A 60,948-nucleotide genomic window follows, 5' to 3' on the forward strand; every position below is an offset into this window, starting at 1 on the left:
GATTTATCCCCGACCGAAAAGTCGAAGCTCCGGGTTCCCGGTCCGGGGGGGGGGGGGTTCGCGGGTCCACTCTAGAGGGGGAATCTACCCCGGGCCCAACACGTTCCCACGCAAGTTTTGAAAATGTCCCACGCGAGAGGTTTCCGGACGCTTTCGCGTCGCCGAGCGAAAGCCGACTTGGGGCCGCGCATTTGAAGGGAATTCCTTCGCGCTCCGCTCCACCGACTTTAAAGCAAACAAGAAAAGAGGCGAAAAACGGGGTAAAACGAGCGCGCCGCCGGAAATGAAAGCGCGGATGATCAAGACGTCCTTTCCGACATCACCGGAGATTATTTTTAGCGGCGCGGCTCATAAACGCTAATAAACACGGCGACGCTCTTCTTCCCGAGCCGAGACGAATGGTCGTTATTTTTTGTTTGGTTTTTATTTGTCTGTCGGATTTGAGCTGCGAAATCCCGTCAGGGTGACGTCTCCTGTCAGCGCGCTCTCCCAGCTGTCCCGGATGACGTCCCCGCGGCGCGCCGCTGACAAAACCACTTTGTCACGTCTGCCGCCTTGGCGCTCCTGCTAGGCTAACGCCGGCTTTTGTCGGGAGACGTCGCGCGTGAGTGACACCAAAGACCCAAACGCCAAAGCTAACGTTTGCGTATGCTCTTTGAGAATATTCCTGACTGCCGACCGTGTCGATTTACTCCTGAGAAATTTGATAATGATCGAGGTGGGAATTTTGCTCTTTTTTTTGCTTTTTTACGTGCGCTTATGTGTGTGTGTGTGTGTGTGTGTGTGTGTGTATATATATATATAATATATATATATATATATATATATTATATATATATATATATATATATATATATATATATATATATATATATATATATATATGTGTGTGTGTGTGTGTGTGTACACACGCACACACACATACATACACACACATATATATATATATATATATGTGTGTGTGTGTGTGTGTACACACGCACACACACATACATACACACACACATATATATATATATATATATATATATATATATATATATATGTATATGTATATATGTACACACACACACATATATATACATATATATATATATATATGTGTGTGTGTATGTGTACGCACGCGCACACACACACATACATACATACATATATACATATACATATATATATATATATATATATATATATATATGTGTGTGTAAAAAACCGTCAGATTGTGGCAATGTCAGGTTGTAGCGATAACAAGCGGGCGGAGTATGGCGTCCTCACTTTTGAGGCTTTGCTGCGAAAAAAGGAAGCGCTTTTTTTTTTGGATGTTCAGATCAATGCGGACTGGACGGCGTGTGATGAAGGACTTTGAGCGCCAGAAGAAAGCCGGCACAGATGAGGTTTTTTTTTTTTTTTTTCTCCCCCTTTTCCCCCAGTCATGCGAATATTCCGAGATCCGCGATCTCATTTCACATTTGAATATTCCCAGCGGGGGCACGAGAGCACCGGGCGCTTCTCGTTAGCGAAGGAGGCCGATAAGTAGCCGCAGGTTCCTCGCAGGAGTTCTAAGTGAGGAATGTGATTTAGTGGCGTTTAGGGGGCGGATCGAGAAGGTGGCCGAGGGGGGGGGGGGGGGCGTTCGGCTCGGCGGCGGCTTTATAGCGGCCGGCCAGTTTGCTAATGGCAAAGTAAATTAACGCTCCATCTGTCAGAAGAGTGAGCTCGGCGCTTTTAATCTCAGCAGGCGATTTGGAGCAGAGATTTGGACAAACTAAGTCCACGTCTCTTCGCTCTTCTCAAACGTCCGTATGCAAATACATCACCCATATAAGCGTTTGTATGCAAACTGAGCGCCGCTAAGTGTAAGGTCTAATGGCGGATTTAGGACAAAAGCGGGAAGTCATTTCCGGGGGGTGATACCAACACTAATATTTGAGGCTGAGCAGAGGGATGGGCCTCCCCGCCATCGAGGGGCGCCGGAGAGGAGGCTCCGTCAGGTGCTCGTCCCTCGGATTCAGGAGGAGCGGGGTGCTTTTCCCGGGAGGGCGGAGACGCGCGGGGGTTCCCCCGTCCGGCCCTGGTCTCTTTTGTGGACTCGGAGAAGGCGTTGGACCGCGTCCCTCGGGGAGTTCTCGGGGGGGCGCTTCGGGATTGACCCGTGTCAGAGTTTGGTCCGGCGGGAAGCGGCGTCGGTTTCCTGCGGGGGTCGGACTCGGCCGAGGCTGCTCTTTGTCACCGATTGTCTCCGTTAGCTTCACGGACGCGATCTCTAGGTCAAGCGTTGAGGGGGTCCGCTTTGAGAGTCTCAAAACTGCATCTCTGCTAACTGCAAAATTCAAACTCAAGAGAATTCTCAGATAAAAGTCCAAACCCTGCCGACGTTTGGTTTTCTTCTTCACTGACCCCACTCCTCTATATTTTAATCGTGCCCCTCCCCAATATCATCTCTATTATAGGACCTAAATGTCAAAGTATTCCGACCAAAATCCCACTTGATTTTCCCTGAAAAAAAAGAGGCGTTTTCCCCCAGCAAATTCTGACTCGATTGTTTTTGTCACTTCTTCCCCGCCGGGACGTCGGTCTTTTCGGCTCGCCGTTGAGCCGCATCCGGGCTTTTGTTGTCATGGCCCACTAAATGTTGTGTAGTGAAAACAAAGAGGGCGCGGCAGCCAAATCGGCGGCGGCGAGCATATGTTCACCCTTGGCTGCTTCGCACCTTGCCGGGCGTGTTTCAAGCTTGCCCCCGAGTCTTTCAGCAGCAACCACAAGGACAAAAAAAGTCGGGTGGAGAAATGCGGGTGGAGGTGGCGCGATGGGCAGATGGCGCGCACGCGCCGCTTACGCCTTCACGTCGTCCTCCGGGGAATTGGACGCGCTCTCAAACGTCGAGCGCCATCTCGAGCGACGGGCGCCGCCGTCCCGACTGACGTTTGTTTTATCCAAAGGAATGTCAACGATGAATGTACCGACGCACATCGTAATCCCGTTCCAAGCGTTCAGACGACGATAAGCAATCAAGCATTTGCGCCAAACTTCAATTTCACCAAATTTTCTAATCCTCGCTTTTTAAAATGCCAAATCAATCAAATTAATTCTGTTTGATGGAAAAAATGCTCTGGTAAACTATTCAGACAAAACTCATCAATTGAAACAAAAACCCATTAATATATCATTCCATTATTTCATATAAGAAATTAAAAATAAGAATAGTAAAAGTAAAAAGAATATTAAACTATTTTTATTATTGTATTTTAATTCATTTTTATTTTAAAATTGACATTTATTTTACGATTCTTAAACGTATTTTTATTCAATTAAATAGGTAATTATCATGCCATTATTGTTTTTATTTTGTTTCAAATATTGGAGTGAAAGAGTGTCTCGAAACGGTTTAAAAAATGTACCTGGGATCGACCGAGAAAGATTCTCGTAAAATACGTACAATGACGTCTCTGGTATTGAATGAGTGTCATACAAAGATTTTCCTAATCTCTCTGCAAAGGAAGCTAATGACCATGCATGGTCAGATCAGGTGGGTGGGGACTGTGTGTGTGTGTGTGTGTGTGTGTGTGTGGGGGGGGGGGGGGGGGGGGGTACATGCTGACCGAGTGATGCGGCGCGTTCCCCTAAGCATACATGACACGACTCTCTCTCATCTCGACCTCCAGGCCTCCTTGTCACTACGCGCTTGCTTCAACGCACGGAAGAAAGAAAGAAGCCCAACCTGCAAGCTGACCTACACACGCGCCGGCGTTTTCATCGTCATGCGTGCGGCGTGAGCGCCATGATGATGATGATGATGATGATGATGATGATGAAGTGGAGCCGGGTTATCATGCATTCCAAAGAGCGCCTTCCTTGCCTTCTCGCCGTTCCCCGTGGTATTCCTCGCCGCTCGAGTACGTGAAGGAACCTCGTGTCAGGGTCATGGATCCTACACGCGCACACACACACACACGCACACAACCCAACATGCGTTATATTAGCATCAGTGTGCTAGCATAAAAAAATGCTAATATAAAGCGCTTTCCTCATTTAATGAATCGAAGGGCTTTAATCCATTCCTAATTTTTTAAATTACTCTATAACATTGCTTTAAAAAAAATTCGAATTAAAGAAAAAATTAGAGTAGACTTTATGCCAATATGATCGGCTTGATGGTGATTTTTTTTCTTGCAAGTATTAAATGTTTTGTTGATATCCTATAACTATTGTACAAGTATACACAGTAATTAAACAATTTATTTAACTTATTCAATCACAAAGACATATGTTTACATTTTTTTGTAATAAATCCAGCTATTCATGATTAGGTACTTTATTCCTTTTTTCACTATTTTTTTTGGCTACATTAACTTTAAACCTATCAAAAGTAACTGTTTACTTAAGTTACTAAATTAATCAATTACTTTGGCTAAAAAATACAAAAAACGTCAATTGTTTTAGGTATCAAAGTATTAAACAAGTTTAATGAATGAAATCATTTCTTTAGTACCTCAGGACCTAAAGTAATTGATTACTTTAGGTATTAAGTATGAAAGTAGTTGATTACCTTAGACCACTTTATCGTAACTGCTTACTTTAGGTACTAAAGTAATCGATTACTTGAGGTAATGAGTGTGAAAGTAATCATTTGCATCGGGTACCATAGTAACTAAGTAATTGATTGCCTCAGGTACTACGGTAATCAATTACCATGGGTAATCAGTATGAAAGTCATTCAATACTTTAGTGACTAAAGTAGTAAACGATATTGTTTAATTAATTCCTTGAGTACTTCGGTCAAGGATCAATAAAAAGGATGAATTAATCACTTTAGTATCACGCTACCAGGGGTGCGCCTGCCACCCCTTGGAGGCCAAAATACAGCAAGAATGATGCGGAAGAAGGCATTTCACGTCCAAAGGAAAGGATTGAAAAACACTAGAGCTGAAATTTCACCAAGATGGTAATAATATGTAAAAGTTCTAAATGGCACGACCGCTTAGCTATCTCACTAGCGGGAGTGGGCCATTCCTTGGCTAAAATCCTACAAGACTGAGGTGGAAGAAAGCACTTTACATAAAAAAGGAAAGCATTGAAAGACACTCGGGAGCTGAAATTTCACCCAGATGGTGACAACCAGTTGTTTTTTTTAAAGGTATATATAAGTACCCGAAAACCCGATCACGTAAACCCGAATAATAAAAATAATTTTGCATATGTTTGAATGCTATACAGTATTCCATTTCATTGCGTTGCTCCTTCGACTTCCGGCGTGAGGTTTGACACATTTGTTTAGGCTCCAATCCGAGGCTGAGATGTAGATGAAACACTTAAGGCTAAATTAAGAAGCCTCCGCGTGTAGCTTTATTAGACGTTATTGTTTGTCAAGTGCTATTGTTTGTTGCCGTTGTGTGATGAGATGAAGAGTGGAGGAGGAGGAGGAGAAGGGGGAGGGAGGGAGGAAGGAGGAAGTTGAGGGGGGGGGGGGGGGGGTCTCCCATCCGTCCAATGTTGCCACAGTAACGGCGCCCGGATCCCCTTCCTCCTGTCGGCATTGGTACGCAGCTCTACGCAGCTCGCCCCTCACTCAAAACACTCTCGAATACACGTTCCAACACAGAAAAAAAATATATACCTGTTTCCTAAAACCGTCAGTTGTCCCGGTTCTACATCGCTGGACACAGCGCCGACAAATGCCGGAAATCAGCTGCTAGCTAGCGGCGACAAATTAGCCTGCTCCTGAGCTAACGATTTCTCCATCGCCAAGAAAGCGCTTCCCTATTGGTCCGCTTGTCGGCGCTGCGATTGACGCTCTTTTCCCATTGGCTGCTGGTCGACCGCTCCATCTTTGTCGAGGGCGTCGGGTTCAACGACTTAATTAGCAAGAGTGCTCTCCGCTTTAAAACGTTTGCCCTTTTTTATGTGAGGCAGAATTACAAAAGGGCGGCGAGCTTTCCCCCCTTTTAATGACACGACGCCATTTCGCCTTTCAATTTGGTGATTAGGGCACCGTTTTTTGGTGAGTTTTATGGAACTTGATTTACGCACATTGAGCCTGTGACAAGATGGCGAGGACGATCAAAATAACAGCCTGATGGCCTTTTTCAATTGACTGAAAAAGCTGACTAAGACTTTTTTTTTTTTTTTTTTTTAGCCAGCAAGGTGACCCAAATTAAAAAGCACACGGTGACTTCCTGGGAATTAATTGAGGCAGCCTAGTGATCGTTATGTTCCCTAGTGTGGAGTCCTTTGCCCACAAAACCACACGATTGGCAAGGTCCCTCGATAAGAAGTGCTCCCTCGTTTATCGCGGGGTACATTCCCCAAAATATCCATAATAACCGAAATCCGCAAAATAAGATTGAGCTTTTTGTTTTCTGTCTCTTCTTTTTTTGATTAGGAGCAAATATATTTAGAAAAAATAGCGCGCTAACACTGCAATTTATATGGTCGTGGATAAAAATGCATGTAGTAGATAAAAAAAGTAGTATTTTGTCAGCCATTTTCAGACCCTCATTTAGCCAAACATTACCTGTTATTGAGAGTCTGGACTTAAAAAAACTTTTAAAAATAAGCTTTTTTTTCTTTTTCTCTCCCCTACATTTATTGTTCCTTTTATTTAAAAAATAAGTACATAAAAATTATATTTTGGGGTGTTAAAAAAACCTGCATTTTACATGGTCACACATGTAAATTAGTGTATTAGATGTTAATTTTAAAAAATAGTTCACCGGCCAGTCATTTAGCCAAACACTTGAAAAAAAAATATTAGTACACGGTATCAAAAGTCGGGACTCCTCAAAAATAAATAAATAAATACAAACAAATCAACTTTAAAATACGTCTTTGGAATTGGATGAGTAAAAAACAAAAAAACTTCCCGCGCCCTTAGTTTTCAAAAATCAATGCTAACCCTCTGGTCTCTGACCTCTCAATGCGCTTCCCTTGCCTGGCAAGGAAAAAAACAAAAATCACACATTTCGAGAAAAAAAAGGCAGAGAGTCCATTTGGGGCCTTTCGACGCCTCCGGGTAACCCGCCCAGGCGGGTTGATGGCCAACGGTCCTCCCCAACGCCTCCGGGAGAGAAGCCTTTGTCAGATCTTGCCAAATTTTGACAAGCTCCAGCCTCACTTCGATTATCGGCAAAGGGCCCCTTCTTGGCGGGGGCGACGCGGCAGTGGAGCGGGCCAAATTCTCCGCGCCAGATTAAGGCGGCGCAAGCGACCGATCGCAGTCTTCTTTTGTTCAATCTCTACCTCGACGCAGAAATAATTAGCGCAATTATGAATGGATCCACATCAAACATTCACATCCACTCCACGATTTGACAAATGGGTCATCGGCTAATAAACGGGATTTTTCCCCTCTCCAGAACTAACAGGAAATCCTCCAGATGAGAGAAAAACCATCAAAGAAACAAGCGTTAGCTTTAACGTGATTATCGAAGCACATTAAGCCATTAACAAAGGATGCCGTTTAATCCTTTGAAGGAGAAGTTAGTAATACTTTAATTGGCTAAATAGTCACATTAGTGCGAATGTCACCAATGTTTGAATTTTCCCCCGACAGACGGCGAGCGGCCGGCCGTTCCGATGGAAACGGAAGGAGCTCAAAGCGCCTTCTCCACACGTGACGCCGTCGCGTCTTGCTGCGGGCGGAGAGAAAACCTGGCGCTAAATGCCCAGCCGGAAGGTAAGCTAACATTAGCAATAGCGTATCGTCGACATCGGCTGAAAGTCTTTCTCGTTGTACTCCGCTGTTGTATTTGCTCTTAATAATGGCCTCGGTGAATAAATCGCTCGGTTCAAAAATAGGGAAAAAATGTACGTGGAAATGGCCGATGTTTGACGATTTTTTTTTCACGTTTTACTGCTGCTGTTACAATAGTTTTCAACTAAATATTTTCTTTTTTTAATTATGATCCTTAAATACGGTTTTCCCGTAAAATACAAAATGACCTCATTTTTTTCTTCTAGTCTCATGTAATTTGATAATGGTGTTTTGCTCTGAGATGCTGCATGAATGACTATTAAGTCATTCAATCAATCAAAAATGAATTAAAAATCAAGTATGGCTGTGTCCTTTAAACAGTAACTGCAGCCAGTGCCCGTTGCAGCTAAAAGCAGTTTGTGTTAGTTTAGCTTGTTACGGCAATATTTTCAATAAAAGAAGCGAGCGGACTGAACCAACGTACGAGTCAAACCTCGTTGACGCGCAGGAATTTGACTCAAACCGAGAGGATCGCGTCCAAGTTATGATGTTTCCAGCTGATTCAATGAAGAGCAAACAAGCACAATCAGAATTGATGTATAAAATCTTTTGGGGGACATTTTAAATCAATTCTGAATTGTAGAGTACTAAATGAGAATCTCGATCCTTAGGGGAAACGATTCTTTTTTTTTGGACGTTTTGGACATAGTCGTGTGATTACGTAGGTTCAGCTACATTATTGCTCTCCCTTGCAAACAAACAAAATCAAAGTTAATCGATGCAATCTTCACGGGGACATTTTTTTCATCAATTCTGAATTGTACTAGGTCAAAATCTCGATTCTTAGGCGAACCTCTTCTTCTTTTTATTCGGCGCACCCATACTATTCGACTAGGTGAAGCACAAAGGTGATGGCGAGAACCCAAAACAACCCCCCCTCTCTCTTTTTATGCAAGCGCTGTTTATTTACATGACGCTAACAATGCGCCTTGTCTCAACGCTTTAAATCCGCCGGCACCCGCGCCCTTTGACACACATCGGCCCCTCTAAGCCAGGCCACATTCGGTACACATACACAACATTAAAAAAAAAAAAAAAAAGAGAGAGAGAGAGCGAGAGAGAAACAAACATCCCTGAGGACGACCAATGGCTGCAGAGATGCTGGGAGGGATGGAGGGGGGAGGGAGGGCTGCAAACGAGGAGGGAGGGGGGGACTTTTCTGGCGGGTGGGTGGGACGAAAAAGAGAGAGAGAGGGAGGTATAGAAAGGGGGGATGCTGCAGTCCCGTCCACTCACATCTCACTCCACCCGACGTCAGAAGAGCGAGCGAGCGTGCGAGCGAGCGAGGGAGGGAGGGTGACGCGCGCGCCCAGCAGTATGTGCGCGCCCACGGGAGGGGCCGACAGAAAATGGCGAGTCTGTGCAAGCGGCAGCAATGCACACTAGAGAGGCGCGGCTTTCGGCAGGAGCTTGACTCGTGGAGGCACAAACTCATTCACTGTGTAGGTAAGCTCGCTTGGAATTGTCCGTGCGCGTGCGCGTGCGCGCCCAAGCCACTCCGCGGAGCTGTCACGTTTCCCAGCGGACGCGCGCGCCGGAACTTTCGCTCGTGTTGTCGTCGATTGTTAAACCCCGTATTTTTGGAGTTTCTAAAATATATATATGATTCCGACGCGCTCGCTTCCCGAGCTGTTTATTTATCGCCAGCGTCACGTGCGCTCCCCGAGCCGCGCCTCGGCCAATCAGCGCGGACGTTGCGCCCCGCGTGCCCGCGCACCGGCCGGGCTTTTTTTTTTTGGTAATAGGGAGGAGGACGTGCGCGCTCCCGATTCCCAAACACGATCCCCTTCTTCATAATGGGCTTTTGGGAGCGCGCATTGCTGCATTGGGAATGTCAAGTGACATTATCACACCCTGTTTGAAGTGTTTCTTTTGTTGTTGTTGTCTCTGCGCGTGTGTGTTTCTCTTTGTAAATTATTTTATTTTGGGACACCCCCACCCCCCCTCCTGGTGCCCCACCCCCCCGCCCTCTGCCTCCATTTCTGGTCTATTTCATTAGCTGGCGTTTTAATCCGGTTACATGCAGCCGTCCCGATGTTATGTCAAGATTATCGTCCACTCCGCCGGTGATCCCGCGACCTCGCCGGCCTAATCCGCCTTTTACGGCGTCCCCGAGCGGGGAAGCGGGAGTGAAGCGCGGGAGGCATTGCTGGGGATGATTTCGAGTATTTTTTTTTTTTTTTTTTTGGTGGCCAGATGTTGCGCATTGAACCGTCACCTACTTAGGGACCACTCGGCCCCTTCTTGCCATCAGATTTTTAACCAGTAAAGCTCCTCGTGAGAGGATGATGACGACGAGGAAGGCGTGATCTCTATCAAGCGTCACTTTAATTCCTTATCAATGCGTGGTTAATTTCATCTTTTTTTCCGTGTAATGCACATGGTTGGGTACACACAGCGTTAACCGATCCGCGATTCATGAGATCATCTTGAGATGTGATTTATTACGTTTAGCTTTCATTTTGAATTTGTGTAATGTCTTATTCTCTCCTAAGTAGTGTTATGTGCTGTATTTGTTAGTTTTGGTTTCAGCTTTAGTGTGAGGCCTGCATTTTCTTCACAACGTTATTCAAAGTCATCTATGCTAAGATGCAATACTACAACTTTTTACTGTAATCCCCCAAATATAAGACACGCTTGTTTTTGGGACGCAGCCTTAATTTGGGGATCAAAGTCTGGCATTTTCTGTTACCATGTATAAGATGCGCCAACAGTTTGGCGAAAAAGTAGAAAGTATAGCAAAACAGAATCATCTCATCTTCCTAAACTCTTCGTATTTTCTTGTGCTCATACCCGTAAGTTATGCGTCAAGTGTGTTTGGGATTTCCCACATTGTGAGCGGTCAGCGAAAGCCCTGCCATTGTAACTTTGAACTTGTTTTTCCTTTTCCTCGCCACGCAGTTCCCAGTTCGTTTTAGATTGCGGAGAATTAGTGTCACATGTATAGCACGAAACCACAAAGTGAAATTCTTACTCTGTTACCATAAATACCCAAAGCTGCGCAACATTTCAAATTCACGACTGTGTGTATGTGTCTAAAGGCCGCAATTAATACAGAAGTTGAATGGATTACCTTTCAGTCGTCTCTAACCGGTGCACTCTTGATCGAATCAGATGGAGACATCGTAACTTTTACACTATCCTCCCGGTTTTAGTAATATTCCTGCGTGTGAAGAAGGACGGACTCGGACGTTGGTTCGATCCGCTCGCTTCTGTGTCTGCCCGAAAATTGCGGAACAGCCTACCTGTCCAAATTAGAGCTGCACAATCCGTTGATCATTTCAAATCCCTGCTTAAAATCTTTTTTCTCTGCCGTTCATTCCATGCTAGGCGGCTAATCTTGGCTCTGTCTGTTTTTACCTTATTTTATTCTAACTCTGTTTCTTAGATTGATTTTTACTGCTGTTTTTTATTGCTATATTTGCGCTTTACAAAATTTATTTTTCGTAAGCGTTTCGGTCAATCCTTTGAGGTTGTTTTTAAATGTAGGGTACCCGTGCTGCTATGTCAGAAAACGTACAGCGGTTGTGTATAGAGCTTAGTTAGCATAACAGCAAAGACAACTTAGTACTAAGAGGAATTACAGTATTTCTGTAGAGGAGTATATTTATTGATTTGTGGCTTCAGGACAAATAGGTTTTTTTTTTGTTTGTTTGTTTTTAAGTCTTTTGTACTTTTTTTTTTTTTTTTTGGCCAGCATCCACGTGAAATTGGTCTGAAATTGTATTTACCGTAATTCCCCAAATATAACATGCTCTTTTTTCCGCATAAATTAGGGCCAAAAGTATAGGTACGTCCTATAAACGGTAACTTATTTATTTATTTATTTTTAATTCGACACCATTCGGGGAAGATCAAACAGTCTGCCACACAAGTCGAGTTTCGGCACACAGATGCACATTTTTATATCGGCTGTATTCTTATTTACAATAATTACCGTAACGGATGGCTGTTAGTAGCCATAGCCTATTGCAGCTATGCAGCTAATAGCAGCTCGTGTTATGGCATTATTTTTAATACGAGAAGAAGACTGAAACAACATCAGAGTCCATCCATGTTCACGCACAGGAATATTACTAAAACCGAGAGGATCATGTCAAAGTTATGATGTCTGATTCAATTAAACCTTTCACCACCGATTCTTTTTTTTTTTTTTTTTTTAATCGGAACCCCCCTGAAAACATATTACTTTCTTTATAAGTCGAGGGTACTAGGAAAATTAGTTTTAAAATTCCCACTTCCATAGATTAGGTTACAAGCCCTGGGATTTTTTTGTCCCGTTGGTATTTTATGACAATAACAATAACAATAATACTTCTACTACTATTACTGCTACTAATAATAATATAAACGTGCCGGAGAAGTGAAAATGATAACCAAACACCTACAATACATAGTAATCAATTTTGTTGTCACAATCTTACTATACTACTCGTGCCTTTTTTTTTCATGACATTTCTCCAATTTAACAGGCAACAAATCGTATTGTATGCATTCTGCACAAAGGTTTATTGAAGGATGCTCGATAGCTAGCGGATAGCTACACCACGTTCTTTCGAAAGAAGTAGGAGTCCATGTAACTAACAAGTGACCCACTTTCTGTTTTGTGTCCCATTTTGGGATGTGTGTCACCAGAAGTAGAAGAGCTTTCTTTTGGGATTCCCAGCTCATATCTAACCGTAATTCCTTACTTCCTTTTCTCAATCCTTCCTTCTTTTTTTTTTGCATTTCTTTCTTTTCTCCAGTCTCTGCGGCGGTGGCGGCTTTTAAGGCTTTTAAGCCAGCGAGATTGGGGGCTGACATGTTTGTGGGTTTGAGGGCTAATTAGCGGCTAGTGGCAGCCTCACGTGTACTTAAGTGATGAGCGCTACGCGTTAGCGTGTTAGCTCGGGTCGGACAGTTCATCAAATGGGCGTGAGCTTCTTCCCGGGCTGCAGGAAGTGTCTCGACCGATGGTCTGACGTCTCGTAAATGAGCAAGAAGGCGTTTTGACATTGTTCCTCAAATACTCATGTTTTTATCGTTACAGTCAAGATGGCTAAAAGCGTTTTTCGGTAGTCGTTAAAAATGAAGCCATGCCATACTAAGGTTAAATATATACATTTTTTTATTTATAGTAATAATATAATGAATATTGTTTTCACCACTTACGTTTGCCACATCCCAGACTGCTAAAAACATTGCCGTTTTAGCTAGTTGTCGTCGGAAAAAGCTGACTGAATAAAAATCAAGTTTTTTTGTTTTGTTTTGTTTGGCAAACGGCATCACTCGTTTACATGTTAAGCTATCAGTTGCGGGGACATGACTTACATCAGGGCTGTCAAACTCGTTTGAGCTTGCGGGCCGCATGGAGGAAAATCCATTCCCAAGTGGGCCGGACCAATAAAAATCATGCTGTACATTTATTCAACTTTAGATTTATTATTCTTTTTTAATACTGTCCAAAATTCCATAAGCCGCAACGTCACTATTAATCATAAAACGTTAACAAAAGTATTAATCATAAAACATTTCAAGTTTTTCATTTATTGCAAAAAATCAGCTCATTTTTATACCTCACATACAAAATCATCTCGCGGGCCGAATCAAACCCATTTGCGGACCAGAACCGGCCCGCGGGCCATATGTTTGACACCTCTGATTTACATAAACAGACATCAATGTCTATTATCTTAGTCTCCAGGCTGACCGCCTGAAAATGCTAACATTTTCAAAATCAATCAATCAATCAAATTTTATTTATATAGCCCTAAATCACCGAAGTCTCAAAGGGCTTCACAGAATGAAAAGAGGTCATACAGAGACATCTTTTCAATGTAAGGTACACAACAGCATCCCCTGTCAAAGCTCCCAGAAGGGGAAGGAAAAACTCAAAAACCCCAATTTGGGGAAAATCAGAAACCTCCAGAAGGGACCACAGGTGGGAGGAGCCCCCTTCCAGGCCCACAGGTTGAAGTGGATGCTGCATGTACCGAACACAGAAACAATATAAATTACAGAAAACATATTGTGCTATATAGTGCAGTGATGTCTTGACAGCAGGCAAAGCCATTGGGCAGGAACCATCCCGCATTCCAGCCAGGTGGACCGCAGACGGCTAGACTCCTAACCCGTGATGGTCGACCAGCGCAGGACCCAAAAAAGTAGCTGTTTCAAAATGTCACATTTTTATTGTTTACGTGTGCATTTGAAAAAACTTGTTTTGATCCTTAATGGGGAACCAAAACATATTTTGAATTGCATAAAGTTGATTATGATTCTAATTAATTTTAATGAATGTGATAAACCCAATACCCGTTTATTAAAGGTTTTGCTAAGGCAATTATAAAATATCCCGATTCTTAGCTTGTGCATAACTTGCCTCTATTAAGTAGTCAAAATATATTAGGAACACATCTTGTAAATCTCCCATTCAGATTTCAGCCAATCGCTTGAAAATAATGAATGAATCAAATTATGTTGATTTCTTTCTCAGTTCTAAACCTAAGATTCCAAAATATCTTTATCTGCTGCTGTCTACTTCAAACTCTTCCTTCAAAAAGTACATTTTCTATCTTTTACATCACTCAGATCATGTTAAAATCCAATACAAGTTTGTTGATAAAGACAATTTCAGTGTGTCCCTTCTTCCGAGCGTCTTTAGACTGACAAATACTTTAAAACCTTTCACTGTGTAGTAACAAAGGTGTGCTGGGATTTTGTTAGCATGGATGCAAAGCAGCGACCTACGTGTGTGTATTTGTGTGTGATTGTCAGCTTGTGAATTTCAATTGTTTTTTGTTTTTAGATTTTTAACACCTTCTCATCTCCTCACGCTGAATTAAGCACACAGCCGTTTCACGCCTTGTGTGTATGTGTGCGTGAACTGTGCACACACTTAGCGTAACGTGTTAGCAGATAAGACGGCAGCTAAATGTCATTCAAAACACACTACGTTAATCATTAAGCCAAGTGGCAAGAAGAGGCAAATTCTACTGTGTTACTTGGGACCCGCGTGGCTTAATTTGTGTGTTTTATGAGCTAAGCGGCTCCGAAGAGTGGCGCTGGCTCAGGTTCCATCCGTGAGTTGGCTGGAGGCCCTACGCTGCAAACGCCACTTTTAAGCTAGCGCGTTCGATATTATGAAGGCCCGACGTGCTTATTTTACAGGACATGAATGAACCTATCGGTTGATTGTATTTTTGTGATATATTATCGGATTTTGGGTTGCACCAGCTAACCTTCGATCTTGAGGTTTTTAAAGCTAACACGGTACATAGCATGCTAGCTTGGCTTTGAGCAGCCATCTTCATGAACAGTATAGAATTGAAGCTTGAAGTTGTTGTGCTCTTGTGGTTTTGTTCCTGTGCATGTGTTCACCGATGAGCTAGTCTTGAGTTCTTTCAAGTTAAGATGCGAGACAGGATGCTAAATCGTTGATTAAATTATTGAAAGTAATTATTGATTTCTTTGATAAGCCGCCTACCGCATCATAAGGCGCGCCTTCAATGAATGGACGATTTTGAAACCGTTTTCATACAGAGGGCGGACCGCTTTTTTTAAGGTGCATAGAATAGAAGCTACAATCGTTGCCTTATGCATCAACTCGATGGAGCTGCGCCAAAGCGAATGCCAACAAGTCAGTCAAACTTTATTAATAGACAATCAGAAATTGAGAATAAGGATGATTTCTGGACAGTACTATGTGAAGAATAGGAAAAGTTACCGTACCTCTATTACATTAAAAGACTATTTAGAAATTAGATCAATGCCCAGACGAAGCAAGAGTTTAAAAAAATATAATTATGATTCAATTAAATATGAATCTTATAGTTGTTTAAACCTTCAAATATGTTTGTTAATTTGAGTTTTGTAAGCTAACATGCTAGCTTGCAGGCTAACATCACTTGATGAGTCATCTGTGATTGGATTTCTTTTTTCAATATGAGGATTATTTATTTTACATATATATATATATATATATATATATATATATATATATATATATATATATATATATATATATATATATATATATATATATATATGTATATGTATGTATGTATGTATAATTTTTTTTCTCTGCTATTCTGGTTTTGTTCTTATGTATTTCACCTGTTTTTATTTTTGTGTATTCCACCAGATAATATTTTGAGGTTTTTTTTTTTTAAGATAATATACTAAGTATGCTAAGCTGGACGTTGATGAGAGAATTTCCGTCATCCCAAAAGGAACAAATGCCAGATTTGTTTGCATATCACATTGGTGTGCCCCCCCCCATGTCGTTAACGGGATAACATTTCGCCAGCCCCCAAGTCCCGCCCCACACGCTTTCCATCGAAATGCACAGATGGAGCTCCCCCCCACCCCCCACACCTCCAGATCGACCACCACCCTCTCATCTGCTTCCTTCTTTGAAAAAACAAAACAAAACAAAAACGTCCATGGTGAATGCATTAGAGTGGGAGGTTTGTACGCTGTAAATCTTTGCGCCGCTCATTACGTATGCACACGCACACGCTCGTACGCAGACTGGCATCTGTGTACGCGTCTGAGGAAGTGCCAACCGACTGCCATGTGTTAACAAGCAGCTACATGCTAACAGAAAGTTACATACCATCGAAAAATTACAGTGGACACTATAACTGCCACATGCTTACTGCTATATGGACAAACATTAACACGCTAGCTGCCACTCAGTATTAAGGAGCTATACGCTAATGAAAAGCCACATGCTATCGAGAAGCTACAGGCTAAACGTTAACTACCGGATTTTCTCGAAGGGGCACCTAAAAGCCTTCAATTTTCTCAAAAGCTGACAACGCGCCTTCAAATTCAGTGCACTTTACACGGCGCATAACATATAACAAAATGGAGCTGTAGCTTCTCCATCGCAAGTTGCTTTTCATTAGCATAGCGCCTGGCAGCTAGCGTGCTGATGTTTGTTCGCGTGTGGGTGACAGTAAGCAGGTAGTGGCTAGTGTCTATCCTGTAGATCCTCAATAATAAGTAGCAACATCTTGTTAGCATGTAGCTGCAGGTTTTTGGATAAACTAGAGCTAGCACGTGGATGCGTAACCCAATGTAAATGACCGTAAGGCCTTAGCCTACACCCAAAAACGTTTTATAACCAACCCTGTAGCTCATGCTATGGAGCTGTAGCTTCTCCATAGCATGTAGCTTTTTATTAGCATAGCGCCTGGCAGCTAGCGTGCTGATGTTTGTTCGCGTGTCTGTGACAGTAAGCAGGTAATGGCTAGTGTCTATCCTGTAGCTCCTCAGTAATAAGTAGCAACATCTTGTTGGACATCTTGCTAGACGTTAATTGCTACATGTTTATAGTCATTCACAAACGGACATGCAAAACGATAACAAAAAGCAACAGGGTCAGCAATTAAGTAGCTACTAGTTACACGCTAAGGCCTTATAGTCATTTACATTGAGTCAAGAATCCACATGCTAGCTCTAGTTTACAAAATAACCTGCGGCTACATGCTAACAAGATGCCACACACTATTGCAAAGTCACAGGCTACACGCTCGCTGCTGCCTGCTCGGGATTGTTTACATGAATACTCCATTCACAAGCTACATACTGCATGCTAACAATAATCTTCACGCTAACTAATGGGTTCATGCTAAAGAGAAGTTCCAGACTACAAGCTAGTTTGTGGCTTTCTTAAAATTTGTACATAATGTGCCTGTGTACGCTTCTGGTCCAAATGTATATAAGCCTTCCATTGTGTGCCTGTGTGTGTGTGTGCGTGCGTGCGCGCGCATGTGTGTTTATCCACGCTTCTTTTGTTTAGCGAGTTATGTGAACCCTGCCTGGGTTTGGTTGGCTTCTTCTTTGGACATCGACACCATGTGAGCTCATGCGAGCTTGGGAGTATTTTGACTAAACACACACATACACATGCAGGCTCACAAAATGTTGACTTGGGCCCGCCTACCTTTTTGTCAATTCCTTTTTTCAATAAAGGACTCCTTTGTTTAGGTCATATTTGAGCTGTTTTTTTTTTTTTTCCCTCACAGCTTTTGATCATTGTCATGAAATATGTATGTGTGTTCTGTGCGTGTGTGTGCAAAAACCAGTTTGGGATGTAGCGTCTGATAGAAAGTGTGTGTGCCTGTGTATTTTGCTTCTTGGAGGCTGAAGGTCAGCGGTTGGTGAATTGTGTTACCATCGGGAAGGATTTGGTCAAGAATGTGCGCTATGTGGATGTTCTTGTTTGAATGCACACAAAAAAGGCGGAAATTTCTGATCTTTATTTCTGATGGCAAGGCAGATTGTCAGAAAAAAACTACATGGCAACAATAAGGTTGACCCCCGCTATTCACGGAACGATAGTGAACAAGCCACAAACAGCAGCAAACTGCATTATATTGTTCCCTTTTGAAAGTGATTTAGAGAATATAAAAAAAAATTACAAATTCCTCCAAATGTTCAAAAAACTCATATAAACATTCAGTATACGTTTTACATGAAAGACTAGGTTTAAAAAAAACAAACAGGGGGGAAAATCCCCATAAAAACCCAAACCCGCTCCAAATAAACTTTATAAAAATATAAATAATTGCAAAAAAATCCCACAGGTCAAAATAAGAGTCATGTAAATCCCTAAAATTTGCACATTTCTTTCGAATAATTACATGTATCCCTGCAAATTGTGAAATGAAATTACCACGATTCACCGAATATTTGTGCAACATCAAAACCTATTGATAAATTCCAATAAAAAAAACAATATTATTGTTATTATATGTTATTATTGTTATGTTATTATTACTTGTACTGTAAACTCTCTCAAAATTCCACAGATGAAAGTAATAGTAACGTAAATCCCTGAAAATTTGTGAATTTCATTGGAATACATATATTCTTAGATTACATATATCTCGGAAAATTGGAAAATGGAATGATCATAATTCACCTAACACTCATGCACCATCAAAACCTATTGACGAGTTCCAAACAAAATAAGAAAACAATTGTTAAGGTTAATTGTACTGTAAACTCCCTCAAACCTTCGCAGGTTAAAATAATACTACAAAAAAATCCTCGCACTATTGCACTACATTATCATTAATCCCACAGGAAATGATTCGATCGCAATAAAAAAGAAATAGTCACGCATGTAAAACTACCATAAATTCCGCACAAAGATCATACATGAAGATCAGATTGCCGTAAATGTTGGCAAATTTTGCTTGTTAGTATCAAACTCCATCCTCAATTGTGTAATCATCTGAAGGAGCAACTACCTTAACTCCTGTAAAGTTGTGCACATACAAATAAGATGACCGTCAAGCCAGAAAAATTGTGCAAGTTAAAAGGTGATTACCGTAAGTTTCAGTGGCTCCCGCTCCTGTTTCCCGGTTGGCCTTATCGTCCTTCCCTTGTCATCCCGCATCCTATTTCCTTGCGCTTTTGCATCCTCGTCCTCCCCGTCCTCCTCGTTCATGGCCGAGCGCAGCGAAAATTGACCGTTAATGAAATTACAGGCGGCGTCACCCGGACGTCCGTGAACAATTAATGAATATTAAGAGGCAGTGCGTTCTGCGCTAACGAGACAATCATGACAATAATGGAGCTGAGCGGGCCGCCGAGTCGCCAGCGGATAAAGGGACGGGCTTCAAATCTGGCTTTGTTTACTTTTAGAAATTATCAAAAAAAACAACAAAAAAAACCCATATGAAATGTTGATGTGTTTGCACGGATAAAGAAACAAATACGTTGAATCCAGATCAGAGCCACGTTGTGTATTTGAATGCAATGTAAACGCTTGTTTAGACAAACGAAGATAATCAGATTGGTCACATTTGAGTTTAATCCGGATCAAACAGTGATCAGTAGTTACAAACCCCATAAAAAAAAGATTTAAAAAAATGCTGGCAACGATTGAATAAACATTTTGCCCAAAGAATTGAGTTGAAAATACATTGAAAAATTGAAATATGCAAATCGGTGACAAACTGCAAAATCCGCGCTGTAAATATGCAGGAGTCATCTGTAGTTTGTTGTTTGTAATAACACTAATCACCAGTAGACAGCAAACATTTTTTGACAAGCCTCAACTGAGGTTTTGTTTATTCTTAGAAAAAAAAGAAAAAATATATATATATTCTGGATGTACTGTAATTGCTGTAAATGCTTGTTTCAGCAAATATGATCAGATTTGCTAACAAATGATGTCACTCTTCTTATCTATTGTTTCTTACAGTTAATTATGACACAAGAAAGATTAAAGAAAACAAAAAAACTAATTGTGGTTAAAAGTATCCCTTTTGTTATTATTTTTTTTCAGGTTGTTTGTGCATCGCCACAAAACAATCAGATTAAAAGGATACGGCTGCACTGCTAGCAAAAAAAGCATCAGTGTTATATTCAGGTCAGAGTCCAATTTGTTAGCAAAGTGCCCCCCCCCCCGCCGAAAAAAAAATGCTGCTAAAAACGCTTTTAGTAGCACCCTGCCTCCCCCAGCATTGTTCCCATCCGCAGCTAATTAAACACCGCGGTAACCACACACGACACCAAAGCAAGGTGCTAATGGAAATGTATGGAGGCTGTCAATCAAACAATCGGGCGGGCATTTGCCTTATGGTGTTAAAGCTTCTTTTTCAAATTAGATTTCAGAACTCAAGATGTCAGTCTTGGTTTTGTGCTTGAATAAGAACCATAGAAATGGGTGCAAAAGTTGAGCATGAACCCCCCCACTGAGAGCTGAAAATCAATTAGTGAGCATTTTTAGGGTGTCAAACCTACGGACCGCGGGCCGGTCTTGGCCGGCAAATGAGTGAAATCCGGCCTGCGAAATGATGTTGTAAAGTATAAAATGAGCTGATTTTTTTTTTTAAAGGGTTTTATGATTAATAGTAATGATACTGTCTTAAGGTTCATAGTGATGGGAATATATTTTTGTCTATGCGGCCCGCAAGCTAAAACCAGTTTGTCACCCCTGATTTAGGACAACCCTAACCCTGATCCAGATTGTATATTTGACGACAATGTAAATGTAACTTTGTCAAATGTCAAAGGAATTGTTGTTGTGTTGAATCCAAGTCAGATCCAGTTTGCATATTCGGGAGCATTGTAAACATAAGATTGTCAAAGCCTAACGGAATTATTGTTCTATTGAATCCAGACCTGATCCAGATTCCCTATTTGGAGGCAATGCAAATATAACATTGTTGAATGGTTTTTGTATTGAATCCAGACTTGATCCAGTTTGCATATTTGACACAATGTAAACATAAGATTGTTACTTCTCAACAAAATTGGCATTGTACTGAATCCAGACCTGATCCAGATCACATATTTTACGGCAATGTAAACATAGCATTGTGAAACCTCAACGGAATTGTCGGTGTGTTGAATCCAGATCTGATCTAGATCACATATTTCATGGCAATTCAAACATAGCATGGTCAAATGTCAACTAAATTATTGTTGTATTGAATCCGGACCTCATTCAGATTGCATATGAGGCAGCAATATAAACATAACATTATCAAACGTAAACATAATTGTTTTTCCGCCGGAACCAGATCTGATTCAGATTGTCCATTCAGATCCAGTAAGAGATGTTTGCGGATAGGTCAATTTGGTTATATTTGGTTTAACCCCATTTGTTTTTTTTTTGTCCAATCTTGTGAGCTTTACATGAGGCGCATTTTACACCAAAGCATTGAAAGAAGAAGGCTGGGAGCTGAAATTTCACCCAGATGGTGACACATGATCATACTAGCAGGAATGTGCCACCCCTTGGCTAAAATTCTGCCAGAAGAAAGTAGAGAAATTTGTCCTTGCGCAGTATGGTGTCCATTTTGGTAAACGTAATGGTAAAGGTGCGCGTCCCCAATCCTCGTGGCGCTGCGGTTCCCGCCCATCCATTTATCTCAGTTGGGCCAACGGAAAAGATTGTGTAAAAGCACTTGGCAAACAAATCCCAGATGTAGCATTTTTGTGGACACAGGCAAGCGCTCACCCTTCGCCACTAATGCGGATCGCACCTCTAAAGAGCTCGCTAGTGAGCGCGCTCCGCTTTCCCCGCCGTCCCGTCCCATCGCATCGCATCGCATCGCATCGCATCGCATCGCATCGCGGTGACTCCCAGCAGAGTGAGACGTCTTCTCTCTCCCGCCGAGCCGGCTTTCCCATTGAAACATCAAACAGCTCCTAATGAGCGCAAAGCACCGGCGCCGGTGGATTACTCGCAATATCGACCCTTTCTAACACTCGTTGTTTTATGGCCGCCTTAGAGAGGATTCGGAAGCGCCGCATGCGTCGGACCAAAACAAAGTGTCTTCGTAGTTTCCGAGCCCCTCTTTTTTTCTCCCGATGTCTTCTTTTAAAGTTAAAGTGAAGCTTCCGCCCGTTAGATCTACTTTTTCGGACCTATCCAAGCCGTTTCCGAGCATTCGTATCCTGTGCCCCATTTTTGCCGAATAATACCCGCAGCATTTGCAGTTGTTTTCAAGTCGTTCCCCCCGAAACGTCTACGCTTTCGACCTATTCTAGCCGTTTAATCTTTTAACTGTTCAGATCATTCTAACCAATGCCCAAAAGTCTCTTTCCTATAAAATGCAACATTTTAACGAGCAAAATTCCCTCAATAATTTCAACATTTTCAAGTTCATTCAGTATTTCACCTGTTAGTTCTTTTTTTTGCTCACAGTGATATTTACCGATGGCCAAAATTCTTTCTGAAATGTTGAATTTTTAGCGTTTAAGTACATTGAAGATTTTTCTCTTTTTTCACCTGTAATGTTTCCATTTCTCCACGGGTTCAAGCCATTCAAACAGTCAACATCATTCCACGCCAGCTCATCTCATTCCCATTCATGCAACGTATTTGCCTTCAACCCTATCGTCTTCAGGAATGGCATTTTCTAGTCTTGTTTCTAATTTCGCACTGAACGGTGCGGTTGAATCTCGCGTCTTAGAAAAAGACACACGCTCACGCCACGATGATGACAAGGGCAGCTGCGCGGCGGCCGAGCCAGCTTCAGGCCCTCCGTCTCCCTCTCCTCTGTCACCATCACTTAGGTGTCAAGCCCACCCGAGTGTGTGCACACCAATACACACGTACGCGCACGCATGCAGGGGGTGAAGGTCGAGATGGCCGTCAGTAGAAATGTCACCAGAGTTTTAAATCTTCTTCCCGGGTTGAATATGTCGTCTTTGTAGCTATTAGCCGATTGCTAATAGCCGCATTCAAACGCCGTTGATCAAAAGCCCGGTTAGCTTCCGCCGATGCCCGACGGCGCTTTTTGCTAACGGCTAGTTTCAACCACTGATGACCAAAAGTCATTTTAGCTGGCGGCTAAGTGTTAGCATTAACTCGACTAATGACTAAAACGCTAAAGTAACAATGCTAGGTCCACTGCCTCCGTACGACCAAAGTGAAATCACAAAATCCTTCAAATATTGCATTAAAAAAAATGTTGAGTTGTCAAGGTTTGTTTCCCGGCTTTTGACGTTTTGATTGCGCTCGTGCGCGTCGATGTGTTGATTTGCACCTGTGTGCGCGCGCGCGCGCGCATTTGTACAGCTGCAGACGCTCGCAGTACTTAATTGACGCGTGGGCACAGCCGCCATATTTTCTCGGGTGGCGTCAAATGTGGCACTTTTTATTTTTAACATAAACGCCTCCTCCGACATCTAATGTCTTCACTGTGTCATCTTGCATTAATTAGCGTGCGTTCCAGCTCACAGCCAACGCCGCTAAGTTGAGCCCACGACGTCAACGAGTGGTCGAGACTCACAAGGTTTATTTGTACATATGTAAATATGTATACTGTATGTAAACTGTATATTTATATTTTATATATACGGTTATATACTGTAATATTTTTTTCCTCTGGAAAAGCATGTCGCAATTACGGTGTCCCTGCCTCCCAGCGTAAATCACGTTCCGACTTAGCATATTACCGAAACGCGCCGTTGTTTCAAAATCTCGTTCAATCGCCGATTCCTAACACAAAAAAACAATGAGTCGCTTTCGCTGATATTTGATTGTTAATCGCCAGCGTTTAGAGCGGCGTTTATAGCAGGGGTCCCCAAGGGCCTGTCCGCGGCCCAGTACCGGTCCGTGGATCAACTCGTAGCGGGGCCGATGGGCAACACCCTTTAACAGTTATAAAGCTGTGCTTTGTTTGACTCGCCTCCTCTGGACGCCCTTGATATTACATTTTGTAGTGAGGAATGGCGGCGCGGCTTTGAGCAGTCGTCGTCGATGACATGCGTTGTTCCGTCATCGTGGAATCTGGAGCGTTTATGAATTGTACTTTCTTTGTAAGATTGTTGTCGTTTCGATCGTAAGACACGCTTGCTGTTGCTACTGATCAATATTGAACGCGCTGAGTCAAAAGTGTTTTCTGTGTTTTTAATTTTAAGTGGAAATGGGTTCCTTGGTCTTCTGTCTTTGTTTTTTTTTTTTCATCAAACAAAAAAATGTAAATATATTTTTTTACTTTGATCAAAATTCCAAAATACTCACTCGAAGCAGTCCTATGTTTTGTTCTTTTAAATGTGTTTTCCATCTCCTTGGTGGTCTTTCAACAAAGGAGTTAGTGTGCGACGCGAACGGCAGGCTCCAAATTCCTCCGAAACATCGGAGGGGGAGTGGATGGAGTCGGTCACACTTGTAGGTTTAAAAAGAGGTGGAGAGTTTTAACCGTGGAAAAGACAACCATTTCTTTGGTCACACTGTGTCACAAAATCTATTACAAAATGAAGGCCCTCAAAATAATTACCCATCAGGAAATTCCTTACCGATGTTTTTTTTTTTTTGGTCATTTAGCACCGGCTAATTCGTTAACCGTTTTGAAGCGGAGAAATCGGCGTTTTTAGCCATGATGTCATCACGTTAGATCTTATTGACAACCAAATTGCATATTGTGATAGTTTTCCCCACCCCCTTTAAGTTGACACGTGACACGATTGGCTTTGTTGCAAATGTAGTTTGTGCTTTTCGGGGAGTCGAAAAGCTGACCGTTTCAAGAAAATTAGTGATCAAGCTAAGGTAGGTTGACGAATTAATCGGCAGGGCTGCATCTAGGTCCGGGCAATAAATCGAACCATCCGTTCGTTCGTCGTTTTAAGAATCGAAGATTTGAAAATGAACTAAATCGAGAAATCCAGATTTCGCTCGAGTGGGAGAATGCTAATTGTTTACTACTTTATTGTGGCTACTTCATTTTATGCCAGGAACGTATTTTCACTTTTTTTTTAAGTCCAGACATCTAACCCTTTGGGATTGAATGAGCTCACTTGATAATCAATTTAATTTGACCTCCTATTAGTACTTTCCAAAACACATTTTTTCATTTCCCAACATCAACAAACAGAAATGTGAACATCACATGACCAACACACCAGCCACCATTGGTCGTTGATCCGGCCTCTAGCGCCGGCGATGTCGTTTTCGACCGACAGCAAGTAGAAAAGTGTGTTTTTATTAATTGGACATGAAATATTATTTTCTCAAATGACTTATAGACTAAATATGAACCTTTTACTGCTAAATATGGCAAAATAAAACGTCTATCCCTTTAAGCGAGTTATGCACAATCTACGAATGTTGAATTTATGTGAAAAGTTATTTTCACTCAGTATGATTTTTTTTCTGTATATTTTCCACAGGATTGTTTTAGGTCATCAAATTAGCGTTGGCTGCAAAGTTATTTACATATATGAAAATCTCTCATCAAGGGTTTTTATTGTGCATTTTGCTTGTGATTTTAGAAAGCTCTTTTTTTATGGCGCGCTGACATACTAATTACATATCTGGATAGTTCTCATCAAGGCGCATAATTACATGTACAATTCAAAGGTTTGCTGCCAATCCAGTTTCTCTTAATTTGTCAGTTGATTAAGCGGCAAAGAGCAGCGACCGTTTTAAGCAAAACAAAACAAAAAAAACACGTATCTTGAATCTAACTTCATCAAACGAATTGCATTCCGTAGACAAACTTAATTACGCTTCCGACAAGCTCTCCTGACTCCACGTGTGTCCCGCTTCACCCTTTTTTGGCGATGACATCAACACAACAGAATTAACTCCTTCAATGCCATCTTTGGAAAAATGAACGTCTATAGCCGTCATTGGCAGTCAATGCGTTAAATGTTCTTCCGCTTGCCGCAAGTAATGCATTATTCTTCTTCTATACATGTCAACGACATATGGTCAAATAATTAACTCATTCAATGCCGGCCTAGGAAAAATGGACGTCTAAGGAAGTCATTGGCAATGAATGAGTTGAATGTTCTTCCCCAAAATGCCATGATGAAATGAATAATATACAGCAAGTATTACGTTTTTATTTTGTATGCACCTCGTAACGCGGCGCGCCCTATAGATGAAAAGTGTTTTAAAATACAGCGTTCGTTGAAGAATACGCTGCGCCTTATAGTGCGGAAAATACCAATCCGTATATTCGTTATATTGGATACAAATGTTGTATTTTTGGTTTGAATGTTTCAGCATGGCCTTGACCTTCATGTTCATGTGTACTTTGGCAAACAAAGCTCAAACGTTTGGCTGCCGATTTGTAAGCGCGAGAGGGCGAAACATCCAAGTGCCGCTTGGGCTTTGTGTGGCGTTGAAACAGGAGTCACACCATGCCCGTCCAGTTCTTTTTTCAAGTGTGCGTTCCGTCATGACAGGATTTTTCTTTTTTGGTCAAGCGTGAACATCAGCATATTTTTCCACATCGTGTGTGTGTAATGTGTTCTCTGCGCTACTCGAACACGCCCTCTCGCAACAATGGCCGCCCTGTGCGCCATGCCACCGTCATGTTACGCGGCCGCGCCACAAGATTGACCTTATGAAATCAAATTTTAAAAACATTTTTTTGTTTGTTTGTTTTTGCACCCGAGTCCAAGCCCGAGTCACTGGATTTTGAGCATATGCCGAGACTGAGTCGCTTTTTACATATAATTAGCCAAATCGTCCAATGGCCCTAAACCTTTTAAATCAATAATATTAACGATATAAAAATGCAACAAAAACTATGACACACACACATATTAGAATAACAGCGCATAGTAATCATGGAATTCAAAATACATGATGTAATTAAAAATAAACCCTCTAAATTATTTATATTAATTGTAGCAATTGACAATATGAATGCAGTTCCTTTGTTTGCCTTGAAATGGTGCTGGTGTGTTGGTGATGAGTGCAGAAACAAATCTTTTTAGGTCGTTTTATTTCATCGTTTTTATTTGCCATTTCCAAAGCTCTTGGCATCATTTACACAACTACGGGAGCAAATATATTTCTTCTTAGATTATTTTGAGCATGTAAGTTTAGTTTGAGGTCATGCGACGTGCTTCCTGTGTGATGTCATTCAGCAAACAAACGCCAACGTCATGAACCCGAGAAAATATGAAGATGAGATTTGTTCTGTTTTGCTCTAGTTTTTACATTGTCGCCAAACCGCCTTCAGGACTTTTTTTGTATGTTTTTGAGCGCTGAGGTGTGTCTCAGCCTATCACGCACTCTTTGGACTTGACACCTTTGGACCCCTCGCACAGTTACATCTGTGCGTGTGCGTGTGTGTGCGTGTGTGTGTCTGCGACGGAGGGAACATTCCTCCGAATTACTGCTAATATGTAATATTCATGCAAGCGGCCTCCTCTGTTCCTCCCGTGTGTCAATATTATTAGACTGGGGAGACCCTCCCCCATTCCTGCAAGCCTCTGCGCTTCATCGCGCACACACACGCGCGCGCACGCACACGCAGCAGCAAATTAAGAGTAGAGCAGACCTTTGATTTTCAAAAAGGGAAATATTTATGACCAGTTGTTAAACCTCCCCCCTTTTGTATATATATGTGTGTGTGTGTGTGAGAGTGCGTGCGCACGTGCATGCATGTTTGTGTATGTAGGTCTGGGTCAGTGATATGTCAGATATTGTTGTGGGCATGCTCCCTGAAGGTCTGCGCTCTATGTGTGTGTTGTGCGTATGTATAGATCACGTGCCCCATTAAACTCAGTGGAGCACACGAGCGTCCAAAATGGCTTCCGCATTCGCCCTTGCCGCGTTTAAAAAAAAAGTCAAATTTATCCAAAAAATCCGAGCGCCTAAAAAGTTTTGGAATTTTTTTTTTTTTTCTTTGATATCCTCCCATGAATTCGTGTTCGCTGTAGTGGACATTTGTGTTTGTTCCATGATCTTCGGGCTCTTGAGTTACCCCGTTACGTCCAGCAGAAGATGACGTCCTGGCGTTTCATTTGGCTGTGATTTACTTTGCTGTCTTGCTGAGACAAAATGGACACAACAGTGGACACAAATGAATAGGCTGGATCTCAGGAAGATATTAAACTTTCTGCGAGTAAACCTATTCGGTAGTGGACATTCTTTCTCTGTCTTTTGACTCTGCTACCCTCCTAAGTCCTAGTGTCCACAGTAGAGGATATCCTGGCATTCCTATAGAGGTTTTGGCTAGGAAGCAAGTCATTTTGCCGTCTCGCTGAGAGTAAGGACGGACTGGACGCGGGCGGGGGGGAGGACGCAAATGCAACCTCCGTAGCCGGCTCTCAGGAGGATATTTGAGGAAAGAATAATTCAAGCGGTGCCTACCAGATCGGGCATATGGCATCTCGGTGACGCCGACCAATTGCAGACCAGCGTTTTAGCCACGCGAGGCGCACGAGACCCGATTTGAATTTCGGAATTGTAGTTGTCGTAAAGCGGGAAAAATCGGCATGTTGGATCCCGGTCCGTTTCCACGCCGCCATCTGTCCGGCGCCGAGCTCGCTGCCCGTGAGCGTACCTACGGTATTCATTTGTGCGCGTGGGTGGGGGCGGGGGTGGTAGCCGCAGCGCGGGGGGCGCGGCGGCGCTTTTGCAAATAGGTCAGAGTTGACTTGCCTAATGTCCGAACGAGACCAAGGCGTCCTCGGAGAAGACAAAGAAGAAGAACATTGTGAGCTTCTTTGTCCTCCGCCTGCAGCTCCGCTTCATGTGAACATCATATGATAACGCGCGCGCGCGCGCACGCACGCACGCGTGCGTACACATACGCCGCTCCAAAATATGTCTTTGATTTAACAGCTCGGGGCCCCCTGACCTCGTTAGCTCACCCTCATTTCAGACAATCCTCACAGCTGGCTGACAGCGCCCGCTGCAAAAACACCTTCAATTAAAATGGGGACCAAAACGCGCGCGCGCGCGTGCGCGCGTGCATACAGACCTCGAATTGAAACATAAAAAAAAAAACACCTGCACACAAGGCAAAACATGCAGAAAGCGCTTTTAAAAAATAATGCAAAAAAAAACGACCATAAATATTTCCACTACGCAAAACATCATAAAAGATATAGTCATCCCAAAAAAAAAGTCCCAAAAACAAATGAATAAAAATGCACAAATGAGAACTACATGAACTACTTTTGAACTTTTGTTTTTGTTTGTGATTTTTGGATTAAAGGCCGCCTTTTTTAATATGTTTTTGTTTTCTCATTTGTGATGGATTTTCTTTTGATTCTCTTGCGATATTTGATTTGCTTTTTCGTCTTTTGTTGCTTTTCCGTTTGCGGTGGCCTTTTGTTTTTGTTTGTGATTTTTGGTGAACGGTTGTTTTGTCATGTGTTTTTGTTTTTTTCTTTTTTGGATTATTATTCTTATATTGTTTTTTTGCTATTTTCGATTTGCTTTTCCATCTTGTTGTTGTTGCTTTAGTTTGTAATGACCTTTTGTTTTTGTGTGTGATTTCGTCCTTTGCAGTGTGTTTTTTGTTTGTGATTATTTTTCTTTTGTTTGTTTATTTTTGCCATTTTTGATTTGCTGTTTTGTTTTTTTTAGTTAGTGATGACCTTTTGTTTGTGATTCTTCTTCTTTTGCTCTTAATATGTTTGAGTTTTGATGAGCTGTTTTTGTCTTTTGAAATGTTTTTGCCTTTTCGTTTGCGATAACTTTTTGTTTTGTTTGTGATTATTTTCTTTTTGTTTCTTTTTTCGTTTTGTTTGTGATGATTTTTCTTTTGCTCTGAATATGTTTGAGTTTTGATGAGCTATTTTTGTCTTTACAATGAAAACAACAAATATTTTTTAAAAAAATGTGCGGGAACTTTTTCCAAAAACAACATTTGTGCACTTGTGTGTTTTTGTGTGTGCGCGCTAGTTTCATTTGGCTCTCTTTAAGTGTGAGCCATCGGTCAGCGCGCGCTCTCTTCTTCCTTTTGTGCGGCTTTGTTGTCGGCGTGTGCGCGCGCATCTATGTGTGTGTGTGTGTGTGTGGCCTTTGTGCCACCTATCTTAACATGTGTATTGTCAGTTTGAAAATGCCTGGTTTCCGTGACGACGGCAAGGTGTAGAAAAGCTAAAGAAAGAAAGCTAAAGAAGAGACGATGAAAACCAGCAAGGGAGGCCTCGGGGTGTCAAAGCTCGGAAAAGCACGTTCGACTGAGTTGTGGGAGAAAGTACAAAAAAAACAGGCAAGATGTGAACAGCGTCAAATCGAAAACGGGCCTTGCGAAAAAACGGCCAAAAATTAAGGGCAAACTTCCTGAGTGCTTCCGCGTGATATTGACACCAAAAATGGAGGATTACTAACTTTTCAATACCTCGGCAACATATTGACTCAGAAAAATGCTGCCTTCAAATTCCTTCTGTAATCACAAGGTACAATTTCATTTCATTCTACAGGTTTATTCATATATATTAATAATATAATATTAATATATATTAATGACCTTTTGAACCTTTATATGTTCAAAGGAGTCGGAAAAAGTTAAGAATTTTAGTCCTACCAAGCAAATAATAAATACAATGTAGAAATATAGAATAATATATAGAAAATACATGAAAAGCATGGCCAAAGCAACACAAAAAATGGCCAAATTTGGCCTTTATTGCCAAAATGGCAGATGTTTTATGTTTGTTTTTGTTGTTTATTTGGGGTTGTTTACCGAGGCTTTCATTTTTTTTTTTTTTTGTGGGTCAACTCATGATAAACATGTCTTCCAAATTTCATGGCGCTCATCGAAATTGGATTTTGGGGGGCCTCATTTTCAAGGAATTCGGCGCGACGCTAATTTGCGTGTAAAGGCGGCGCTCAGCATTAGCGCCCGGCCGGTTCCTTTTCTTCTCACGCGTGCTCTCCTTTGTCTCTTCCTGAGGTTTTAAATCCCAGGAGGAATTTACCCACGTGCCCCGGCGGCTCAGCAGACAGACAGCCAGCCTCGGGAGCTTTGGCCTCACATCCCAAAACGACGGCGCGGCTCGGGTCATGTGACTCTCTTAGGCTGTTAGATGTTTGACGGAGAACCCCAGTCAAGGGGGGAAAAAAAAAAAAAAGGTGTTCCTTCGCTGTTTAAACCCCATTAAACTAACAACAGTTTGTATATACAGTATACAAAAAAGTGTTGTTTTTTTTTTTTAAAAAGTGCATTTTGTTATGGTATAATTTGTGAAACACAGACAAGCATTATAAATACAATTTTGTAAAGTTTTATTTCTTTAAAAAATGTACAGTTACAAAATAGTACAGTTACAAAATAGTTTGTAAATAGAAAAAAATAGAAAAACAAAAAAAAAGTTTTTTCATGTTTTGGATAAAACAAAACAAAGTAAATTTTGTTATGATTGTGAAATATAAAATAATAATATAATAATGATTAATATGTTTGGAATGAATAAATATCATTTATTTGTTTATTTAAAAAATACATTATTTGTAATAAACAAAATAAAATAAAATAAACAAAAACAAAAAATATTTGTAAATTTAATTAAAAGCACATGTTATCAAATCTAAATATTGTGACCTTGAAAAGCTAAAAGGAAATTACATTTCTGCAAAAAAAAAAAAATCGTCAACATACAAATATCCTTCACATATTTGTGAAATGCATCTGCATATTTTTGTGGTCTTAGTTTAGCCGGCGGCCTCCTCACCGCCGCCTTTAATCGGGAGCTTTAAAAAGCTTTGAAAAATGAAAGCCCCCTACCCCCACTGTGTGGCCCACCGCTTTAGGTGGCCCGGGTCCTGCCTGCGCAAATTGGATTTTCTGCCGGCCACTAGCTCGGCTTCTTTGCGTTCTGGGACGTCACCGCGAATCGCATGCTCGCCATCGTTTGCTCAGCTTGCCTTTTTATATTTAATAATCATCCTTTATAATTGAAAAAAAAAAAATCTTTAATCGAAATATTCAGCATGATAAATTGAAGGCAAGGTTTAAAGAATGCTAAAATATTTCTTCATTTCTGCTCAATTTTAAAAGTTCTTCATTTTCCTCTCTGCAAAATACCAAAAATATATGACATATATATTTTCTTCATTTGAAAATCAAAAATTTCCCAAAAAAATAGTTTCAAAAATAGCCAAAAAAATCGTGAAATTAGACGAGCATTAAAAAGAAAATGACTAATATATGTCAACTAACTATTCAGCATGATAAATTTAACACAAGGTAAGAAGATTTTTTTAAATTTTTTATTCATTACTGCATTTTTAACTTTTATTTTTATTTCGTTACAAAACAGTCCCAAACTTTTATTTTTCTTTGTAAAATTTTCAAGTACCGTCAACTAAGTTAACAGATGTAATATGAACAAAGAAGATGCTGGAATATTGATTTTTTTTTGCGCTTAATTTTCTTCTCTGCAAAACGCCAAAACGACGTGACAAAGTCGTTCTTTGAGAACGCGTGAATATAAGAAGCGCGTCAACCTGCTGCTCACCTCGGTAAAAGTACTTGTCGGCGGAAGTGAAAAGGCAAGGTCGCCGCTTTAGCTTCCCGTATAGAAATGTTTTCGCGTTTTTCATTTGGCGTCTTTTCACCGGAATAATTTGTTCCGCCGCCTGAAAGGAATTTAAAGAAGGTCGTTGAAAGGAAAAGAATACAAAAAATGTTACCTTGCTCTCCGGGCGCCTCGCGAGCTCGTTCTCCTTTTGTTTGACGCTCTCAATGAGTCTCGCCGCCGCCTCCGCTGCGCGGTGCTTCCTTTTTTTTTTTTTTTTTGCGCAACCTTGACGGCCCCCGGCAAACCATGCCGACGCCTTTTGCCGCGCCGGTCCCGTAGTCGTCTTTGTCGTCCAACTTGAACAAAGTTCTTGTTAGCATTTAGCTAGCGTTTGTGTAGATCCGATTGGTGGCTGAATAGACATTGCCGAACAACAGTATTACGAAGCTAGCGTCGATGAGGTTAGCAAATAGCTGTATTTTATTGGGAGTTTGATGGTGACATTTAGCACTAGCTAGCATTTAGATCGATTTTCTCGCTGAATGGATGTTAGCGTTTAGTTTGACGTTAACCTTTAGCTTGAGCTAGCATTCAGTAGAATTTAGTTGCTGAGGCTAGCCTTTATACGGTTGGCATATAGCTGTATTTTATTAGCAATAGCTAGCAATTAGATCATTTTGGTTGCTGAATGGACGTTAGCGCTGAGTTTGACGTTCACAATTAGCATAAGCTAGCATTCAGTGGTTTTTGTTGCTGAACGACATTATTATGAGGCTAGCGTCTATGTGCTGTTAGCTTGTCTTATAGCATGGAATAAGCCACTATTAGCTTTATTTTTCTTAGTGACAGAAGTGTGACGTTAGCGTTCAGCACTGATTTGCCAATAGTAGCTTGACGTTAGCTCTTGTTGTTGCCTCGTTAGCATGCAATCAACAGTGAAAATTGGTTGTAAGGCGTTATTATAATTAATAATTTTTGGCTGGTAGTGTGAAATTAGCATTTGGTGTTTGTGGCCAACAGTAGCCTAATGTTAGCTCTGTGTGTCATCTTGTTAGCACGTAATCATCAGTGAAATTTGGCAGGAAGGTATCAATGTTATAAACTTTTTGGCTGAACGACAGTAGCGCGACATCCTTGTTTAGCGCTATTTTGTCAATATTTGCCTGACGTTAGCTCTTGATTTCATCTTGCTAGCATGTACTCAATTATGAAATTTGGCGGCAAAGCTGCCAAGTTAGCATTTAAAAAAAATCACATTGGATAAAATTTAGCCATCACTTAATCTTCTCCCTGAATTAATTGGCGCAGGATGAAAGAACGCGCTTGTTAAAGACGCCCACTTCAGCGCCCCCCCGCTGCAACACCCACCTCGCTGCTAATTGCTATCAATTAGCTTCTCGTTAGCACATTCACGCTCGCAATGGGCGCTTTCTTGGCGACTGACGTCACTTTGGGAGGTTTACTGGCGGTTAGCGCTGAGCGGCCTCCTTCCCATAGTCCTCGCTGCTTAATTATCTCATTAGCGCGATAATTTCACTCAAATGACCAACAGCTGTGTGTGCGCGCGTGTGTTTGTGTGCATGTGCAAATGCACCGTTTTTTTTTTTTTTTTTTGCTGTCTTTTATGAGGCACTATCTTTTTTTTAAACAGCATGACAATCCACTTTTATAACGGCCACATGCTAACGTCACATGACTGTTTTTCAACTAAACCGCCGTTTGATAACGAAAAAATAGCATTAAATACATTAGTGCTATTTTTTTTCCACAACAATATTTTGAGATTAGTATTTGTTTTTATTTTTGCTAACTAAATGTTTTCAGCAATATTTTGTCCCTGTGTGTGTTGCACTATTTTGTTGTTTAGCACATCAACGTCTAACGTGTTGTCAAACTGCAGCTTAGCTGGAAAACATTCATGGGATGTTAGCATGATTTTATTGTAGCTTGAATCAAGTTAGCATTTAGCAATACTCTACAGTATTTGGACATACAGCTGTAGCTTGAGACTCATATTCATCGGTAATGCTGTTTTTGCGCTAAACGAGCGTTTTTGGCAATATGTTGTCACTCTGTGACGTTAGCACTTTTTTTTTTTTTTTAGTACTTCAACGTCGAGAATGTGTTGTCAAAAAGCAGTTTAGCTGGACGACATTCATGTGATGTTAGCATGTAGCTCGATTTTATTCTAGCTCGACATTAGCCTTTGCGACAGCGGCATCAAGTTAGCATTTAGTAATACAGTACTCCGTTTACAGTTTTTGGACATACAGCTGTAGCTTGAGATTAGTTTTAATGCTGTTTTTTGCTGGATAAGCATTTTCAGCTATATTTCATCACGTGTTTGTGACGTTAGCACTATTTTGCACGTCAACATGTAATTTGTGCTGTTAAACGGCAGTATAGCTGGACAACATTCATGCGACGTTAGCATGTAGCTCGATTTTGTTTTAGCTCGACATTAGCCTTTGCAACAGCAGCATCAAGTTAGCATTTAGCAATTCTCTGTTTACGGTACGTGGACGTACAGTTGTAGTGTGACGTTTGCATGAAGCGTAATTTTGTGGCTTAACTGCAATGTGACAATAGCATTCACAGCAATGTCATGTGAGCATATAGCGTTGATTGGTTTGCTTCGAATCTAGCATTATTTTGTTGCTAAACCACAGAAGTGAGAGTTACCGTGGCACCTAGCATTGTTCTGTTGCTATATTACACACATTTAGCTTTATTTTGTTTCTGATGGTTCCTTTCATTCTTCCTTGTGCTTGCTGCTGTGTCGCCGCGCTAACGCTAAGTAACATGACGCCCAGTTAAAATTCTGCAATGTGTGTGTTTTTTGTTATTGTGTGGGGGGGCGTGGCCATGAATTACTGTGTTGATTTGCACAATCGATTGCAAACTCCAGCGATCCAGTGAGTGTTTGATTGGAATTCTGCGTGTGTGTGTGTGTGTGTGTGTGTGTGGATGTGCGTGCGTGTCAGCCCCCTTTTAGCTCATCCTGCTTTTTTTTTTTTTTCTTGAGAGAAAAAGATGAGATGAGATTAGGGATTTGGTTCACCGAGAAGCGTCAGATTGAATCGACACGCCGCGTTTAGGAGGTGTGCGTGAGCGTGTGCGCGTGCGTGTGTCGCCACGCCTTTGGTCCACTGTTTACGCTCGGCTTTTTTCCTTTTTCCTCATTACTCCTCATATATTTGTGTAAGGTGGACGCACACAGTCGCACGAAAACACGCAACTCAAAAACAGACACTCGAGCGCACACAGATGCATATAGAGGACATCAATTGACATAATGCATTTTTACTTAACCCTAATCCTAACTTCAACCAAAATCCAATTCAAAGCTTTGCTCTAAAAGCAAGTCTTGACCCTCAAAAAAAAGCTCGGAACGTGTGAGGACCAACCTAAATGTCCTCGCTTCTCCGAAATGTCCTCACGACGTCGGGAAAAAACTCAGTGGTCCTCGCAAGTATAGCTTTGCAAACACAGACACACAAACGTAACTAATTACACACACAGTCACACATGCACATTCAAACACACATAAACACCAAGATAAAAAAACACAAACACACACTCACAGACACACACCACACAGTCAAACACACATTTGCAATTGCACACACTCAAATGAAAAAAGCAGACAAATACACACCCAGACAGTCAGTCAAAATACACACTCACAGACACACAAACACTCATCAATTCAAAAAACACACACACACACACACACACAATCAAACACACATTCACAAATGCATGTACTCACAGACACACACTCAAACACACAAAGTAAAAAAAAAAACACACACACACACAGTCAAACATTCACAAATGCACGCACTCTGTTAATACAACTGTTTTTTTTGCACAACTGTTAAAATCCAATACTCTGTAACTATCAGTGTTTGCAGAAAAAAATTAAATAGTCGTTAAACAAAATTTTGATTTTGTAAAACCACAAACGGTTACACTATCATTATATATGTCATGCAATTTTCGTAGAGGCTGCCATGACTATTTTGTAAGTAGTTAGCATATAACGGCCCAATCAGAAGTCATTTTCACCCCGAATAACTTTCAATACGGTTTTGACGACTTTTTTTATTCGCCGGAAAAATGTCTTGCTCATTTTTCTTGGCTAATCATAGCTAAGATCTGAAGTGACTCGACGAGAGAGTGCAAAACGTTTCCGAAAATGACAAACGTTTGGCGTCCCGTCGGCACGCCCGCGTCATTGGCCGACGCCGCCTCGAAACCACTGGACTAATATAAACCGCCGCGTCCCGGAACGAACATCAAAAACTATAAGGGGGCTTGTGCGAATTATTCTGCTAGTTATTTCCACTTAAAAGTTGGAACAGCACGTCAGCTGACGCGTCGTGTGACGCCGCCGTGTCATCACGAATTTTGACGGCGTGTCCGTCTTTACCCCGGAACATGTTTTTCCATGTTGCGGTTTTAATCGGGCACAAAGCTCGCCCTGTCGACCGCCAAATCAAAACAGCTGAGGGTTATTGGGGCTAGCGCGCCTTTGCGGAATTTCTCGCCATTTCCGAACACATCGCTCATTCAAAGGACAAAACGATTTTGGGTGTATCGTCTATTATTTTTCTTGTTACGGCTTCCAAAATGCAAATCTTCGAAAGTCAGAACGGAACCAATTTTTGGGTTTGCATCTATTCTCATTCAAGCTAGCCGCTAGCTTGTATGAGTAGCTAGCGGTCGGCTTCCTAAGTCCGAGGCTTTCCCATGATGTCTCGCGTGTTTGGGTGGGGTGCATTTCACTTTGCTAAGACAAAACGGACATGACAGTGGACACAAGAAAAAGGATTTTTTGCAGAGTCAGTTCTGCTGTCAGACAAGCTAGTTTAGCGCCGAATGTTGCCGTGTAGCTGGAAATTCATTTTGAGAAGTTTTATTTTAAACCAGTTCATACCTGGTTCGTGTAATCTGTCCACAATGGCTGAGCTCAGGGGACATTAGCGTTGAAATACATAAATAAATAAACACACCTTTTCCAATCCTGAAATTGCAAATTGAAAAAAACAATCGTAAAACTAAACATATTTGTATTAGGGATGCCCTTTTTATAAAGACTAGAAAAGTACACAGATATTGTCAAAAGTATTGTCATCATTGATTATATTATTTTGAAATGATTTGATTGTATTTTTATACATACGGCGCCGGAAAGCGCGAGGCGGCCGACAACACGGAAGCTTGTTTTCGCCCCATCACGGCCAGAAAGCATTTGGGAAGCGATGCTAATGCTAACAGCTAAATGAGGCATGTAAATAATGAATGAAGCTGAATGGATGTCAAGTGCGGTTGCGACCCAAGTCCCGCCCCCCCGCCCGCTCCCCGGCCCTAATGAGCTATTGATTGGCCGAGAAGCGGGCTTTGGTCGTGCTGAATTATGAATGCTCACGCTGCGCTATATTTAGCTGCCGTGCGCTAGTCACAAGAAACGTCAACATTCCTTACTCTTCCTACGCGCGCGCTTCCCCGTTTACACACAAGTTTCCTCACTTGGAACTCCACTTTTTTTGGTACTTTTTTGTTTGAACTTATTGTTTTGAGGTTGTTCATTAGCTTATGCAAGTTTGTTAGCTTCTTTTTTGGATTTCATTCTTATTTGCTTGACAATAATAGATACTGATGAAAAAATAGAAGGCTGGACTAATTCCAGTATTCTATTTTTTCATTAGTATCTATTATTGTTTTTGTTGTTATTGTTACTCTTGTCATCACTCTATTATTTATTAATATTATTATTTGTATTTTTTTTCTATAATATCTATTACTTGTATTGATCGTACCGTATTTAGTTTGTTTGGTGGTTTGTTGGATTTCATTCTTAACTTACTTTAGTCCATTCAATTTTTTCTTCTTCTTTTTATTATGATTACCCTTTTTTTCATTATGGATACGTTCATTCATTTTTCATGTATTAATATGATTATTATTGATACCTTTCTGTGTTTTATTCTAGAATATGTATTCTTTTTATTTTTCATACTGTATTTAGTTTGTTAGGTTTCTCACTATTATTATTATTATCAATATTATTACATTTTATGAATTAGTCGTGACAATAGTTAGCTTGTTGTTTGATTTGTTTTTAATTTACCATTCAATTACAGTCATCTTTAAAAAAAAAGCGCTTACTTGTGAAACAAAGGCAGATTGTTTGGGTCAAAAAAAAAAGTACAGTCCCATCATCATCCTCTAAGAATTTCTCAAACAACTGAACATTGCTGTGTGTGTGTGTGTGTGCGTGTGTGTGTGTGTGTGTGTGTGCTGTTGGACTGTGAAGTCAGAGGAGTGTGTGTGTGTGTGTGTGTGTGTGTGTGCTGTTGGACTGTGAAGTGAGAGGAAGTGACACAGTGGAGCTTCTGCAGATCGGCGACAGATTTGTACATGTTTGCGAGCATGCACACACACATACGCACACACACATACGCACACACACATACGCACACACATGCTGGATTTGGAATTCAGCAAGCAGGTTGAAAACAGATCAAACAAACACACACTAATCACACACATGCAGAAAGGGACTCACAAAGGATGTAGACACTACACTCAGCCACACTTAGGGAAGAATGTACACACACATCCACACACGCATGCATGGAGAGTCTTACAAAGGATGTAGACAATATACACAAACATACACACTCACGCATGCATGGAAGAAACAAGAGAAATGTAGAAAACACACATAGGAAACATTCACGTAGACAAAACACAAATCCGCAAACACACGCGTATACGCAGCCGCACACGCCACGAAAAACTACAATTTATAGCGATAGCTTTTTGTACAATAGTGAACGTATTTTTGTGTTTGCGCGCCTCTTGGTTTTGGCTGCATGGCGGGGACCAAATTGCGGCTTTTACCGTCTTCGTGGGGACCTCTTGCACCTGCGGACGGCGTATTGGTGGACCCTGCACGTTTTTGAGGGTCAAGACTTTCTTTTGGAGTATCGCTTGGAACTGGCTTAGGGTTGAGATTAGGTTGAAGAGGCTAGGAAATGCATCCTTGATCATATGTCCCCACTACAATAGAAAAGCCCCCTTTGTGTGTGTCAATTGCTTGAAATAAATCAGGCATGCCCGATTCCGATACCTGGCGTCGGTATCAGTTCTCACTGATCCCCAATTCTCTGATTACTTACAATGTCCAAATATCCAAAATATGCATGTAATGTATATATGTATGTATATACATATATACAGAATGCCTCTACGTGTGTGCGTGTGTGTGTGTGTTTGACCTACATTGCTGAGCTTTTTCGACTGTGGCTGCCTGTTAACCGAACTGTAAATAATATAACATCGTCATAATAATAATATGGAATTACAGTATAATGGCCATATTTACAATGATCTATATTTTTAGCATTCTTGCAAATTTTGAAACAATACTTGATAGTAATATGATAAATATAACAGTTAAAATATAAAAACAAATATATAAAATATATAATACAAAAATGTATATACCAAAAATATACCTACAGCAAATATAGTGACTATAATATTTATTATAAAATATATAAATTATATAAATATATTATATACGTATAATATAAATACAAAATAATATAATATACTGTATAATAATAAAATTGTATATAATATAATCATATTAATAATATAGAATTATTATATAATACTGTATAATGTAACATAATACGTCTTATCATATCATAAGCAAATCCTAGGCCATATTACCCCCCCAAAAAATCTTGATTTTCTTCAATCATTCTGGGCGATTAAGATTTTAATCGATTTCCATGTACTTATAAAAAAAAAACAAGAGAGCACTGTGAATTGATTTGTACGTATTTTAGGGTTACTGTTACATTCCTCAAAATACCTGCACTAACCGAAATCTGCACAGATTGATCAAACTCTTGAATCTTGTATTTCTTTTTTTTTTTTTTTTTTTTAAAGAAAATACATGAAATTGATACTTGTTTTATCTGGTTTGAATTTGAGGAAAAATATTGGGAAAAATAGCAAGGGTTTCATTTTTCTTTATTTGTTTTTTTGATGAATCCTAATCATCACACTTCAATATTATTATGAGGAATGAATACGTGAATACATTTTTAAAACGTTCTCAGTCAGACATTTAAAATACCATAATACTTCATAAAGCTAAAAGTACTTGGCATTGGTATCGGCAATACTGGCCTGTTTTTACCTGGTATCGATTGATACATACGATCATCGATTGATTTTCGCGCTTTAATTTTAGCCTGAAGCTAACTAGCTAGCTATAGCACGGATCGTTCGCTCTGCCAATCAGAACATGTTTTGAAACTTTCAAAGTGCTTCGCTGACCCTTTATTTCTTTTTTTCTGAAAGTGATGTTTGTCATCTTTTCCGGATATTTGATTTGAATAAGAAACCAAACTGCATTCATGTGTTTTATGAACCTTTTTGCATTTCAACACACACGTCTTTGTTTGCCTCCGCTTTCATTTCTATAAGGGGGAGGTTGCGGCGGCGGGGGAGGGGAGGCGGGCGTCGGCGGGGGGTTTTGGTGGATTTTTTTTTGGGGGGGGGGGGGCGGGGCGGTGCGCGTGGGGGGCTTCCTTGTGTACGTTTTTATGTTGGACGGTATGCGGTCGCTAGGCAACAGCGACAGCAAGGTGTTTACAGTTAATAAAAAGTGAGTGACATTAGCGCGCTAGTCTTGGTGCTAAAGAGAAGAAAGACTGTGTGTGTATGTGTGTGTAACTTAGGTTCTACCGTCTTTGTGAGGACATTTTGTACTTGTGCGGACCATTTTTTTGGACCCCGAGAGTCCAGACTTCTTTTTGAAGGTCAACACTTGCTTTTGGAGAATAGCTTGGTATGAGATTTTGCTTCAGGTTTGGCCAGTACGTCTCAATTGTATTTTGCAAGGCACCCCCTAGGATAGGAAAGAGTCAATGTTTCATGCCCCGCCCACTCTCCACGCAGACTATAAATAACATAATTATCTATTAACAAAAGTATACTTAAAACTGTATCCTTTTTCACATTAAACCCTGGGGGAAATTTTGACCCAACTTGGGCTTTTTGAGCTTTTTGATGTGCGATATCAAAGGAAAAGCACACAAAAAAATACCGGGAGGCTAAAATATTGCCTATATTGTTAAACCTTGTTGACATTCAATATGGCGTCCTGACGTCTCTTCTCAATGATTGCAAACGGGAGCTCGAGAGGGACACCCCGCAGATGTCAAATTTAGCCCATGTCGGACTCATTTACTGCCATTCAAAATTGGAAACATTGTCAATTTTGGACATCTTGAAAACCACATCTTATCATGCATTTGCCCCGATTTCTGTCAATGGCAACTCGCGAAGGGGGCACAATAGAAATATTTGCGTTGACACCCCACAACCACCGGGTGGCGCTAGCGGCCAACTTATGACATTTGCAATATTCGATGATAGGCTTAGCCTGGACTCCCATAATGCTAAAGTCTCCAATAGTCATAATACTCTAATTATGACACAATAAATATTACTATTTCAATTTCATAAGTATATCAATATACAGCGTAGTTACCTTTGGTATTATTGCATTTTTACCATTTTTGTGCATAAAGGGGAAATAAGTCCGGACCGCGGGCCGGGCCCATGAGATGATTTGTGAACATGAAATGTTTGATGATTAATAGTAACTTTAATGTTTTGAGATGTTATGCTTGCACTATTTTGGACTGTAGTTTGCAGGGTTTTTTTTTTTTGTGTGTGTGTGCTTATTTGCATCATGTCCCCGCTACGATAGATGTGCGAGTTAATGTGTGTGTGTGTGTGTGTGTGTGTGTGTGAGAGCAAGCATAATAAGCTTCAGGCTTGCCTTTGTAGATATTTTAGCAGGCGTACGCGCGAGCAAAACCTTGGCCACCGTGTGTGTGCGCGTATCAAGTAATGGCCGCCAATGAGTGTTTGTGTCAGTCTTCATTGACACAGTGATGCGGTCTGATTTTTTTTTTTTCAATCATTATCGTCAGTTTGCATGAAGCGCACAAAGACTTCTGACACACACGCCTACGTATAGTGTGTATATTCACACACAACAAAGTGTTTCTTTATAGACTGTGTTTTTTAGCTGTGGTCACATGATGAATGTGTGGACGCTAACGGGACTTGTGTTCTTGGCAGGCTTTGAAAGCATCTTGGAAGGCTTGTTTGGGCCAGGAGTAGTCAAAGATAGCGCTCACTTCCAAGGTAACACACACACTTACGCGCACAGCGCTCATGCTAACATTTGTTCTGGGCTAAGCAACAGCAAAACCCGAATAATCAATTTTTGTCATGCACCGGACTATCAGTCGCTCTTAGAAATATATTTCAACATACTCGGATTGTTAGAATACTGCACCATCATAACAGTGGCATGCCTGATTGCGTTTACGAGCGGAGAGTGCCCCCTGGCGGCGAGTAAAATAGTATTTCAAAGTCAAAATCAATGCGCACTTTGTTTTCTGTGAGATTGCCCCCTGGTGGTTGGTAAGAAAAACTGCAGGTGCGGCACACTAAACTATTAGCCGCAGGGTTGAAAGCGTGAGAAAAAAATAGCGAAACTTGCGGTACTTAGTAACAAAATGCTAAAGCTAGTCAGCACATTGAAAGCTCATTGCTAAATGTTTTTTTATAAATGAAGAGACAAGCACACAAACAAAAAGACAAACAAGAAATTTCGCAACCCACTGTATGGGCAAAGGAAGCTCGTTTCTAACCGCTCAAACACGGCATCGACTGTTTTTTCAACTCGATAAATGGGTATGAGCCAAGAATGGCGTCACAAAATCTTGGATTTTTTTTTTTTTTTTGGTTGTTTTTATCAAAACAATGATTAAAATCTGATGTCGACTTCTTGATTTTTCCATGGATTTTTGAATATATATATATATATATATATATATATATATATATATATATATATATATATATATATATATATATATATATATATATATATATTTACATACATGGCTAAAAGAGCATATATCCAAAGTAATCAATTACTTACTACTGCCATTTTTTCAACCCTCCTTTGACAAAATACTCAGGGGGGAAAAATACTACCGGGGATTGAATGCCCGCACTCTTAAAAAAGCAAAACAAAACGTAAAAACACGTCTTTGGGAGCGAATGAGTTCATAAACACTGACGGCAAAAAATGGTTTGTAACCGCCAAATAAAATCCTTTCTGATTATTTAACGGAACGCTCAACAGCCACAGCCCTTATAAGGCGCTACGATGTTTACCTGTTTAAGTTTTCATTTAACTTTTGGAGACAAAGGACGACAAAGAAAGCTGGCTGCTAAGCATAAAAAACACACCTTATATCATTGTTATTTCTGACTGGATTCCGCAACGACGGAGGACAAAACACAGGTTTTGTTCCCCGTCAATGTGCTATTACTTTTCTTCGCGTAAAGACGAGAAATAAACAAGACATCGACCAAGTAGAACAATGCTCGTCTGCACAAAGAAAACTCCTAGCTAAATGGGCGTTATTTTCCAAAGGATTCCAAAGAACAAAACGCGCGTGTGATTACGGACGATTCTGTGCGTTAACCCGCTCAAAAAGACAGAAGGAAACACACACCAGGAATTTAGTTAGCTATTTAACAAAACAACAATGACGTACGAAGGACGCTCGCCGTTAAAACGCCGCCGCTATCCTCGTAACGAATTCCGATATGATTGAAGGACAATATATGCGGCCTGCTATTATTTTTTCTCGAGCAAATTATTAAATACGTTAGAAGGACAAATACACGCGAGATGTATACACGAGCACAGTGAAATAAGAAAAAAGTATATCATAATGTAGGCTAAAATGTAATATATGAATATAATAAGTATGTCATCGTGGTTAAAGCACAGAATAGTGTGATTGTTTATTTTTATTTTGAAGAATTCGGTTCCCAAAGCCAGCCTCACTTAGCAAGGTGGGATTTAGTAAACACGACGTATCATGAATAGAGCCTCAGAAAATAAATAAATAAATAAGCACAACGATCCCTAAGAGACGGGAAGTCCTTTTCCAGACGGCAATCATGTATACGCGGGTGAATTGGACATACTAAATTGTCCTCAGGCGTGATTGGCCGCGTCGTCTCTGCGCGCCCCGCGATTGGCTGCCGACCGGTTCGGGGCGTCCCCCGCCTGTTGCCCCAAGGCAGCCGGGATAGGCGCCAGCAAGCCTATACGGAAGTATATATCCGTCTTGAAACGAACGGTCACGTTATACACGGACGCCGCACCTAGATTACGTCCTCCGTATATACCTACTGTACATGTCAGCGACTCGGGTTCCGTTCGGGACGTGGTCTCGTTTCCGAACGTCGTCTCGTCCCCGACGCGTTTCCGGTGACCCTTCAAAATAAAGTGTCTCCGTTTCCAGATTGCGAGCCCGAGGAAGCGTCCGACTGGTCGTTTGACGACAGCTGTCTCTTCTGCTGCCTGCGAGTCGAGAAAAGCGAGGTACGGCCGAGCCGGCTTGCTGACGTTTCTTTCAAGCGTTTTGTTGCACAAACTTTTGAAGAAAATCCCGCCGGCTTAGCGGTTTTATCCTTTTAACGTCATTCCCCAAATATAAGAGACGGGCCCAAAGCGCGGCTGCGTTCTTTCAGCGGGTTCAAACGTGGAATAAAAACTCAACAGAAACACGCTGTATAAGCATATGAACAAGAAAATATGGACAGTTTGGAAAGATGAGATTTATTCTGTTTCGGTTTAGTTTTTACATCGCTGCCAACGAGTTTTATGCGCGGTTACATAGAAAAAAATTCCAGAATTTGAGCCCCAAATTTAGGGGGCGTCTAATTACGCTAATCTTAAAACAAAGTCTACGTTCCATAGTTGCAAATCTAGACGGCTTTAACCACACTTCAACTTCTAAAGGAGGATCTGCAATATTTGGAGCTAGCTTTGACCATTTCGAAGAATTTTCACTTTTTATGGTGAACGATCAACGTTAGCGCCAAAGTCATTTGCCAGGGCTGAAAAGCGCTGGAGGGGAGGAGCTTAAATCAAGTGTAAAGGAAATCAGAAAATCCCGTCCTCGTCAAGCGTCCCCCCGTTGTCTAACTTGACCCTGCTTCGACCTTTCAGGTTAGCCATCTGCCTCCTAAAAATACCCCCCCCCAAGCGCCCTCCCTTTTGTCCTGCCCATCTGTCCCGCTAAGAAGCGTTAGCTTGAACTCTTCCACGGCAGGGTTTTTTTTTTCTCCTCCTTTTTGTCGAACGAGGTTCAGACGGATCGTAAAATTGAGATGGAAATCGACGCGGGAAAAAATGGGGCAGCCCGGCGGCCGTGCTGGGAGGGAGACGGACAAATAAAAGGCGGCCATCGCATTCCATTTTTGCGTTTTGTTTCGCGCCGAGATGTACGGATTCATCGATTGGACGCCGAACGTCAAATTGAGAGCGAGGCCGGCCGTTGAATTATATCTGCTCTTTGTCTTGCGCCATTAACAAGCGCGCGCACACGCATCCAATGCGCAAATGCTGACTGCGCTTCTTATTATCCCATCCAAAGCCTTTATTGGCAAATTGAGCATTTTTTAGTAAGGGACTTTTCCCAGTCGCTGTCCACGCAACCCCCATGAACACATTCCTACTTGAAAATATCTGCTCAAGGATCCAAATCAGCTTTTTCTTTGAACTTTTTGACTCGGCGCGCCACGCGAGAACGGGATTCCAAAACCGAGAATCGCTCGGCCGCCGAGACCTCCCCGTCTTCTTTATACCCCGAAATAAACATCAATATTGCGCTCCCCTGAGAATAAATATGTCATGTAAATGAACCGGTATCAAATTAAAGAAAGATAAAACATGATGCTTTGTTATATATAAAATTCCCTATTAAATGTATTATTTTTTCATAAATTGTATCAATAAAATGATAAATATCTAACGAGTTATTATAAATATTATTTATTTAATGATTATTTCTTGATTTATGCTTATTTGTCATAAAAGAAGCGAGCGGACTGAACCAACGTCCGAGCCCATCGTTGTTCACGCGCAGGAATATTACTTAAACCAATTTGGAGTGCGTCAGTTAGAGCAGAGGTCCCCAAGCGCCGGTCCGCGGCCCGATAGCGATCCGTGGTTCAACTGGTACCGGGCCCCATGGTCATGTGACTGATTTAGCTTATCCTTTTCACAGCTCATTGGTTTGTGTTTGGCTGGATCTTTGGTTTTTGCGCCACTGTTGATACTACATACTGTATGTTGTCACGAGGAAGGACGGCGCAGCTTCAGTTGAAATAAAAAGGTTGGGATCCCCTGCTATCCACGGTAACATTACAGCTGCGTCATATTTGGAGAATTATGCTGATATTTTCTTCCCGATGTCATCGTTTTGAATCACCAGGAAAGTTGGAAAAAGTCAATTAAAGACAGAGAAATTGGCCCGTTTCTCACGGGGAAATTTGTCCACGTGAGCCCCAATCAGAAGCGTCGGATCATGCCAGATGGCCGACGCAAGCGTGATTAGCGCATGCCAATATCGCGCTCAACTATTTCCTGCAGGATCACAGTGCCGACGACACGGTCGCCGGCGGCCAGCTGCTGTCGGGGGGCGAGGACGCCAAACCGCAACAGACTCGCCTCAGCCGACTGGAGAGACAGGCGCAAGACTTCCTCAATGCTGTCTTTCACAGGAAAGGTATGCAAAATCGCCCCCGACCCCCCAAGTGCATCCAGGCACGTTTAGACAGAAAATTTGCTTTGTTCCTCTGGGAAATGAACCAATTTCACAAGTGTACACCCCCTTCAAATGACTACACGCGCATCCAATCTAATCATTTCTGCTCCTGTACGGAGGTGCGTTCATATTTCACTTTTAATACCTTTCACTTGCTCCAAATTTAGATTTTCTTTGTTTTGGGCTGACCTAATAATCTGAATATGATTAAAACACACAATTAATTGTTCAAACGTACGCTTAACTGCGCCTAATTGAGAAAAACTTTGCGATTAATTAGCTACACAGTTTTAATCGCTTGACAGCACTAGTTTTTGGACATAATATCTCTCAGCGGCAGTCACTTTTGAAGGCCAAAAGTAACATTTGAAACAGAACACTTGAAAATTGTATATCGGTAAGGTCACAGCTAATCATCCGATATGGAGGGAGCAGGAAGAGTGAGAAGAGTGAAGCTTTGGTCAAAACGATTTCACAGAAGCCCTCAGTCGTTTTTGGCAACATGTTTGTTTTATACAAAAGTGTTTTTTTTTTAACAAACGTTTGAATAGATCAGCAAAACCTTGTTGCTTTTGCAAGAGTAATACGATGCTTCTCAATTTTGCACAGTGGTTTCTTCATTAGCGGCAACGATTTGGCGACAATAAGCAATAGTTACAAAAGAACGGGCTTAAGGAACCGGGGGGAGAGAAACGGTAAAAGAAAGTCAAATAAAAAGAGGGCAAAGGATAAAACCCTGGGGGATGCCAGGATTTTTTTTTTTAACACACAGATTAAACGCTTAGCCCGCAGGTAGACGTAATTAATCGAAAGTAAACCAAAGTAAAAGTGTTGGAAAGTGGGCCACGTCGCCTGACCCACTTTGTCATGGAATTCAAATGACAAAAAGTTCTTGAAACCGCCACGCCCTGGCAGCGTGACAAGTCCATGCCGCCTGGAACGTTATTTTCACAATAACGACCGCTTTCAAAATCAAAAATATCGGACTCAAATGCTGATAATTCAGCATTCCGACCGACGCGTCGTCGATGACTCTGCGAGAAAGAGGATTTATGTATTTGGCAGGCCGCCTGCTGTGTTGTTTGCACGCCGGCCTCCAAATAAATAAACAGATTAAAATGAATTTGATTAAACAAACCACTCTGATTATTTATTTATTATCTTTTAATGCCAAGCAGCAGATTAGACGTTGGCTGGGTGTACAGTATGTGTGAAAGGTAGTGTGTTTCGCAATACCCGGGATCTGGGGGTGAACCCTTGCTGGGTTCCGTGAGAAACACAAAAGTTGATGAATTCTGGATTTGATGCACCGGTTTTTGTGCGAACTTCATTTTGGACACCAGACTGTGACCTATTTCTCGCCGGCTGTCTTGTTGTAGTGTGAAAGCGCGTGCCGATGCTGCATTACATTGCCTCGACTGGGTTCTGCGTTAAAGACGTTTGATGCACGGGAATTTCGGCAGCGCGATGGAAAAATATGCTGGAAATCAGAAATTGTGGTAAACAAAATATGTGAGTGTTTGTAAACAGAGAAATGGTGCTCGGTAATCTGGTGTCAAGGGCGGGATTAGAGGACCTCGCGGGTGATTTTTGGGATTATTTCAGAATCACACCAGGATTATTCCTGCGGGATGCGGCTCACATTCCCCGGCGTTGGTGATTAGTACTTTTTAGTTCTCCGCTGCAAGAAAAAAAAACAATTAAAATATAACCCATGTTTAACATTTCATGTGAAAATTCGATTATTCTTTGCATTTCTTCTTACTGTTTGTTGTTTATTTGTTTTTTTTTTCTGGTATACACCCCCACAATTCTCAAAAACCATGAAAAAAGTGATTCACTACTCGATGGCTTGGTAGATTTATCAAGAAACGATCCTTTTAGGTGGCAGTAATGGATTCTGTGGAAAGTTTTCCATTTGGCTAGCTCATAATAGAGCCAAATATCCAGCTAGCTGGCTTGTTAGCTGGTTATCTGTTTTTCTATCCGTCTGTCCGGCTATCTATTTAGCCAGCGTGCATTCAAGGTAGCTGGCTATCTACTGTATCTAGATTGCGATCCGTCTTGCTAGCTGGCTGTTTGTCCACCTATCTATCTTGCTATCCATCTAGCTAGCTCACCTTCTAGCTGTCTGGCAAGCTGTCGCTCTATCACGATAGCTAGAAAGCCAGTTTGCTAGATGGACGGCTAGCTGCCCAAATAGGTAGCTATCCATCTAACTAGCCGTCTAGTTAATTAGCTAGATTTCTATCTAGCTATCGATCCATGTAGCTGCATCTCTTTCTTGCTATCTACCAGCTAGGTACCTAGGAAGCGGGCTAGCTAGAAGGATGGCCAGTTGCCCAAGATAGCTAGCTATCCATCTAACTAGCCGTCTAGTTAATTAGCCGTTTAGCTAGCTGTCTATCTAGGTAGCTATCCATGTAGCTGCATCTCTTTCTTTCTATCTACCAGCTAGGTACCTAGGAAGCGGGCTAGCTAGAATGATGGCCAGTTGCCCACGATAGCTAGCTATCCATCTAACTAGCCGTCTAGTTAGCTATCTGGCTGTTTGTCTATCCATTTATATCCATCGATAGCTAGCTAAATAGCTAGAAAGAGAGCTGGATGGATAGCTAGATCGCGCTCGATAGCTGGCGAGCCTTCAAGCTAGCCTGCTCGCTAATTTGCTTTTCTACCTAGCTCCGTCCGGCTCCCGGTCGAGCGTCCATCCAAAATGTGTTTAAGCCTTTCCGTTGAGTTTTTCCTGTCCTTTTCCTTGCCCCCGCAGATCTGCCAAGTTTGTCGGACCCTCACATTCCTCTAGTGGCCCGTGAGATCATGCAGCGAATGATCCGGCAGTTTGCCGCCGAATATACCTCAAAAAGCACTCAGGACGCCTCCCCGCCGCTCAACGGGGCCATGAAGGACCAAAGCCTGCCGCCCTGCTCGCCGCCGCCCCCGGGGCCGGCCCCCGGCTCGCCGCCCTCGTCCGCCTCCTGCTCCTCGCCGTCGCCCTGCCTCAGCCCCCCCGACGGCGAGGGGGGCGCCGCCGCCTCCGCCGCGCAGAACCCCGTCCTCAGCAAGCTGCTCATGGCCGACCAGGACGGCCCGCTGGACCTCACCGTCAAGAAGAACCCGGCCGAGACCGAGAGCCCCGCCCAGCAAGGTGAGCGTTTGTTTTCCTTTTCGTCGCCGCGCCATCTGCCGAGCTGGCGGCTTGCCTGGCCGGCTAGAAGCGTCGAAGGATGTTTTGGGGCACATTGCAATGGGGAAAACTCTTTCTGCGTGGGTTATTATCGTTAAGGAACTTAGAAAAAGTCAAGGGGCCCGCCCCTACGGCCCAGCCGCCCGCCCCTGCGGTGTGACCGCCGCCCGCCCTCGTTAAGATTCCTGGTTTTAAGAGAGGCTTTTAGGAAGCGGATTAGCTTAGCGCTCGGTAAGCTTCCTCCAGTTCAAAAAAAAAAATAAAAAAATCAAATAATTTATTTGGCCTTTTCCCGTCTGTGCTCCCGCTGGCAGGGATGTTTGAATTAAACATCACGTCAAATCTTTCTTAATTCCTCATTAATGTTTGATTTGAATGCCAATCAAGCGATTACGTGTCATGCGAGCCGAGAATCGGCCGCTCGCTTTGATCCCGTGACTGTGGTTGAGTCAAAAACCAAATAATATCATTCGTTTTGTGTTTGTGAACTATGAGGCGGCAAAATCCACCCATTTTGTTTCCATCTCGGTGGGGGGAGGCCATGTTAAACAGATAGCCTGCTAGCTAGATCGCGAGATAGTACACAGACACATGGACACATAGCAAGGCGGCTATCTTTCTAGCTAGACAGATATCTATCCAGATATATATCTGGAGAACTAGAGTAATAGCTGTTGACCAGCTATCGAGACACTCATTTTAAATCCATGAAAAACGTCATCAAAAGTAAACAATTAGTTTTGTGCCATCATTTTGTATACATTTTGAATAAATAATCAGTTATTGTTATTTTGTCTGTCTACATGTATTGCTGTACCGGTTGTGCTCGAATGTCATTTTTTTAATGTTATAACTACTGCCACAACAATGCTAGCTTGCGTTGCATTGTGTGTTTGCATTTAGCTCAATTTTCGGTCGTTTGAATGCACAAAATTAATCCTGTTGTTTTTGTATTTGGTTATGGTGTCACCTCATCTCTTTGTTTTTTTTTTTTTTTTGTTGTTGCTGCGATTAAATGTTGAGTCAGAAGATTAGCATGGCCTAGCGTAGCATAGCGTACAGCGGCGGCTCCGTGGCCCATTTAAGGGCTGCGCGGGTCAGCAGGGTCGCCTGCACTTTAGAGATTATTAAATACACACAAAGAAAAACAGCCTGCTCAATAGAAAACAAAAACAAACTGCTTTTTAAAGTCATTATGTTTTGTTGTTTATTTATTTTTTCTGCGTTGTTTAGTTTTTAACAAGAAACAAATGTTTATTTATAAAGTACTGACTTTACTACCTATTGTAATTTATTACTTTCGTATCTACAGTAAGTAAAATAATTGTTACAACTGTACTTAAGTACCTAAAGTTAATTTGGTCCTTAATTTACGCAGAGTAATCGATGACTCGTTTTTCGACCTTGCTTTTGCCAAAAACATGAAAACGTTTGAAATAAATAAAAGAAGAAATAAATAGTTGGGAAAAAGGCAGAAGACAAATTATGATCAATAATTGTGACTGAATATTTGGTCTCTAAAAAAAAAAAAAAGTAAAAATACATCTTTGGGATTGAGTGAGTTTGTATAACCTATTTTTGAATATTTTCTATATAGAATGAATAGATTATGTAATATCATTTGCATATTTCCAGCGAACGCTGGATTTGTTGCCGGAATCTTTTTTTTTCTTTCCCATGCTGCCACCAAACGATGCGCGGCGTGCCGATTGATTGATTGGTTAATTGATTGATTGAGTGCCGCCGGCTAAGGCCGCCTATTATGGACTTGTCTCCGCTAACGAGCTGCCGAGCGATTAGCGGCGGCGTGGAAGTCGGGCAAACGTAGCCGTGGAAACGCTTTCACCCTCGCAGCAGGATTGCAAAGTTATTTTACGAACTTTGTGTGGGGGGCGGGGAACACGTGGGAAAAATTCTCGACTGTAATCCCATGTTTTTATGTCCTTTGCTCAGACGGCGTTTTAGATCTCTCCACCAAGAAGACCATCAATGACAAGCAGGGTTTCTCCTCGCCACGCGGACTCAAAGGGTAACTATGCGTACGCCTCACCTGTCAATCAAAGCGCATTCAAAATCTAGGCTTTAAGTCAATTCAATCCCAAACAGTCTGGACTTTCAATCCTGGATTTATCTTTAAAAAAAACAAAAAAATCAAGCGATTGGCTAATGGAGTGTCTAGAAATGGGCTCCTTTGCTGCCATTCAAAATTGAAAATATTTTCAATTTTGGACATATTGAAAACCCCATGTTTTATCATGCGTTTCCCCCGTTTTTTGCTTGAATCCGTTCAACGGCGACTCGCGAACGGGGGCGCAAAAGAAATTTTCGTGTTGACCCCCCAAACTGGTATAGGGTCCAATTTGCAGCATCTCAAATGTTCTCTTTTCAACATAAAAAAAACAAATAGCGATGCATTCATGGTCACTCTGCACTTTGCAACACCTTCCACACGACGAACCTTCCCTGATATTTGTAAACACCTGGATGGGAGGGGGAGGGCGGTGTAAGCCCAATATCCTGCTCCACAGGCCCTTAGAACAGGATTTCGGATTCAGCCCGGGGGGGCTTCGGGGCTCTCCTGGTCCCAAAGACCCCTGAAGGCCCCCCTAAGGCGCCCGGCTCCAGTGGGACTCTCTAATGATTTACTCATGAAATATTCACTCACGGATGGATCTCTACCCCCCCCGGCCCCCATGCACGCTCCCTCGCTCAGCAGCTTGATTGCTTTTGTCTGAAATGACAACATATCGCATGCTACTTTTGTAAAAACATTATTTTTACAATTTCAACAATAGGCATGAAATATGATATGTTGTAGTAATGGGGGGGTTCATATTGATGTCAATAAAATTAAGATGAGGTGTATACAGCCCCCCCCCCTCCCTATGATGTACAGTACCGTATTTTCCGCGCTGTTAAGGTGCACCTAAAAGTCTTCACTTTTCTCAAATCTGGACAGTGCGCCTTAAACAGCATATAAATTGCGCGTTTTAATCTTATGAAAAAAAATCATGGATAATAGAACCAACAAACATCAAATTGACATTAGCTACGGCTAACTGTACATATTCGCATCAAAACACATATGTAACGTAGCACTTCGGGCTGTCGTGTCTGCCGTTAACGCTGTTAGCACGTCGTTTTCGCTTTGGTGATGACATCACACAGGAAGCACTTGGCATGACCCCAAACTAAACTCAAGTAAATGTAGACGCCCAAAACAATCCCAAAAAGAAATATGATTGCTCTTGTTATTGATTCGTGGATCACTGGAAATGTCAAATAAAAATGTACAAATTACACATACTAAAAAGGCGTCTCTCAAGTGAACTAGATTTAATATGATTCGTTTAAAGGGTTTAGGATCTTTTTTATTATTATTATTATTATTATTATTCTTTACATGATATATCTTCATTATTAGTCACCAGTGTAATTCTGCTGTGTTACCTTTTTGATGCCCTTTTCTAATTGAATATTATTCACTAGAAGCCTTTAGGAACATTTTTGGGGCTTGGAACGGATTAGGCTATTTCCATGTAAAAAGCGGCTCCGCTTATGAAAGATTCATGTTACGAAATGACTCGCGGAACAAATTAATAAGTAGAAATTCCACTGTAAATATGTGTTGCGTAAGAGATAATATGCAGAGGCGCGAATGAACAATTTCACCACCAATATGTCCTTTGGAACAATATTGGACCTGAAAATGCATACTGTTTACAAAAGAGGGGTATAGCCATTACATATGATGATCTATATGTATATGAGGGGTGTGTAGACTATTATTAACGTCAAAATCTCTCTGATGACTCTATTGTAACGGACTCCGTAGCCCTTTGCTAACCTCGTATTATTTTCCTGGAGGCTTGAGGGCCCCTCCCACTGTGATAATCTCTTTTCAGACTCCTGCTGAGCCACCGCCACCATCAGCTCACACACACACACACACACACACACACACACACACACACTTTCTCATTGCCTAAAATGAAGTATTTACGCGTACTAATTTTAGTCAGTTTAGAAATTGCATTTTATTTCTTCCAGGGATGTTGGATATGGCTTTTTTTTCCCGGGCTGATACCAGTGGAGTAGCATGTTGCCTTGCTTTTTGCTTTTTTTTTCTGACTTGTCTGACTTAGAGGGAAGAAAAATATCAGGAAAACTAGCGAAACTAAATCACCCCCCCAACTCCTAATTAAAAAAAAAAAAGATTTTTAGCTTGGTTGTTGACATGGTTCAAGCCAGTTTTTGTCTAATAAAAAAAACCAAAAAAAAGCTGCATTTAAAAAGGTGTGTGTCGACTTCTAGTGCAAATCTACTTTTGCCGGCTTTTCTTTCCATCTGATCAAGTGAGTGTGCTGTGACGGTGGCCTTCCTCTTCCTCTCCTCTTCTCTCCTTTCCTTCTCCTCTTCTTTTTCTTCTTCTGCTGTTGCCACGACGACCAGGCGGCACTTAAGTGGAAGCACTTTGCATCTTTCATCTCGCCGCAGACGCATTTGCATGCCGCCGCAATGCTGTCTGTTCATTTGACATCCAGTTGGAAAAAAAAAAAACAAAAACAAAAATGTCACGGACAAACAAGAACTGCTTTTTTCCAGAACTCTATTAAGTCGAAAGTCCAGGCAAGAATCCGCAATGCTTGGTTTTGTCCGGTTTGTTTATCGACACGGTCCGTGACTCTATATTTATTTATTTACGTATTTAATTTTCCATAGTCTTGGACAAAATCCTGCACAAGGATTATACCGGTCAACCATTCCCATAAAAAAAAAAAAAAAAAAGGTGACGTCAATTGACGTCGATGGCGCTCCTCGGAAGGGTTCCCATTTACGTCCTTTCACGTCAACGGTCCTCAAAGTGTTTCATGTATTTTTGAAGTCCACAGATGTGAATGACAGTCAATAAGGTCACTCCCTCAATCGCAAAGTCGTATTTTTACATTTTTTGGAGTAGATATCCAATTTCAGGTCATTCAAATTTTTCCCTTTTTTTGTCTTTTCGTCGAGTATTTGACAAGAAATGATATGAATTAGGTAGTAAAGTAAGTAAATAAATTAAGCACTAAAGTATTCATGTACTTTAGCAGTCAATTATTGCTATTATTATTTTCCCTTTTACCCGAAATGCATACGGGTTCCAAATATGGGTTGGACGACTAATGATCGGCGCCGGTCCCGGAAAACCACACGGGTCCATTTCCAGATCCCGGCCCCTGATTTCCGAGTTGTGTTTTTTCCCCCGCACAGGCAGCCGGCAAAGGCGGAGCGTCCCGCCAAGGCGGACCAGTCGGCGGCAGATGCGGACGAGGACGACGGCGCGGCGCGGCGGCGCCTCCGGGACGGCCTTCGGGACAACGCGCTCAGCTCCTTCAAGCCGCCGCTGGCCCGCTCGCTGCGCATCAAGGAGGAGTTGCTCAGCCAGAAGCACCGCCTCCTGAGCCAACCCGGCGCGCTGTCATTGGCCAGCCTGGAGTCGGCCGGCCTCCTCAATCACGGTCAGCCGCACTCCCCGCTGGGCCAGAAGGGCTCCTCGTCTTTCTGGGGCAGCAAGGCCCACCTGGAGAGCCTGATGAAGCTCAAGCAGGCCAGCGGCGCCCTGAGCGGGGCCCTGGGGGAGCTCAAGGACCTGCCTACCTTCCTGGAGAACCATCACAACCACCACAGAGCCTTCTCCTTCAAAAATTCTCTGCTCCACCACCACAATCAGGTCTCCAAGGCCCAGCATCACCACCACGACGCCAAACGGGACCACTCGCCCCCGGTGGACCTGAAGATCCCGCAGGTCCGAGGCATGGATCTCTCTTGGGACTCCCCCGCCTCGGATCTGTACGGCTTCGGCGGGATCGGGGGCGGCGGCGCCGGCGGGGGGCTGGTGGAGAACGCCCTCAGCCGGAAGCTGAGGGCCATCCTGCCCAAGCAGAACCGGCGGGGCGGCAGCTTGGGAAGCCTGCTGGACGGCGCGGCCGAATACTGGACCGCCGACTTGGAGCACTCGGCCTCCGGGCCGGCCTACTCCACCTCGGATGCGGAGGGGGACCCCAACTCCAAGCAGCCGCGGAAGAAGAGGGGCCGCTACCGGCAGTACAACAGCGAGATCCTGGAGGAGGCCATCGCCGTGGTGATGAGCGGCAAGATGAGCGTCTCCAAGGCGCAGAACATGTACGGCATCCCGCACAGCACCCTGGAGTACAAAGTCAAGGAGCGCATGGGCACACTCAAGAACCCCCCAAAGAAGAAGCTCAAGCTGATGATGAAGATGGAGGCGGCCGGCCCGGAGTTCCCCGCCGAGCCGGAGACCGCGCCCGCCGTCAACCCGCGCGACCGCCAAGCCGCCGCGCCGCCCTTCCTCGGGCCCGCCGAGTTCAAGGCCGACGTCAAGGAAGAGCTGGAACCCGTCGAATAAGCGGCCCGACTCCTCCGGGACGGCGGGACTTCATTCGTGCCAATTTCCTTTTTGCGCTATCCGGGCCGAGCACAAACGCGGGGACGAAAAGCGAGACGGCCCCTCCGACGCCGACCGCTTCGTCGGAAACTTTTTCCCGCCCGGGACCAACCGCGACCATTTGATGAAATTCCCTCCAGCATGCGGATGATCCCTCCCGTCGGGTTGCAGAGGACGGGGAATTTGACGGAAAATTTCCTCAAAACGTCCGCCCAACCGCTATCGAAAAACACCCTCTTTCCATGGGAATTAACTGTCATTTTAGACAAACTTGCATAGCCCGCAAACGGCGGCGTTAATGTTCCTTAAAGCCACACGTAAAACTTTTCACTTTTTCTTGATTGCGGCAGCGCCGTACGGACAAAAGCGGTAGAGTTTTGCCTGTATTTCCCGTGAGGACATTTTCCACGGGGACCCGCAAACTATCAAGCTAGCAAATTTGCCGTAGCTAGCATTAGCACGATCCTTTTGTTTTTAGCTTGGAAAGCTACTTAGCCAGGAACAGAGGAAGGGCGGCCTCGCTCGGAAACTCCCCTCGTCTTTGCGCTCGCGCCGATTTTCGGCCGTCCTTTTTTCTGGGTAGCGTCCGTTCCTCTTTAGAAAAAAGGACGTTGTTTTTGCGGCCTCTGCCACCACCGCGGTAATCGGACGTCCGAATCTCGGGAGCGCCGTCTCGGGAGCGAAAAGAGGCAAGCGGCGTGCGGCGGCCGCCGTGTTCGTAGTTTTTCGTGCGGCGGGGTTCCCGCCGCCCCCCTCGAAGTTACTCAGCGCCAGTAAAAGCGATCCAGACCCCCTCACCCCGCGACAAACGTACCATCGTCTAGTTCCGAGAACTGGGAAGAATCTTTCACGAAAAATTCCTTTGTACTCAGTACTCCGTTAATTCCCATGGAGAGTGTCCAATTTTGAATATTCACAGAAATTTGCAACCCTTAATTCCCCCAGGCGGAAGAACCCCGAAAGCCAGCCAGGACCCTTGCCCCCTTACCACTTCTCCGGACCCGGCCCCTCGCGGGCTCTCGGGAACATTCCAATTTGGGCAAAGAGACAAAAGGGCATGACGTATACGCTTGGGAAAACAAACAACAACAAGATAACTATTGACTATTAAGTGTACCTCCGAATCAACGCCGTCAAGATTCCTCGTCGGGGTTGCGAATCGAAACCCGCCTGCCAGGTAGCCATGATGCTTTAACCGCAAGACCTTTCTTTCCTGCCCTCGACGTCCCGCCGAGTTCTGCGCGGAACGAGAAGACACACAAAAAGTCATTCAGGGATGCATGTTTGTGAGTTTTGTGACAAACTACTGACTGGTGAGATCATTTTTTTTCCCTTCTTTATGTTTTCGTTTGTTTGTTTTTTTCCGTTTGTTGGGTTTTGCTTTCTTTTGCACTACACTTTGGGTCCGGCGCGTTGGCGGACCAGGTTACCTCGGCATTGTTGCCCCTCGCATCATGCACTTATTACGGTCCGTCTCACTAGCCGGGTCGGGAGGGTCCGCCGACGCCGCTGCCGCCGGATCCCGAGGCGGACGGGCCGCGGCGGCGCCGGCGCCACCTCATGGACCTCCGCGGCGCGCCATCGTGGAAGGCCGCCGCGCTTTTTCGGCCTTTCAGGATGGGCGCCGAGCTCGGCTGCTATCCGCACGACGAGCCCCCGCTTCTATGCTAATGTCTTAGCGGGGCCTCGGCTGACCGTTGGCTAGCGAGCTAGCTAGCTAGCCTGGGCTTAGCCAGGACACTTTGCTGATGTTTGTCTTTCCTCTTTTCCTTTTTTTCTCTTCTAATCAAGCTCAACTTAATCGAGTTGCTCTCCATCCAATTTCAAGTTTTAAAGGCAGTTTACTACTACGACAATGTGCATTTATATGGGGTGGGGGGGTGGGGGGGGTTCATATGCAGTGGGGTGGGGGGGGTTAGCAGATAGTCAGATTTAATATATTATAAATTATTACGACTGATAAAAGCCAATTGTTTCTTTTCTGCTGGTTGTAAACTCAGGGTGTAACTGAGACGTGGCTTTCAAACGGACTACTTAGCAAAAACGGCGGCCAAGCTGACCTGCCGCGCGTTGCATCGCAACTCCCCCAAAAAAACTACAAAAAACAACAAAAAAACACACACACACACACACACACACACACACAAAACAAACCCATGACACTCCCAACGATCCCACTACTTATACATCATAGCACTTTGGGACATTAAATATGGCAGGTTGCGCACGTGACCTAGCTTTTCTCTCGAGGGTGGGGGCCAGCACCGAGACTCCACTTGTGTCTGTCTCCCACTGGGGGGGGGGGGCAGAAGTGGTTTTGCCCAGTTCTGCGCTGACAAAAAGGCAGGAAAAACATCCCTCAGAGGACGGATGGAAAGAAAAAAAAACAAAACAATTGTTTTTGTCGGGTGTCTTTCGCACGACGCTCAAGACAAGAATTAAAATGTGGTCACATATAGATATATCGTGCTCACACAACGAGAATTTGTGCACACAAACGAGATCTACAGTGAGCCCTCGCTTCTTGCCACGGCAACTCCTCTGAACTTGAAGTACTGCTTTACACAGAAATATTGAAATCATACATTTTTAAACCTTATACGGTCACTGTGCTGTTGTCCCTTCCGGTTTCCGTTTCCTTTGGCTGTCGTCTGGCAGAGAGCCGCGCTTATATTCGCCGCACCTGGAAGTCTAATTCAAGTGAAGCCTGGAGCTGGCCAAACATGATAACAAGCAAAGTCTAATCTTGAAAAATGACATCTAGGTAAGAGATTTACAACGCTCCACAGTCCACGGTCTGATCCCCGTTATCGCGAGGGGGTCTGATGAACAACGTGAAAAACGAGGGATGACTGTAATTAAGTATTACGCACGCAAAATACTGCAGATATTTTCAGTAGAGTTGGGAAAACAAAATGGAGCGCCGGAACAATGAGGTCAAAAGCGAGCTCAATTTGTTACCCTGATGTTTAGTGCTCACAAAATGCTAGTTTGTGTGTGCAAAATACTTACCCAAATTACTAGACAAATTTGTGTTTTGTGCGCGCAAATTAGGCACGGCACAGTCCCGCACAAAAACGCATTGTCAAAATCCGTTAAAAAATGGAACGCGTCGTAAACAACCAAGTGCAGTTCCTGGCAAGGGTGAGCTCCACGTTACCCAGACACCCGCTGCTAACAAAATGTTTACAAAATGCTAATTTGTGCAAAATACTGACCCAGTGGGTTATCAAACCCACAAATCAGTATTTTGTACACACAAATGAGACATAACTATGTATTACTCACACAAATACGGAACGTTAACTGAATTTGACTTTTAGAAAATCTATGTTTTCGGCTCTGAGTTTAGCTCCACTTGCTAGCCAAAAGTCCAGGGAACAAAATGGCTAAATTTGCATTTTTGTGCACACATTATATCTATATTTTGGCCACAATTGATTATTTTCTCCACGTCGTGTTAGGAGATCTCTACGTCTTTGTTGGTTTGCCTTTTTTTGGTGTTTGTTTTGCTCAATGTTGTTGTTAGCTAACCAGACAATTCACTCCTCTAAATGTACTGTATGTTTTACTTTGATTTTTTTTGTTTTTTCTTGAAAATGGCATGCACCGCTTTGGTCGGGGCTGATTTGTTGGTGGGGGTCCGGGCCCCGTTGGATATCGACCCGGTCGAGACAATTGAGACTTATTGAATTAGCGCCGGCGGCTAGCGCTTTCACACAATCGCTCGCGGCTTGATTGGCAGGCATGCGCGGCCGGCCGACGAGGAAAAGACTTCCTGCATGAAATGCATCCACACTTTCAACAATGCTGAGCATTTAAAGTGTCTAAAAAAAAAAAAAAAAACCCTCTCGCGACCAATCATTGCGATCAAGCAAATAGGCGTCCATTTTGGTTACTAGCGTGTAGCATAAATTTGTGTTGGGGAAAAAAAAAAGCCAACCTCAACGTAATTGGCACTTATTTTGCATGGAAAAACTTGCAGCACTTATCACTTTTTCTTTTTTTAAAAACACATTACTGCAGCAGCAATGTGCAAAAAAATCATTTGTAGCGCCACCGCAAATAAAACCACCAAGGTGTATAAACCAAACTGTACAAAAGTACAAAAACAAGTATTAAATGACAAAAAAAAAAGAAATGT

General features: G+C 42.5%; 1 protein-coding gene across 3 annotated transcripts; it reads left to right on the forward strand.

The window, feature by feature from the left end:
* The first annotated feature begins 5,892 nt into the window (after nt 1-5,892).
* Nucleotides 5,893-58,659, forward strand: lcor (ligand dependent nuclear receptor corepressor). 3 transcript variants are annotated; one of them, XM_088419102.1, is made up of 8 exons: nt 5,893-5,995; nt 7,547-7,669; nt 42,605-42,670; nt 44,860-44,939; nt 46,995-47,130; nt 49,940-50,317; nt 52,310-52,385; nt 55,610-58,659. In XM_088419102.1, the coding sequence occupies exons 2-8, from the start codon at nt 7,570-7,572 to the stop codon at nt 56,763-56,765; spliced, it is 1,992 nt and encodes a 663-aa protein (XP_088275228.1). In that variant the 5' UTR covers nt 5,893-5,995; nt 7,547-7,569; the 3' UTR covers nt 56,766-58,659. The 3 variants fall into 3 exon arrangements, with proteins under 3 accessions (XP_088275228.1, XP_088275227.1, XP_088275229.1); XM_088419101.1 differs by lacking the exons at nt 5,893-5,995; nt 7,547-7,669 and adding an exon at nt 9,046-9,193; XM_088419103.1 differs by lacking the exons at nt 5,893-5,995; nt 7,547-7,669 and adding an exon at nt 13,858-13,890.
* The last annotated feature ends 2,289 nt before the right edge of the window (nt 58,660-60,948 follow it).

Source organism: Hippichthys cyanospilos, chromosome 7, assembly GCF_059441005.1.
Source record: "Hippichthys cyanospilos isolate Australia breed blue-spotted pipefish chromosome 7, RoL_Hcya_1.0, whole genome shotgun sequence".
Lineage (NCBI taxonomy): Eukaryota > Metazoa > Chordata > Actinopteri > Syngnathiformes > Syngnathidae > Hippichthys > Hippichthys cyanospilos.

Excerpts from the sequence above, each read along its gene's own strand:
- lcor (XM_088419102.1), top strand. The coding sequence starts at position 7,570 with ATGGAAACGGAAGGAGCTCAAAGCGCCTTCTCCACACGTGACGCCGTC. Across the intron at positions 7,670-42,604 it reads GCTAAATGCCCAGCCGGAAG|GCTTTGAAAGCATCTTGGAA; the intron begins GTAAGCTAACAT and ends TGTTCTTGGCAG. Across the intron at positions 52,386-55,609 it reads TCGCCACGCGGACTCAAAGG|GCAGCCGGCAAAGGCGGAGC; the intron begins GTAACTATGCGT and ends TCCCCCGCACAG.